Here is a 72089-nt window from a genome sequence, read left to right as displayed (position 1 = left end):
TTCCATTACAGATTATTATAAAATAATGGCTGTAATTCCCTTTGCTCTACAATAAGTCCTTGTTGATTAAAAGAGTAGATCTTAAAAGTTCTCAACACATACGCAGGATCATAACTATGTGAGGTGATGGGTCTATTAACTAACTTTCACTGTGGTAATAATGTTGAAATGTATACATATACCTTAAACTTATACGATGTTTTATGTCAATTATGTCTCAATAAAGCTGGAAAAAATAAATTTTCTAAATGAAAAGCAAGTTTTTCATTTTGATGAAAGCCATCTTATTTCTTTTTCTTTCATGGTTTGTGTTTTTTGTACCCTGAGAAATCACCGTCTAGACCATGATCACAAATATTTTCTCCAATAATTTCTTTTAAAATTTTTATAGTTCTAACCTTAATATTTATGTCTATAAATCTTCTATCTACTCCAATGAATTTTTTTATTTTTTAAATTTATTTATTATTTTTTTTGAGGTACACCAAGTTCAATCATCTGTATTTATACACATATCCCCATATTCCCTCCCTCCCTCGACTCCCCCCACCCTCCCCGTCCCAGTCCTCTAAGGCATCATCCATCCTCGAGTTGAACTCCCTTTGTTATACAGCAACTTCCCACTGACTATCTATTTTACAGTTGGTAGTATATATATGTCTATGCTACTCTCTCACTTCGTCTCAGCTTCCCCTTCACCCCCCGCCCCCCCAAACCTCGAGATCTCCAGTCCATTCTCTGCATTGGCGTCCTTATTCTTGTCTTGTCACTGAGTTCATCAGTACCATTTTTAGATTCCATATATATGAAGTAGCATACAATATTCATCTTTCTCTTTCTGGCTTACTGCACTCTGTATGACAGACTCTAGGTCTATCCACCTCATTACACATAGCTCCATCTCATTCCTTCTTATAGCTGAGTAATATTCCATTGTATATATATGCCACATCTTCTGTATCCATTCATTTGTTGATGGGCATTTCGGTTGCTTCCATGTCCTGGCTATTGTAAATAGTGCTGCAATAAACATTATGGTACATGTTTCTTTTGGGATTATGGCTTTCTCTGGGTATATGCCCAGGAGTGGGATTACTGGATCATATGGTAGTTCTATTTGTAGTTTTTTAAGGAACCTCCAAACTGTTTTCCATAGTGGCTGTACCAACTTACATTCCCACCAACAGCGCAGGAGAGTTCCCTTTTCTCCACACCCTCTCCAACATTTGTTGTTTCCAGATTTTGTGATGATGGCCATTCTGATTGGTGTGAGGTGATACCTCATTGTGGCTTTGACTTGCATTTCTCTGATGATTAGTGATGTTGAGCATCTTTTCATGTGTTTCTTGGCCATCTGGATGTCTCCTTTGGAGGAATGTCTCTTTAGGTCTTCCGCCCATTTGTGGATTGGGTTATTTGCTTTTTTGGTGTTAAGCTGCATGAGCTGCTTGTATATTTTGGAGGTTAATCCTTTGTCTGTTGTTTCGTTGGCAACTATTTTTTCCCATTCTGAAGGTTGCCTTCTAGTCTTGTTTATGGTTTCTTCCGTTGTGCAAAAGCTTTTAAGTTTCATTAGGTCCCATTTGTTTATTCTTGATTTTATTTCCATGATTCTAGGAGATGGGTCAAAAAGGATCTTGCTTTGATGGATGTCATAGAGTGTTCTGCCTATGTTTTCCTCTAGGAGTTTTAGAGTGTCTGGCCTTACATGCAGGTCTTTAATCCATTTGGAGTTTATTTTTGTGTATGGTGTTAGGAAGTGTTCTAATTTCATTCTTTTACATGTAGCTGTCCAATTTTCCCAGCACCACTTATTGAAGAGGCTGTCTTTTTTCCATTGTATATTCATGCCTCCTTTGTCAAAGATAAGGTGCCCATATGTGTTTGGGCTTACCTCTGAGTTCTCTATTCTATTCCATTGATCTTCCTTTCTATTTTCATGCCAGTACCATACTGTCTTGATCACTATGGCCTTGTAGTATAGTTTGAAGTTAGGAAGCCTGATTCCACCAACTCCATTTTTCCTTCTCAAGATTGCTTTGGCTATTCTCCAATGAACTTTTATATATCATGTGAAATGTCCTCCACATACATTAGATATTTATCGTATCAATATACCTATATTAACTTTTATCTAGTTTTGATAATAGCATTGTAATTTTGATTTTTGTTAAAATTATTTCCCTGGCTTCCTAGGTGGCGCAGTGGTTAAGAATCCGCCTGCCAATGCAGGGGACACAGGTTCGATCCCTGTTCCAGGAAGATCTCACATGCTGCAGAGCAACTAAGCCCGTGCGCCACAACTATTGAGCCTGCACTTTAGAGCCTGTGACCACAACTACTAAGCCCATGTGCTGCAACTACTGAAGCCCACATGCCTAGAGCCCATGCTCCGCAACAAGAGAAACCACAGCAATGAGGAGCCCGCGCACCACAACGAAGAGTAGCCCCCACTCACTGCAACTAAAGAAAGCCCGCGCACAGCAAAAAAAGACCCAACACAGCCAATAAAATAAATAAATTAATTAATTAAAAAAATATTTCCCTGTGTTTTAGAAATACATACCGAAAGTCCTACTGATGAAACGCTATTATTACTCGGGAGTATGAAGGAGTAGGCAGAAATATAATAGCTGAAGCAATGTTGACCACAGTTGATGCTTTCTGGGGCTGAGTGATGTCTACATAAGAGTTTATTGTACTAGCCTCTCACTTTTGTATGTTTGAAATTTTCTATAATAAAACTTAAAAAAACTTTTTGCTACATGAGATTAAGCTGGAGAAAGACAGTTGAGGATACTTATGTTTTTAGATTTATTCTTGATAAATCACACTTCAAATGAATTACCTGATTAGAAAGAAGAAAAAATAACATAAACACACCAAACACATCATGTTTATGGTTGATAATCTTAAAATAAAACCTCAGATGTATTATTTACTATAACTTGACACAATTACATTTTACACCGTTTAGTTAGAATGGGATATCACTTAAAGTTGTGAAGATCAAAATTAAAAATTAGCAAGCTATCTGGCACATAAAGGTTAGTCTGATGTCTTCAGCTTCATTACCTATCCCAGTGCCTAACAGATATTGGGCATGTGCTTCACATTTTAAAACTGATTAGAATAGGATTTAATCTCATACTGCTCTGATGGCCTTTGTTAGAGGAGTCTAAAGTACAGCAAAATGGCATGCTCTTCAAGAATCAAACTTGTTTTTGTAAGGTTTTGCTTTACAAAAATCCTGGCACACTGAGTACTTGCATTTGAGCTCTCAAGTATACAATTTAAGCAGCAGCATCAAATGAAAGTATTAAAAAAAGAAAAATGACCCCTGCTTTCTTTCCATGCTGCAATAGCAGTTCTATTTAAAGTGAGAGAGGCGACAGTTCCAAGGATTAATTTGGTAATCAAAAGAAGTATAATTTCCTTTTTTTATAAGGAAGTTCAAAGACCCATGCATAGTTACCTATCAGGCTCTCTTACCCTTTTTAAGGTTTCTTATTTGTTTGACATAGCAGCAGGAGAAAGACACTAATTTTGGAATCTGGTAGACCTAGGTCAAATTCTGAGTTTCTCCCTTCCTGGTAACCTTTGAAAGTCAGTAAATCTCTTCTTTGCCAATCTCATCTGTCAACTAGGGTTTAAGAACAAATATTTACCAGGTGCCAAGAAATCACCTAAGTGAACAAAACAGAAATTATGAGTCCATGTGCAGTTTATAATACAGTAGTTAAATAACTTTCCTGGTCATATACTTACTTGTTGGCTGAACCATAATTCAAAGACAGTAGTCTCAGTGTAGAGTATATACTCCAAACCACTAAGTTATATCACCATTTTATTGTGAGAGTAAATGACATAGCCTGTGATCAGATGGAAACTCAATCATAGCAACTAAAATTACTCATTTTCTTGTTTTCAACCACCTTTACTGAGATGTAATTTACATACAATAAAATATATTCACTTATTAATTTTTATGGTCTCAAAGTTGTTCATAATATTACTTAGTTATTCCTTTAATGTTTACAGTATCTGGTAATTGATAATTTGTGTCTTCTCTTTCCGGATCAGTCTAGCTAGATGTCTGTCAATTTTGCTATTTTTTTAAAGTAGCTTTTGGTACCAGTGATTTTTTTCTATTGTTTTTCCATTTAATATTTTACTGTTTTCTATTTTTATCTTTATTGTTTCCATCCCTCTACTTACTGGGATTTAACATGTTCCTCCTTTTCTAACTTCTTAAATTGGAAGCCTAGATTATTGATTTAGACCTTCTTTCTTTTCCAACATAATAAGCTAAAAATTTCCCTCTAAACACTACTGTGGCTACATTTCACAAATTTCTATGTTATGTTCTCATTTTCATTCCATTCATGTTATTTTCTCATTTCTCTTGTAATTTATTTTCTGAGTTTTTCTCTGTCTTTTCTATCATTCTTCTAGATTTACTGAGTATATTTTAGTTTTCCATCTTATTTCCACTACTGGATTATTGGTGTACATATTTGTATTATTGTTTTAGAGGTTGTCCTAGGGGTTACAAATATAATCTTTAATTCATCACAGTCTTCCTTCAAATAATATTATACCATTTTACTTATAAGAAGTTTCAAAAATAAACTTCCTCACTTTGCCATCCTTGGTTTATACATTTTACTTTTACATATTTCATACACCTGATAATATATTTATTTTTTCGTCTTTAAGTCAATTATCTTTTAAAGAGATTTCAGTCAGAAAAAAACAATTTTGATCTCTACCCTCTTATTTACTGCTTCTGGCACTCTTCACTCCTTTTATCCACATACAAATTTTCATCTGTGACATTTTTCTTCAATGATTTTTATATTTTATAGTGCAGGTCTGTGGCAATAGATTTTCTCAGCTTTAGTCTGTCTGTCTGAAAAAAAAAATGTTTTCCCACATTTTGGAAGAACAGTTTCACTGGGTATGGAACTTCAGGTGGAATTTTTCTTTTAGCACTTTAGAGAAATCATTCCATTGTCTTCTACATTATTTGTGTTAGAGTGTGTGTGTGTGTGTGTGTGTGTGTGTGTGTGTGTGTGTAAAAGACCAGTTTTTCTCATCTTTGTTCCCCTATACAGAGTATATCTCCTCACACACACCCCCTAACTGCTCCTAAGAAAATTTTTTAATCATTTAATTTTAGCAATTTGCTTATGATGTGCCTCTATGTGATTTTCTTTGTGTCTAATCTGCTTGGGGTTCCTTGAACTTTTTGGGACTGTTCAAATATGAACATTTTTCAGCCACTATTTCTTCAAGTACTTTCTTGCCCTCTATCCCCTTTTCTGGCCCTCCAAATGAATTAATATTTTCCACAGGTTACTGAGGATATGTTGATTTTTTTTTTCAGCCTTTTTTCTCTCTGAGTTTCAGTTTAGATAGACCCTATTCATGTATCTTAAAGTTTACTGATTTTTTATTTTGCAGTATCTAATCTGCTATTAATCTCATCCAATAAGTATATTAAACATTGTATTATTCTGCTCCAAAAGCTCCATTTGGTTCCTTGTTACAGTTGAATCATTATTGCCATGGTTTCCATTATATCTTTAAGCATATTCATAATAGCTGTTTTAAGGTTCTTTACTGCTTTAGTATCTTTTTTTTTTATTTTTTAATTTTTTGGCTGTGTTGGGTCTTTGTTGCTGCACGCGGGCTTTCTCTAGCTGTGGTGAGGGGGCTACTCTTCATTGCAGTGCGCAGGCTTCTCAGGGTGGTAGCTTCTTTTGTTGCAGAGCATGGACTCTAGGCATGCAGGCTTCAGTAGTTGTGGCTCACAGGCTCTAGAGCACAGGCTCAGAAGTTGTGGAGCACAGGCTTAGTTGCTCGCAGCATGTGGGATCTTCCCAGAGCAGGGCTCAAACCTGTGTCCCCTGCATTGGCAGGTGGATTCTTAACCACTGTGCCACCAGGAAAGTCCCTGCTATAGTATCTTTTTTTGGATTTGGCCATTGTTAATTTTACATTCTTGAATGCTAGATTTTGTTTCAGCTTTTATATATTGTTGGACATTTTTCTGCCAGGTGGCTAATCTGCTTGCCAATAAGGTTGATCTTTTCAAAACTTCTTTTTCAGCTTTGTTATGAAAAGATGAGTAGCCTTTACATTATGGCTAGTTTTGCCATACTTCTAACATATGACCTTTCTGGAGTCTCTGTGGAGATGTCATAGGTGTTAAATGAGCACTCTCCAATCTAGCAGTCAGAATTTTAACATCTCCCAGCCCTGCGTAAGCTACAGGAATTTTCAGCTAATAACTCCCCAATTGTCTTTCCCCAGCCTCGTTGGCTTCTACCCTATAAATCTCTGGATTTGTATTCAGCATCACACCCAAGGGACTCATAAGCAGATTTCTGGGGCTCCTTCTCTGCACAGCCCTCTCCTCTCTTGTACTCTGTCTTGTAAATTTCAGCTGCCTCATCTCTCCTCCATACTGTGATCTCTGTCTCCTGAAATCAGGGGAATCATCTTGCTCATCCTGGCATCCCCATCCCTGTTCCTCTGGTGGAAAACCAAAGTGATTTTAGGATTCACCTTATTTGTTTCCCTTCTCAGGGATCAGAGTTCAGGAATGTCTATTATCCGCTGTTTAAAACAATCAATGTTGTTCCATAAATTTTGTCCAGTTTTCTATGTGCTTAAAGTTGGAGAGCTAGGCTGGTCTCAATTACTCCATCAAGTCCAGTAGTCAAAATCGATCTCATTTTCTTTTTATATTACAAAACATATAGTTTCCAGCTACCAACAGCCTCAAGAAAAACTTCTTAGGAAAGGTACACAAGAATTGTATCTCTGGCACATGAATTTCAGGAACTGATGCTACAGAATAATGAGACAATCTTTCAGTAAAAGTTCAGGAGAAGAACAGCTATTTTGGAGTTCTTTGCTGCTAGCAGGGAGTCATAAACAATTGATTTTTTTTTTTTTGCAGCCTGTAACTATTTTTGGCTTAGGTCACTGAATCCAGGTCTTTTTTTGTCAGTATGTTTTCTTCAGTTAGTAGAGCAAGTATATTCCACAGTTTGGCAGTTGGGATAAGCTGCTGACAGGCACTGTCATTTGGTTTGCAACTTTGGTGCTGGCACAGGGAAAAGGCCCTCATCTAGGGTAAGCAGATGGGATATTCAAAGACAGAGAAACAGAGAAGAGATGATGAACTGAAGATGAATTTATTTCCTCATTGTTTTTGTCTTAGTGAAGAAATGCCATGGGAAGTGTTGGCAGAAGTCTGACGAGGAAGAGCTGAGGATAATCATTTCCCTTCTCCTGGCATAGGGCAGAGCAATTGGCTGCTCTTGGAAAAGGGAGTAAAGTTTCAGGGAAAAGCAACAAAAATAAGGCAATGGAAAAAAGAAAAAGAATCCATGAGGGAAAGGGCTAAAAACTGACACTGTTTATACCGTGAAGAACACTAAAGTATCTTCACACATAGATTAGTTTCCATTTATGAAGCACATTTCACAAAACACTATCAGATTATCTGATTTTATCTTCATTTACCTGTGAGCATAAGATATTACTTCTATTTTATAGAGACATAGATTAAGAAGCAGAGTTTAAGGGATTTGATTCAAATCACAGTCAGTTGATGGCAGAGACCAAAAATAAAAAAAAGCTGTTCCAGTCCATTCAACATATGCATTTTGGCTATCGTTCTTTATCTCCATAAAGGATGCCACCAAGGAAACTAGCTTTAATAAGTGAAATCAAAAACACAGCAACATCACAAAAGACTCCTGAAAGAGTTTCCTGGCATTTTCTGGACTTCTGGGGAAAGACAGAAAACCGAATACACATACCTACTTTCGCTACCTATCAAAGATCCATTAAAATAGTAAAGGGATTTTTTTTAAAGGCAAAAACCAAAAAAAAACATGGAGAACATGAGATGAAACAAAAACAGATTTTGAGAGAATATAAAACAGAAGAATGAAACATATGACTTAGCAGACATAAGAGAACTAAATCCTTAGCTGGCAGCAATAAACCCTGCAAATTGGCAGTAACAGGTATCTTTGGAAATGTGGGTAAAGGGAGGACTTTTAAAAAGAAAATTATCTGAATGTCTAGTAGATCTCAGATCCCCAACCTACTCTGAATAGCCAGGAAACCATCAATGCTCTGCAGCAGCAAAAGATTGGAGGTCTTTTCTTTAAAGACCATAAGATAGAGGTACCTCCCTTCTGAACTAATGTCACTGAAAATAGCTCAAGGGTTGGCTACCAAAAATAGCTTACTAAAAATAGAGGACATTGCTACATCATTGGGCTCACAGAATGCTGTCAGCCAGCTATCACCCTCCAGGAAGGAGACTGAAGATTCTTCTCTGCAGCATCTCACCAGCCCTAGAGGATATAAATATCAGCGTTCCCCCATTCCAAAGGCCTAGTCGGAGCAACCAGCAAGGGAGCTGTCAGTTGACAATCTGCACACAGGTTTTCAAACAGACAATTAGCTTTTTAGTTCCCTCTGAAAACTTAACAGAAAACCACAGATCAGCATACATCTAGGGAAAACTTCTACAATGTGTTTTTTCCAATACACTAAGCAATTCTCCAATTCCCAGTGGACACTGACTGGGTGACCTACAATTTAACTCAATTCTAGCACCATCTACCTGGAAAACATCAGATCCCACCAGTTAAGGATTCAACCCTTCCCTTTCAGACTCCAATCACAAGTCCTGGTTGTCACCTATGCTTCTGACCAAACAGCTACAGATCAGAGGTTCCCATAACCCACTTCTTGGGTTCAATTAGTTTGCTAAAGCTGCCCACAGAACTCAGAGAAACATGTGCTTACATTTACCTGCTTATTATAAAGGGTATTATAAAGGAAACAGATGTCCTGGCTGTCACCTATTCTTCTGACCAAACAGCTATAGATCAGAGGTTCCCACAACCCACTTCTTGGGTTCAATTAGTTTGCTAAAGCTGCCCACAGAACTCAGAGAAACATGTGCTAACATTTACCTGCTTATTACAAAGGGTATTATAAAGGACACAGAAGAACAGCTCAATAAAGAGGTGGTACACAGGGTGAGGTCCAAAAGGGTCCCTAGAGCAGAAACTTGTCTCCATGGAACCAGGGCATGCCACCCTCTTGGCATCTGGAGCATTCACTAATCCAGAAGCTCGCCAATCCTTGTTGTTCGAGAGTTTAAAGCTTAATATGTATCTCCCATGCCACCCACTTCACCTTCCCAGAGGTTGTGGATGGGGCTGAAAGTTCCAACCCTCTAATCACTTGGTCTTTCTGGTGACCAGCCCCATCCTGAGGCTGACTAGGGGCACCACCCTGAGACACCTCATTAAAGCTCAGGTGGGGACTTCCCAGTGGTTAAGACTCCTCACTCCCAACACAGGAGGCCCAGGTTCAATTCCTGATCAGGGAACTAGATCCCGCATGCTGTAACTAAAAGATCCTGTGTGCTGCAACTAAAAAAAGATCCCGTGCGTACCACAGCAGATATCTCACATGCAGCAATGAAGATCCTGCATGCCGTGAATAAGAACTGGTACAGCCAAATAAATAAATTAATTAAGTAATAAATATTTTTAAAAAATAATAGGGACTTCCCTGGTGGCACAGTTAAGAATAGTTAAGAATCCACCTGCCAATGCAGGGGACATGAGTTCGATCTCTGGGCCAGGAAGATCCCACATGCCACGGAGCACCTAAGCCCGTGCACCAAAACTACTGAACCTGTGCTCTAGGGCCCGCAAGCCACAACTATTGAGACTGCGTGCCACAACTACTGAAGCATGTGCACCTAGAGCCTGTGTTCCACAACAAGAGAAATCACCACAATGAGAAGCCCACACACCAAAACGAAGAGTAGCCCCCATTTGCCACAACTAGAGAAAGCCTGAGAGCAGCAACAGAGACCCAACACAGCCAAAAATAAATAAATAAATAAATTTAAACATAATAATAATAAAGCTCAGGTGTACTCAAAAGGGCCTCCGTATGAATAACAAATGATACTCCTATCACTCAGGAAATTCCAAGGTTTAAGAAGCTCTCTGCCAGAAATCAGGGGAAGAGACCAAATGTATTTCTTATTATACCATATTATAAATTAAAAGATGCAGGTGGAGAGGAGAACTGAGAGAGGAAAGAATGACAGAGAGATGCTATGTAGAAAGAAGAATCACCCCACACCTCACCAAAAAAAGCAAAACAAAAACTATCAGGCAATTTCCAATTTCAGATCACTAGAGACAAAGAGATCATCCCTCAAGCAACAAGAAAAGAAAAATGGGGTTCAAGGTGGCTTAATCTCAGTACTGCAAGCAAGATAACAATGGTGACATCCTTTTAAAACTCTGAGGGAAAATTATTTTCAACCTAGAATTCATTACCAAGCCAAACTACCATTTATAAATGAAGGGAAAAATAAATATATTTTCAAACATAAAAAACACCCTCAAAATTATCTTCTACAAGACTTAAATAGGAAAGACAAGAAAAATAAGAAACAAGCTATACAACACAAAGAAGAGTAAAGAGCATCTCAGGATGATTATGAAAGAAAGCCCCAGGTGATCAAAAGTACACTGGACAGAGAGGGAGTCAATTCAAATAGGTACAGCTGAGAAGAGTACAAGAGCGACTTCTTCAGGAAGACGAAACAGAAACCTAAATGTGAATGAATGCATTCAAGGGCATTCTAGATAGTTGCCAAAGAGTCGGAGCTTCGATTGATAATAGACATGTAGAAAATTAAGCAAATAAACAAAAGATGACAATATTAAAATCATTCAATAAAGGAAAACTAATCACATTTTTATACATGGCTCAGCTGTGATTAGGGGATACAATCTTAATACAATAGTGAATACATTAAACCAAAATTAGATCATCACTGTATTGGAAGTACAGGAAATAAAGTTGCATGTATGTAGTGGGGCAGAGAGAGGAAAGAATTATATCCTTATCTTTCATAGACAGAAATCAATAGCTTGGAAAAATGAAAACATATCAATGACATCTTGTCATTTAGACACACTTGCAGGCACCGGAGTAAATGTGAAACCAGGTAGGTTGCGTGTCTCCAGCTTTGCTGGAATATGGAGCCTACCCACTCCACATGATGTCAAAAAGGCAACAGAGCACAGTTAAGCATTTGAGAGGTGGACAAACCTGGATTCTAGTCTTGGCTCCACCATCTATTAGCTGTGATACTGCGGACAAGTTTCTTAGCCACTTCAAGGTGCAGTTTCCTCATTTATAACACAGAAATAATGATAATAATAATATCTAAAACATTATTAGACACATAGTTGGCACTCAATAGATATTTGTTGAAGGAATGTTAATAAAGGATGGTAAGGACTTCCCTGGCAGTTCGGTGGTTAAGACTCCATGCTTCCACTGCAAGGGGCATGGCTTCAATCCCTGCTTGGGAAATAAGATCCTGCATGCCACGCAGCTCGGCCAAAAATAAAAAATAAAGAGAAAGTACATGTAATATTTTAGCCTGACATATAATAAACACTCCATAAAAATTAGTTTTGTGTTTATCTAGTCTGTTTATAAGCATGTTCTAAATCTAAGCCCTCTTCCTTCTCATCAAGTTAATGGGGGAGAAGTGGTTATTACACTGACTTTATTCTTAGGAACTCTGGAGGCACGTTTAACTCCTCATTTTCATGGCCAGTCTCTCACAACAATCACTATATGCTATTAATTCTACCTTTAAATATCTCTCACAATATCTCCCTCCTCTTCTGACTCCCCTTATTTTCTCTTATCTTCAGCAAGTTTTCTAAATGGTTTCACTGCTTCGAATCTCTTATTCTTCAACTACATCTTCCATTTGCTCTTAGAGTTACCTTTCTAAAAACATAAATCCAATCATGTCACTCCCACACTCAGACTTTCTAGAGCTCCTCATCACTTGCAGTAGAGAGCCCAGCTCTTCAGAGCATGCTCACAAAGCCACTAAACAATCGCGTCCAAACTCACCTTAATTTTGTCTCCTGATAGTCTCTAACCCTCCTCTGCCCAACAAGCTTTCCTCCCCTGTACTGCCCAAGCACATGCTATTCCACAGTCCCTTCATATGCTATGCTCTCTCACATCTGAGGCTTTGCACACACTGTTCTACCTGGAAAGCTTTCCCTTCTTCCCCTTTCCACCTGGCAAACATTCTGTAAATTAATTGCTTGTTGGTCTCCCCAGCTATACTATAGGTTCCTAGAAGTTTGCAGTCCTACTTCTGGGTAGCTTGCCCAGCACCTCGCATAATAATCGCTTACTGACTAAAGCCAAGACACAGTTCTTTATGAATAGCCACCCTCACTTTGGGGCTTTTGCTTACCAATAATTAAGGGGAGTAGACTATTTCATGTTACAAAAATCATATTCCTTTTCCAAACAAAGTAATCAGAGTTCCAGTTTCCCTTATTTACTGTCCAATATTCAAGGTGTCAAGTATGGAGAAATTTAATTTACTCACTGCTCTGTAAGTGAAGAAGAGCTTCCAGTACACCTTAATTCTACCTCCTCTAAAAATAAAGTCAACCGGTACAAACGTGCCCATTTTAACAAGCATAAAACTCGCATTTTAGGGGGGTATTTACTATCTTTTACTTTGTCTATTGGTTCTACTCCCATCCACCTCACTCCTTGGGAAGCCCAGGTTAACAACTAGTGTGTCTGCATCTCTGTGTATCTCCATATCTCTAAATACTGAGTGAGATATATAAGTATATACACATACGACACACCTACATGCAGATGCAACAATCCTTTTTACATGCTTTTCTACATCTCACTTTTCTCGCTCAGTGGAATCTATGGAAAGTCCTCTAAGTATAATATTAATTCACATTGCATTGGCTACATAATTATCCATTGTCAACTCAGATTTTTATGAAAGCTTTACCACCCTCTCATTTAAGCCTTCTTCTTGGCCTGGTCAGGTCAGGCTGCTATAACAGAATACCATAGACTAGGTGGCTTATAAACGACAGAAATTTATTTCTCATGGTTCCAGAGGCTAGCAAGTCTAAGATTAAGGTGCCAACAGTTTTAGAGTCTGGTAAGAGCCTGCTTCCTTTTTCATAGACAACAGTCTTTTTGCTTTGTCCTCACATGTCACATGGTGGAAAGTGTGGGGGAAGGGGCTCTCTGGGACCTCTTTTATAAGAGCTCTAATCCATTCTTGACGGCTCTGCCCTCTTGACCTAATCACCTCCCAAAGGTCCAAATACCATCACATTGAGGATTAAGTTTCAATTTATGAATTGGAGAGAGAAGGAGGGAGAGGCACAAACATTCAGTCTATAGCATGGCCAGTGAGAAGGAAGTAAAGAGAAACTTCCTTTCCAACCAAATGAAAGGAAATCTATAACTCAAAATGGCTGGCAATTTCAGATTTCTGTCAGAATTGAGAAGATGTAAACAAACAAAATCACAGCTGAATATAATCTACTAGGAAACAGGTCAATGATTTAAATACATGTGTTGCTAGACACATTTTTAAACTGTCTTAGGAATTTGCATTTGATTCATTTATATGCACTACAACAAAAAAACTATTGCATTTTATAAGGTACCTCCAGGCATTTCATTTGTTAGACTGATTCACAGTAAACTGGCTTATTCCAGCATAATAAATTATAATCTTTGCTATATGCCAACAAAATAATCAAGCAATTTAAAATTGAGTTTTCACACCACAATCTTATTTTGTTTTCCCATATATCTAAAGTAATAGCAACTATCATCATTTAAAACCAATAATATGATTTGTGCTTTGCAGAAACCAAAAACAAATTAAAAACCAAACCTTCACATTAGTAGCAACAGAAACCGTCAACAGTGATTGAGAAATGAGTATGATTTTTTCCTTCACTATTACTATAGCACATGAAATCTGGGAATAAATGGAGCCTAGTACAATCCTGCGATTCGTCTAAAGGCTGTAAAATTTCAGGACAATGCAAATGGCTTCTCACATTAAAAAGACATTAAACCACTCAGCAATTTAGTAGAAAAGGCATACAACAGCTCTCGAATTTTAAAATACATTTCTGTGAAAAATTACCCTGGGGTTGAAGGAGACCCTGAGGCTAGTGTAATGTACGTTTTCATGTGTGCTGTAAGTGATGGTAGCCTTCCCCAGGCTCTCCAGGGTTGAGAAAGGCAGCACTCGCGATGTTCAAAATATTTAAAGTGAGTGATTAATCATGAGCTGTGTCATAGGCATATGAAGTGATGAAGATGGAAAAATTTAAAAAAAGAGTAGCTTTCTGGAGGAGGTGTAACCAACCCTTGATTAATTCTGCTAATGGAAAAGAATGTTGTGGATAACATAAACATAATTAAATGCCAAATGAAAACCAGCCTGAGTTTGTCCCAAAAATATAAATTGAAATTTTAAGATACAAAACATATTTTCCTCCCATGGAACTGTTATCCATGGGGGTGGGTCTATAATTTAACCAAATACTATCCTCAAAAGAATACTGCTTTGCAGTGTTAAGTTAGAGTAACAACATCTGACAAAGGGAAATACAGTCCAGATACAGTCTTTCTAAAATAAGCATAGTTTTCTATGTATTCCCCCCTCCCCCATGCCTATCCCGTAGCCTTTAACATAGAGAGTCTTAAAACCCCAAAAGTGAAAACAATTGTTGGAAATTTTTAAAAATCTGCTAGGGGGACTTCCTAGGTGGTGCAGTAGTTAAGAATCCACCTGCGAATGCAGGGGACACGAGTTTAAGCCCTACTCTGGGAAGATTCCCCACGCCATGGAGCAACTAAGCCCGTGAGCCACAACTATTGAGCCCATGTGCTGCAACTACTGAAGCCCATGCACCTAGGGCCCATGTTCCACAACAAGAGAAGCCACTACAATGAGGAGCCTGTGCACCACAATGATGAGTAGCCTCCACTCACAGCAACTAGAGAAAGCCCGTGTGCAGCAATGAAGACCCAACACAGTTAATAAATAAATTAAAGAGATAAATAAATAAATTTAAAGAAAAAAAAAATTTTTAAATAGAGTTTCTTAAAAAAAAAAATCTACTAGGGTTTCCCACAGTCACAGAGAACGGATGCTCTGATAAAACAGATTAATCCAGGTTTACTAAAGCTTTTACAGGTATACAAACCGGTCTGCTCCACAAACACACTCACCAAGACAGGGAGAAGAGCCTCTATTCATCAGTCATTTCTATCCAGCCTTGCAGCATGGATGTCCATTCAAGCTTTCAACAAATAATATTCAGTGGGCATCATAGCCCAGGCAGCTACTGGGATGGCTTGATGAACAAAACAAACCTGGTCACTGCCCCCATGGAGTAAAGCACTCAGCAACTCTTAACACATAATAAGTACAATAAATGTAATTTATTTTTTCCTCTCCCCTCAGCTTCTTTTAGCTTGTTTACTCTTCTGTTAAATGAGAATAGCAATATATACGTTAGAACATTACTAAGATTAAGAGTTCTAATAAGAGTTCCAAAAACTGCTCATTGATTTTGAAATCTCTCTGGCTGCTCAGCCCAGCTGCTAAAATATCAACTTATATTAAAAAGGGGGGATGGGGTAAAGCATAAGCATTTAGGGCAACATGCTAGCCATCAATTCCACTATAATGGGAAGTACAAATAAGAAAAGAAATCAAATCTAGTATAAAGTCCATGGGGGGAAGAGATTTTTAGGAGTTTAACTGATGGTTGTCAATATTTAAGAACATTTAAGAAGTGAACTGAAAGGGCATCAGATTCCCAAAGAGACTGTTCTAAGTTTAGTGCCAACATAGTAGAAGATTGCAAAAAAACACTGGGAAAATGTCAAATAAAAAACATACAAAATTAAAAATGCTACTTGCTTACACCACATGAACTTTGGGAATTGGGGAAGAAGGCAGGAAAATGCCTAGTCAATAAATGAGAATTATTCTTAAATATTTTATTGGATCTCTTATTATTCACACTTATTGGTTGGTTTTACCACTATAAAAACAAGAATCACAAGATTTTCGACAACCTACACACAAACATCCATGCCTCTAGAATTCCATCTGGAGGATTTTACCATTTCTTGTTTGGGGCCATGGGTATGGGAATCGATTTTCCCCAATTTCCACCACCTATCACTCTGAGCATACAAACCAGTTATATTCTCAGTGGTCTAGTACTCAGTAGACATAAACACATAGAGCTGCTATGTATATGAATGAAAAAATACAGGAGAGAACAAGTAAGGGTTTCTTTAGACTCCTCTCTGTACAGATTAAAGTTTTATAGGTTAAAGACTGAATTGAATTCCCTGATGGTCCAGCGGTTAGGACTCCATGCTTTCACTGCCAAGGGTGCAGGTTCAGTCCCTGGTTGGGGAACTAAGATTCCATAAGCCACAAGGTGCAGCCAGGAAAAAAAAAAAAAAGATTAAAGTTCAACTGGAGATAAAGAACAAACACCAAAAGCCAGGAATATTCTGAAAAAGAAAATGAGAAAGGACAAGCTTGCCCTGATAATTAGACATGGTAAGAAGCTATAGTAATTAATATGGGACTGAAGAAGCAGCATATGGGTCAATAGAATGGAAGAGAGAATTCAAAAACTGATGCAAACACATTTGATAAATGAGTATTTCAAATAAGTGGTCAAAAGAATGGATTATTCAGAAAATGATTTGAGACAACTAGATGACCCATTAAGAAGAAAATTAAGTCAGATCACTATCTGATATGTAGCAATTAAATAATTTCCAGAAATATATAAGATTTAAACACTTAAAAAATGAAGTCAGGAGTGTTCTAAAGGAATCAATAAATGCATTCAAAATCTCAGAATGGGAAAGGCCTTTCTAAGCAAGATACAATTCAGAAATCATGCAACTAAAATTAAAAATTAGTCATTAAAAATTATATTCAAGACTAGGGAAGATATTTGTAATACATATATGAAAGGGATAATTTCTTTAACATATAGAGAAGTTATATAAATCAAGATTAAGACAATCTAATAAAAATAAGCAAAGGATATGAACAAGTAATTTATAGAAAAAACAAATGGTCAGTAGGCATGGGAAAATTCGTAATTCATAATTAAAGAAATGCAAACCACAAAGTTGGCAATAATTTTTAAAGTTTAACAATGCCAAGGGCTGACATTGTTGGTAGAAATGTAGATTTATACAACATTTTGAAGGCAATTTGACAGCACCTTCCAAAATCTAAAGTATATGTACCCTTGACCTAGCAATTCATTGCAAGAAATTTATCTACAGCCACACTTGCAAGATATATGATATAGGGTGTTTATTGCAGTCAAAAATGGAAACAACAAATCCTTTCAGTATTATAGTTATTAAATTAAATATGACATCTATTCTATGGAATACCATACAGCCCATGATACAAGAGAGGAAACCTATATTAGCTAATAATGGAAAGATGGCCAAGCCATACTGTTGAATTACAAAAGCAAGTGCAGAATAAATGTGTAAAGTATGATCCTTTTTTGTGAATAAAAACCAGAAATATTTCTATATGCTAGTATACGTATAACTTCTTTTCTGGAAGGAAGCACAAAAAACTATCAGCAGTTAGTACTTGTGAACGAGAGACTCGGAATCATTTAGAACCTTTCTATACTGTTTGACTAGGCTTACTATGAGCAGGTCATATTTATCAGTAGGCCATACTTTACTTTTTATGTCATAGGCATTATGGCAATTTCCTAAAATATATTGTTTAAAAATAAAGTTATTTAATATTTAAAAGTCATGTCAGTTACAATGTTCCCTACATATGAACATTCAAGTTGCAAACTTTCAAAGATGTGAACGTATTATAAAACTATTACAGTACCGCACTATATAGCTGATTGCATTAGTTCGGTACCTAGGCTAACTTTGCTGGACTTACAAACAAACTGGACTTACAAACGTCCTCTCAGAACAGAACTCATTTGTATGTAGGGGGCTTACTATATTTGGAACTCAGGATAAATCATCCACTCAGCAAGATGAGGCTGAGAAATTTTCATCTAGTCACACATGTGATTGCATGTTCTAGTTTTCAGCTGACCTTTGAAGAAAAAAGGGACATAGATAGGATTTCTGTTAATAAGGAAATTGGTTCTCTCTCTCTGTTAATTACGGTATCTGAAAACACAAGCATGTATCTATGAGTTTGTCTGTAGAATTTCCTTAATTAAAAAATCTACTGACACCTAAGCAAGGCCTAACTCTAGAGTCCAAAAAGGCTTCTGCACAAAGCAGGTGAGTGAGTTATACTCCGGCTAAAAAACTGGCCCAGGCAAAGGCAAGAGTCAACAACAGACATCTGAAGTTTGAGAGGAAAATCCAGTTATGTATATTTTAGGCATCTTTTCAACAGCAAACACTGATTGAGCATCTACCACATACAGACACCACCAGGCCAAAAGCATTTAGTGAAACAGACTAAGTCTTGACCTCATGTATCTTATATTCTAACTAGAAGAGACAGTTAAATAAATAACTAATAAAACGTCAAGTAAGAGCCCAAGAAAAAAAATAAAGCAGGATAAAGAGATTGGGAATGAAAGAGTGGTTATCAAGGAAGGGCTCCCTGATAACTGATTTTTAGGTAGATTCTTGAACTAATGAGGAATAAGCCAACATAGACTGAAGAAGAGACTTCTAGGCTGAGGGAATGGCATGTTTAAAAACCCTGACATGGAAGTCAGATTTGTGTGTTCAAGGAAGAGCGAGGAAACCAGCATGACAGGAATGTGGTGGACAAGGAAGAGAGTAGTAAATGAGATACAAGGTGGCATCAGGGAATGAGGCAAGGCCAGATCATGCAGAACCTTCAAGGAAACAACTTAGAATCCTACTCCAAGCAGGAGGGGAAGCCACTGGAGAATCTTGAGCAGGAAACTGATGTGATCAGATTTATTTTCTTAAAGGATTCCTCTGGCTGCTTTGAGAGGGTAGACTTATGGAGTGTACTAGTCTGGGTCCTCCAGAGAAACAGAACCAATAGAAGATAGATAGATAGATAGATAGATAGATAGATAGATAGATAGATAGACAGACAGACAGACAGACAGACAGGAGACAGATTAATATATTATAAGGAATTTATCCACATGATTATGAAGGCTTAGAAGTCTCAAGACCTGCAGTCAGCAAGCTGAATGGAGACCCAGCAGAGCAGGTGGTACAGTTCCAGTTTAAGTCTGAAGGCCGTGAGAACCAGAAAAGCTGATGGTGTAAGTTCTAGTCCAAAAGCTGGCAAGCTCAAGACCTAAGAAGAGTCAATTTGTCAGTTCAAATCTGAAAGCAGGAAAAAAGTAGATGTCCCAGCTCAAGACTGTCAGCAGGAAGAGTTCCTGCTTACTCACAGGAGGGTCTACTTTTTATTCCAGTCAGGCCTTTAACTAACTGGATAAGGACCACATTAGGGAGGGCAATTTGCTTTACTCAATCTACCAATTCAAATGTTAATCTCATCCAAAACATCCTCACAGACACACCCAGAACAATGTTTGACCAAATATCCAGGCATCCATGGCCCAATCAGGTTGACAGGTAAAATTAATCCACACACAGGCAAGAAGAGAAACAGGGAGACCATGAGGAGGTTCTTGTCAGGCAAGAGATGATGATGGCTTAGACTTGGGATGTAGCCATGGAAGTGGTGGAAAGTGACAGGATTTTGAACATACTTGAAAGTAGAGCCAAAGGAAACTGCTGATCAACTTCATACAGGGTATGAGAAGGAAGAATTAAGGGTGACTCCAAAGTATTGGCCTGAGCAAACAGCTAAATGAAGATGTCATTTACCAAGGTAATGACAACAACAACATTAATAATAACTAATAGTTAACTCTTAAATGATTCTTGGTAGGTACCAGGCACTTGCCCAAATGCTTTACATATATTAATTCATTTAATCCTCACATACATTATTTCATTTAATCTTCACTAATAAGGAAACTAAGGCACAGGAATTTTTAGCAACCTGTCTAAGGTTACACAGCAGGGTGGACATCTGCTATTTTAACCTGTCTGACATCTCTTTCCCTTCCAATAACAGTATGATTTTCACTGGACAACTTCCTCCCCTCTGTCCACACCGGAGACTCATTTGCCCTGCCTTTCCTATCTCATTTATTTCTCAGAGGAATCTAATAATTGATGAGGGGAAAGGGTTTTCTTTATAGGGTATTCCAGCTAAAAAATTAAGAAATGATAGGACTGTAAGATCACCATTCTGCTACTCTTAATGAAATAATGGAATTAGGCAAAGATCACAAAAAGAAAGACAACTAAATAGCATGTGTTTCCTGTTAGCAGTACACAACACACTCTATAACACATTTTTGGCAAAAAAGAAAAAATTATCAGACCTGAATCGGATTACCTCTTCAGGTTTAACTACAATCTGTAGGAAATACAGAGGTATAGAAACATGTTTAATAACGGAATAGAAAAATCAGACTCCTCAGGGCAAAAAACAAACAAACCAGCATTTTCTTCAATAAATAAATCACAACAAGGAAAACAGAGATGAAGGAGGGACTATCAATAGATTAAAAGAGATGTAGATGATACATCCACAGTAGTAGTTTACAAAAATTTTCCCATTCTTCACCCCATCCTATGCAATACAACTTTGTAGTACTTTGCAATCTGACCCTGACTTGGCAATACCACTTGCTTTGGCCAAAAGAATGTGAAGTGATGGTGCACCGTGTTTAAGTCTAAATCTCAAGAAACTTACATGTTGCTTCTTTGCTTTCTCACTCCTTTGCCATCACTATGAGAACATGCTTGGGGTAGCCTACTGGATGACAGATATGCGGATCAAGGCCAAATCATCCAAGTCACCACACAGCCAACAGCCAGGCAAATTCAGAACACAGATAGCCCAGATAAGATCCACAGAACCTGCAAGCTGACCCCAGATACATTAGCAATAAATTCTTGTTTGTCCTGCAAAGTAATGTGGATTTTGCTGAAAGCAATACTGTAACACTAGATAAGTGATACATTCACCAAATTGCAAAATAGAGATCTTATTTGTATTTTGATTTGAACAAACTGTTACATAAATGAGTCAATTGGGAAAGTGACTGGATATGTGTGGACATTATGGAAATACTCTTTTTTTTTCTGTGCTGACATTACGGAGTTACAGTTCATTTTTTTGCAGCATGATAATGGTATTGTAACTATGTATTTTAAGAGTCCTATCTTTAAGAGATTAAAGATACATACTGAAATGATATGTCTTGGATTTGTTTCAAGATAATTTGTGGACTAAGGGGGCGATAAGGATGGGGAAATAGATAAGACAAGATTGATCATGAGTTGATAATCACTGAAAATGGATGACAGCTATATAGGGCTAAATTATACTCTTTACTTTCATATGTTTGGAATTTTCCATAATTGAGAAGCCCATGCATGGAAAAAAAAAAAAAAACCCAGGTTTGCACCAAAGGCAAACAACAAAAATAACAATATATCAGGAGAAAAACAAAACAGGCTAGTTGAAATTCAACTGGCTATTAAATATGCCATTTATTCATTCAAAAAATAAGTGTGTGCCTAGTCCTTGTCATGCACTGGGGATACAGGAGTGAACAAAACAGACAAAAGTACTTGCCATTGAGGAACTTACATTCTAGTGAGGAAGCAGCCAATAAATAAGTAAAATACAGAATATATCAGATAGTGATTACAGTTATGGAGAAAAATTAAGTAAGGAAGTGGGATTGGGGATACTGGGAATCAGGAGAAAGTAGTTCACAGCTTTAAAGAGTGTGGCCAGGAAGGGGCTGACTTTGCTCAGTAGCACTTGAGCAAAGATGAGAGGGAAAGTAAATGCCTGGTAATTTCCCATTCACTTAAAAACACCAGCATTGCCCTCTCATAGTGCAAGGCAGACTTCAGGAATTTTCAGTCTGGGCAATATAGATCTATTATTCTTTTACTTGCTTCACTCTCAAAGACTGAACATTTACTGGACATATTTCAAATTTCTCAGGATACTTTGCTGTAGCTCTTTATGTTCTATACTCGTGCACGCAGATATTTGAATAAGCTTAATAAGTTATATTTTACAGAGAATGCAAACCTAAACATGGAACTGCACACTTTGTCTATAATGTATCAGGAATATGACTAGTACCCCTCCCCCCCTTTTCAACTGCTACTGTCAGGCCAAGTTACTGTCCATGTTGAATTACTGCATCAGCCTCCTAGCAAGTCACTGTACTCCCACCCTTGCCTACAGTCTATTTCCTAGACAACAGCCAGATGATTCTTCTTAAATATAAGTCAAATTTCATCACTCCTCTTTTCAAAACTCCAATACCTCTCTATCTTACTCAGAGAAATATCCAGAGTCCTGACGATGTCCTAAGAGATACTACTGAGCATATCCCCATCACTTAGCTCTGACTAATTCCTACTACTCTTGTCCTCATTCACCCTATTCCAAATGTACTGACATTCCTGATGTTCTCACTCATCCCAGACATGCCTCCACCTTGGGTATTTGTACGGATTGCTCCCTCTGCCTGGAGAGCTTTCTGCCAGATAGCCACAAGGCTAACTCCCTCCCCTCCTTCAAGTCTTTGCTCAAATCATATATCCTCAATGAAACTTCCTCTGAATAAAGGGTTAACAACACCCTTTACCCTTTCCTACAAATCTGCCCTTGGGTTAATATTTTAGCACTGTTTCCCTAAAAATCTGATAAAGGAAGAAGAGCAGTTGTGTCACTAAGCAACAGGGCTTATGGTAAAAACAACCTTGGACTGATAAGCAGCACCTGGATTGAAAGTTATGTATGTGAACTATAAATTCTCGATTGGTATCTATAGTTTTGGAATCCTTGAAAGTGATAACTCTTATAAATAAACATGTCCTTGAAGGAGCATGTTCCCATGCCTGAGACTGTAACAAAAGATACTAGGTTATACTTGGGAAACTGGGTTTCTAAGCCAGGATGCATATTGTACTTACCCAGCTGGACCACCTCTTTTCACACCTGAACTAAAACTTTGGTGGTGGTGAAAAAAAGACTGGCTGCTGGATGACTGTAGGGATTGGTGCAAAGACTACTCCCACTGAAGAGAAACTTTTGCCCGCCCTGCTGGCATGCTATTTTTCCTGACCTATATCCTTCTAAGTTAAGCTTAGTGCAAGTATGGCCTGTGGTAGTTTAATTGAACCGGGGAAGACTTCCCAGGAGGCGATCATGTCAGGAGCTAAAGAGTAAGTGGGCTGGAAATCAACCATGAAGAAGACCAGCAGGAGTATGGGAGAACTGGAAAGACTTCGAACGAGATATCTGGGCACGTGGACAGTCCAGGAATGCAAGACTAGAGGTCAGCAGCTGAAGTCTGCAGGCACTAAAAGGGGCATCTGTAGGTTCATCTGCACAGCTACCCTCTCATCACCCATCCACATCTAGGATGCCTGCATTTGACTTCCTAGCCTTTGGATGAGCAAACTCTTAAACTCCCTACCACTGCTCTTGCACCTGTTGATGGAACTGACAACTGTCTGCACCTGGCTGGAGTGGGCACCATAGCCAACTGGCAGCAATTCCTGGGAAGCCCATCCTGACAAAGCACAGTGGATGAGTCAAAGCCTTAAAGCAGCAAAAGCACTGCTGTGTCAAGGCAACTCTGGCAACTTAGTGGAAGCATGTGAGAAACTGCATTTCTAGGCCCAGGATGTTGGGTCCAGGGACTCAAGGAATATCTTGGAGGGATTGGTTTCCTATGTACCATGTCAACAGAGGAACATCCCGTTTCCATGGGCCCTACACAGTACAGCTCCCATCTGCTTCTCTAGTTCCATCAACCTCCACTCCAGACCCTTCCTACCCTGCCTGCTCTCTACATGCTGTGCTTCTCACCACTGCTCAACAGATGAAGGCTTTTCACATCCCTGTGTCTTGCTAAATATTATTCCCTCTGCCTGGCATGGACTTTTCCACCTCACTTTCTCTATCTGACCCGGGAAAAGGTTGCTGCAGACTAGCTGAGTCCCTTGACCTAAAGTCACCTTTGCTGTAGGCATCCCTCTCTCCAGCTACTGTTTCTTCCCCTTTCCCTTAGACCTATCCACATCTCCGTTAAGTTCTCCTCAAATTATTCAATTTTTGTGTGTTCCAACTCTTTCCAACTAGGACTCTGACAACATTTACAGAAATGTATTGAACATTTTTACTTGTCAGTTTCTTCACTAAGATTACAACTTCCTCAAAAGTGGAGACAATTAGTTTATCTATTTGTTCAGTAGTTTAACAAGTATTATATTTACAAGTTCCTCCACTATGTCAGGACCCCAGGGATAAAATGACAAGCAAGAAAGACCATGCCCTCATGGAATTACTATCTACTAAGGGCTATTAAAAGACTTTCTTGGAACTTCTTAATTTGGGAGACCATATCACACATCATATCAAGCATTTTTAAATGTACCAGTAAACGTTACGAAAGCAGTCTTACAATTTTTTGTGTGACATCATTAGATTTAAAAAAGCACATACAATTCATGAATTGTTAAGATTTCATAGCAATTATGCTTGAGGACTTCAAAATTAAGAAATAAACTTTACAGAAGCAATGAAGTATTTATGAACACCCAACTTAATAATGAAGTCAATATTTAATTATTAATTTGGATTTGCTTCATTTTTAAACTTTGAATTTTTTATTAATTTAAATTTATGAGTTTGGATTTTCAGTTGTATTTTCACATTTTGGAATTTCTGGAGACATAATAATAATACTCATCAACATCTGGCCCTCCTCACCTCTGGGCAAATAGAAAGCCGTACTTCTCAGACCCTACAGTTGAGCAAAGCCATGTGATTAGTCCTGCCCAATGAAAGGGGGAGTGATGGGCAGAGAAAAGCCTCAGTTCTTCAGACTCTCCTTTTCACTGCCTTGGCAATCAGGAAGGCTTGGTTTTCTAGATGGTGCAGCTAAGAGATGGTGGAGGTTCTATCAGCGTGGGTTGAGTGACTTTGTAGAGCCTTGAATGCCCCTTCCTTCACCATTAACCTGCAATAAGCATGTAACATAAGCTAAAAATAAAGCTTTTTGTACTAAGCCACTAAGGACCTGGGAAATAATTGTCATTGTAGCATAATCTAACCAATGCTTACTAATACAAAGCCCCATTTTGGTTTTTTGGTTTTTTTCAGGTCTCTTACATTTTCAGAAGCCCTGCATCCAGGCCTTAGATACCATGCCAACATTACCTAGCAAATGAAACAATCCTAAGTCTACTAGAGGACACAGGAGATAAATGAGCAGTTAAAGTTTAATCAGTCAATGCAAGCCATTCACCAAAGATTTATTGAGCTCATGCTACATGGAAAGAGGATGAGATCAACTTCCCCTGAGTCACGTGGGCTGCATGAGAGAGTGGTGGATACTGGAACAGATTCAGAGCTCTAAGTAGGAGAAAGAGGGATGGATGTTCTGCAGACTACCACTAGTATCTGCCTCGGGGCAGCAACTCCAAAGTTGATGACTTCTTTCATCAATGGTCCCAAATAAAATAGGGATAAGACACTTCTCGTTCTAAGGAAAAGATGATTTCTCTGGGAAGATAAACAGAGACACTGCTCTGTGTTGTTTTAGTCTGCAGGCTATTAAGGGAGGCTAAGGAGGATGAGTTCTTATAAGGAAAAAGAGGCCATTCCATTAAAGAGAGAGGAAAGTACTTTCTCTTCAAGTGGGATGTGAGAGAGAAAGAACCTGGCTACCTGAGAGATGACAGTGACCAGCAAAAAATAAGAGAAAGAATGCAAGAAAAAAGGTCTTGAGGATTCTGACCCAGGAAGATTCTCTATCTTTGGCTGTCACTAATTCTATAGTTAAAATATTACCTTGTACAATGCTCCCTGTGAGGTTGAGAGACTGGGGTTCAGGATCCTTTCCCTGCTGATATTTGTACTTTTTAAAATATAGTTTTCCGCATATTGCAACAAAAGCAAGCAATAATCATTTTTAATTGATTTTATAGAGGTTAATTTAACTGAAGTAAAATTCACCAATTTTAGGTTTACAATTTTTTTTTAAATTTATTTATTGGCTGCGTTGGGTATTCGTTGCTGCACACAGGCTTTCTCTAGCTGCGGCGAGCGGGGGCTACTCTTTATTGTGGTGCTCGGGCTTCTCATTGTGCAGCGGCTTCTCTTGTTGTGGAGCACAGGCTCTAGGCGCGTGGGCTTCAGTAGCTTCAGTAGTTGAAGCAGATGGGCTCAACAGTTGTGCTTCATGGGCTCTAGAGTACAGGCTCAATAGTTGTGGCACATGGGCTTAGTTGCTCCGCAGCATGTGTGATCTTCCTGGAGCAGGGCTTGAACCTGTGTCCCCTGCATTGGCAGGTAGATTCTTAACCACTGCACAACCTAGGAAGTCCTAGGTTTACAATTTGATGAGTTTTGAAGGCATAAAATTTATCATTACTATCAAGATATAAAACATTTAACTCACCCCCCAAAATTCTCTCTTATTCCTTTGATGTGTACTCTTTTTGAAATATGGCCTAAAGAAAGTCTGCCAACCTCAGTTCCATGAATGGACTCTCAATAGAGCACATCAAAGATGATAATCACAGACCCCTTGCTAGTGACTGGTTCAGGAATGAGTATGAAAATCTAATTCTGGACTAGGAGAGGATTGCTACAAACTTCAGGGAAAGCATGGTCATCCTCTTCTGCTCCTGATGGAGTAACTAACTGATGCTAGACGTTTCACCATAAACAAACAGAAAACTGGACAAACTGTATGAAAGAACTGTCTCCAGACTTTAGACAACAGGTAGTGCAGGACTGTGATCCCTATGTTTACCCCCAATTTCTGCCCAAAGGAACTATCCAGATTGCAAAGCAGGGAATATACAGAAAAGGCTCATTTACAGAGCCAGGGAGACAGAGATCAGAGTTTGGGAGGCTGAGCAGCTGAAATTTCAGAGGCAGAATACCAGAGAGAAGGGAGCTAAGCAGAAAAAGAATGCCAGAAATCTGTGTCAGGGTCGCAAGTCTTGGCTGAATTCTATTGATAAGATGCCACACAGCTGGTCAAAAAGCAACTGTAATGAGAACAACAAGTATCAGGTTGCTAAAAGCTGAATATCTTAGAACTTCTCTCATTAGTCATGCTATCCTACTCTCTTTATTAATAATCCTACAGCACAGGGGCCTCTGTTTCCTTCACCCCATCACGTGCTATTCTCATCTCTGATGCACAGAGGACCTTCTCCCATAAAAATGCAACTATGATGGGACTTCCCTGGTGGTCCAGTGGTTAAGACTCCAACTTGCAATGCAGGGGGCATGGGTTTCACCCCTGGTAGGGGAACTAAGATCCCACATGCTGCACGGTGTGGCCAAAAATCAAAAAATAATAATAATTTTAAAAAAGCAACTATGTGAGTGCATTAAGATTAGCTTGTGATTCTAAAGAAAAATTTGTTTGCGTTATAGGTGGTCTATTTAAGAAAATAAGGATTCACAATTGCCATCCAAAGCTGGAGCCTGAAATAGGTTTTATGGGGCAGCAAAATTTACCAGAATCCAGCAGGGGGTTGGGGAAAGGAAGGGGATGGAGGCAATAAAAGGACAGAGGGCAACAGAATGAAAAAGAGGGTATTTCTTGGTAATTTCTTGATTACTCTGTTTGGACTGAAAGGTAACCCAATGGCAACAGGAAAATGTTCTACGTCATTCTCTGAACTATGAGTATGTCTGTAAAAAAGCCATTCATAAGATCAGATTTTTTCTTGAAATACTTGGACTCACCCATTTCCAAATGTTTTTAGACAGAGTTACAGCCTAAAACAAACTCTCTGATTCTCAGTGAGACAGACTCATTCCTCAACTATCACTTCACTAACATCTGACTTAGGAACCACAGGCACAATTTCCAACATTCTATTTCAGATTACAGTAAAACATCACAAAGAATGGGAGTAATATGCAGAGCACTGTAGAAGAAGGCTGGAGAGTAAGAAGACAAGCAATGGGGACTTCAGCATCTGCACATAAGCAAGGAGCTAGGAAGAAAGAGTTTTCAAGTCCTGTCTGCTTTTCAGTGCTGGGGTCATAGAATTTTCTTCCAAGCCAGCAAGTAAAACAAAAGATAATGCCCAGCATTTTCTATTTGGTTCCGCTTGGTACTCTAAGCTTAGAATAGATACTATAGATAATGAATGCCATAGCATTGCTAATTTATTTAAATGAAAAGAGTCCTTTTCTGTGACTTTCCCATCTATGCCCAGCCAGCTAAACTGCCTGAAGCAGAGAACATGCTGGTGCTTACTAGACTATTACTTGTACTCAAAGGTTTAGCTCATTAAAATGATTTTGGAGGCCCTCAGCACAATAAGCATGACCTGTAGTCACTATTTCTATTTTTATTTCTTTGGGATATCACCTAGAAAGGCTGGATTGGATTACAGCAAATGACTACAGCTAAGTGTGAGGGGATGTGAAGAACAGAGTCTTCCTAAGCTTTTGCTACATTCTCAAGAATAGGTGGGAAATGACGCTGAGGAATTTAAAGTAAGTTAGTCCTGGATTTGCCGAGGAGAAGTTATTTAACCATTCTGAACCCTGGTTCTCTTATCAGCAAAGTTGGGCAATAATATGTAGGTTGCAGAATTACTGTTAATAATTAGAAGTAATATTTATCTAAGACACAAGACATCTGATAGGTGGTTGATAAATGGTACTTATTATAGCTCTCAGAAGTGGGCCAAAAACTAAAATCCTCATTAAATCACATAAATTTCTCCAGTATATCCAACATTTCATTAAGGGCTTATAGATATAAGCACAGGAGCAGTTATATTGGTACCATAGAAAGACATAACTATACAAGATAATGCTTACAATAAAGTGACTCTCCTGTCAATATAAGTAGAGTTGCATGAGGATTAACCATGAATGCAAGTGAAAGGGAAGGGATTTTATTTCCAGCTATAACAGCATAACTTGTAGCAAACCAATGAATTCTTGCAAGAAAATTCTTCAAGAAAAAACTAGAAATTGGGCACTCCCCTGACGGTCCAGTGGTTAAGACTCCGTGCTTCCACTGCAGGGGGCATGGGTTCAATCCCTGGTTGGAGAACTAAGATCCCACAAGCTGCGCAGCATGGCCAAAAAATTTACAAAGAAAAGCTAGTAAGAACAAAATTTAAAACAAAAAAATCTCTGTTTGAAAGCATTGAGAGCTGCTGAGGCAACCAGGACTGAAAGGGCCAAGATCCTAAAGAAAAGTGAAGAGAGAGAGGTAAGCCAGTAAGTTTCCTGTTGGGGAATTTCCTAATTCTTAGTGCTGGCTAAAAGGCTAAGAATCTGGGCAGAGTGTAGTTCCTAAGAGGCAAAGCAGCTCAAAGAGTTTCTGGTAATTGTACAGGACAGAAAAGACAAAAAGTGGAGTCACAAAGACAGCAGGGACGGGGCGAGGCAAGCGTGACCCATAGTCATATTTTTAAAATACACAAAGCAAGAGGGTAAGAATCCAAGGAAAATGCCAATGAAGGCATAGCGCAGTTTTCAATTGTCTGACAATGCCAAGGAAATTAAGAGTATACGACCCAGCAAAAAGAAGTGGCGCTAAGAAACACCCACAGCCTCTCAGTTAAGATCCTGGGAGGCCTGTGTCCACAAGACTGGGGAGCAAACCAGCTGTATATTTGTCTTAATAAAAATTACAACACAGATGGTACACAGCAACTCAGTTGTTGATCACATTAAAGTGATATGAACCGCTCCCCACAACCCTAGCTTCCTGCCAGAGAACAGGGTGAACCCTTTCTGAAGGAAGATAAAAATCATCTGAAGCCAATGCAATTTTTTCATATACAATGTCCATCATTTAATGAAATATGACAAGGCCTACCAAGAAATAAGAAAAAGAGAACACTTAGATGATATAAAGAGACCTTCAGATTATCTAGATCACTGCTGTCCAACAGAACTTTCTGCAATGACGGAAATGTTAGTGGCTGCACGTATGTGGCTACTGAGTACCCGACATGAAAACTGAATTTATTTTATTTTAAATAATTTACACTCCTATTTGAATTTAAATAGCCACAAGTACCTAATGATCCCTGTATTGAGCAGCAGAGCTTTAAACAGAAATGCAAAATTTTCATGTTAATAAAGGGAAAAGATAATAAAAAACATTTGATAATCCAACAAAGGAGGGGAAAAGGAACATAGAACGAGACAAAAAGAAAAGAGATAGTATAGTGGTTAATACATATCCAATTATATCAGTCATTATATTAATTATAGAAACAATATATACTGTAATAGAAAAACAGATTGTCAGACTGAGAAAAGAAAAAAAACTATATGCTGCTTAAAACCATCACACATTCAATTATGGAAATTTCTTTATATACTGCCTCTCTCACTCTCTCTTCTTCTCCTCTGGAACTCTCATCATATTAGATGTACGCTCACCCATTCAGTTTGTCTTCTATGTCTTCACCTTTTCTCCTATTTTTTCATTTCTTTACTTATCTTTTCCGCATTTTGATTAATTTTCTCAACTCTTTCTTTCAATTCAGTAATTCTCACATTTCCTATCACCTATCTACTGTTTAACCCTTCTACTGAGTTTTTAATTTCAATGATTTCATTTTTAAGAGTTTTTTTCAACTGTTTTTCAAATTCATATATTCTATTCTAATATCACAATACCATACTCTTTCCTTTTGGTTTTTACTCTTTTATCACTTTAATAATATTAGGCATAGTTACTCTACAGTATCTTTCAGATTGTTGTATTTTATAAAGTTCTTAAAGTTCTAACATTCCTCTTCATTATGTCTAATTATTCTCTCTCATGAATCATTTTCCTCTATGATTTATACATTTTAATCACTAACTCTTCATGGAAGTTCTTTACTGCCCTGTACTGCTGGAAGTATTGTCACTACAAAGAAATTTGCTTTTGCCGAGCACTCTAGAATTTCATTAGTGTGAAAAATTAGTGTTCATATTAAAATCCTAGGAAGTCTGTCAAATAAGACAATATCTGCATATGGAAAAAGCTTAGAGCTTTAATTTCTCAGGGGAATTTTCTTTACTTTTTGGTTCTAGCATTTAGTTTTTCTAATTCCCCTTTCATTGAGAGACAGCAATCCAAGGTCCTATCTTTATGCAGAGATCTAAGTTATAACTCTCGGCCTCACACAAGTCAAATCCTGTCTTCTGCCCTACAGCCTCAGCTTATAGGGACTGTATGCAGTCAACAGCATCCTTGATTCATCTGTACAGCTATCCTTCAACTACATCTGATCCAGTGAACACCAAACTTTGGATCAATGTGATGGTCTTGCATTTATTCCTCAGTCAACTAGAAAGCTGAGCACTGAGAAGAATATCTCAAAACCATACTAATTGTTACCCTTACCAAATACAATCTCTCACCTTGGCTGAACCCTCATTCAGAGTTTCAACTTGACTCATCTTTGATCAGCTTGCTCTCTCAAACTGCACAATGATATCTTATACTGAGCCCTCCGTATCTGAGGATTCCATGTCTTCTGTTGGTTGAAGCCAAGGATGTGGAACCCGCAGTAAGGAGGGCTGACTGTACTACACTATTTTATATAAGGGATTTGAGCATCTTCAGACTTTGGCATCTGTGGGGGTCCTGGGATCAATTCCTTGCAGAACTGTGAAAATACTGTATTTTCTTCTAAAGCTCCTGTTCAAAGCAGATAATCTGGCTTCTTATTCCATCAACAGACCCATCAAGCAGGATGTCTCTCAGCATTCTGCTTCCATGCAGACATTCACCTACCTCTCCACCTCCCTTCCTTTAGCTTAGAAGTTTGGTGTCCCAACTCCTATTAAAGGTGCACTCTTCCATCTCTGAGCTTTCTCTTATTTCCTCCTCCTTTGTGAGGCCTTTTCTCCAATATCTTCTCCTGTATCCTCAATCTCTCAACTGGCCTCTTTCCCATACCTGATAAACATACTCAATTTTCTCTTTCTTCCTAAAAGACTAAAGTAAAAATATATAAAAATTGTGTCTTTTCTCCCAGAATCCTCATCTAACTAATATCTGGCCTCTTCCTTCTCCTTCTCACTGAAAACATTTGAAAGATTATTTATTCTTCTTGGCTGTACTTTCCAGTCATTTTTCTACCATATGCAGTCTGGCTTCTGCCCAACCACTTACTGATATTGTTCTTACTTAGGCTGTCAATAAACTCCTGGTTGGCAAACCTAATGGACAGTTTTCAATATATATTTTACAGGACCATTCCTCTGCACATGATACCATAGATCATTCCCTCCTCCCTATTTCCTCCTTCCCAAATTCCCTTTGTCCTTTTTCTCCCATGGCACTATACTCTCTGCCAATCACTTCTGTGCTCCTATGTAATATTTCCCTAGGTGTTCTCCTTCACCCAGTACTCACCTTACACAACACACTTTCCTTGCTGGACCTCACTTAATATCTTTATTTTATTGACAACTCAATAACCAATGAGGGAATTCCCTTGCAGTCCAGTGATTAGGACTCTGTGCTTTCACTACCAAGGGTGTGGGTTCAATCCCTGGTCAGGGAACTAAGATCCCGCAAGCCTCACAGCGTGGCCAAAAAAACAGGAAAACAAAACCAAAAACCAATGAATCCAATTCTTCAGCAAAGGCATTTTCAAACCCATACACATTAACTTGTAGACAGACATTGTCATGTGGTCATCCCACAGGCCTCAACCTTTCTATGTCCCAAATCAAATCTGTCATCTCCATTGGTAGACGTACTCCTGCTCTATGTTCTCTTCTTCTATTGGAAACACCATCATTCACCTACGATAGAAAGCTGGGACTCATTCTTTACTCCCCCCTCTTCCTTACCCTTCACATCTATGTGCAATAGTATAGCATGGTGACCCAGAGATTAGCAACGAACAGGTCCCTGTTCCTGATTTATTAACTATATCGGGCAAGTTATTAGATGGCATTTCATAAGTTTAACCTAGTACTCAGTATCCTTAAGCTTATTTTCCACCATCTGCAAAATTGGAAAAGATATGGTACACATTACACAGAGGATTGTTGTTAAAAGATGGTAATGTAAGCAAAGCACTTAGCCTCCTGCTTAATACATAATAAATGTAGCTAGTTTTATCAAACTCATCAAGTCCTATCTACTTCTAAAATATATCTTGAAGTAATCTTGTCACTATTACCTCCTCACTATTTATTTACTCATTCACTCATTTACTAGCCAATTTTTATTGAATAGTCACATGTTCAGGTACTAAGTTAGGCCGCGGGAATTTATGCTGAACAAAGTAGACACTGCCCCTGCTCTCGTGGTAGTTTCAAAATGGAGGGGAGGACAGACCATTACACAGCTATTACATGAAGTCATGAAAAGTCATGACCCCAGGGTTTGTTGTGGTTAGTGAGAGTATATTTTCTGGGTCCCATCTCCTTTCCCTAGGGTCCTGGGTGAGGAAACACATGACAAGCGCAGAGATGAGAGAACTGTTGAAGAAACTCCTGCCAGAGTGATCTACCTAGACCACAAATCTGACTACATCACTCACTGTGTAAACCATTCCACGGTTCTTCATTGCCTTCAGGATAAAGTTAGACTCCTTAAAATGACAAGATAACCCACTGCATCTCTTAAAATGAGAGAGAGAAAGAGTGCTAAGATATGTTTCAATAATACTGAACTATTTATATTTCTGTATACACGCCATTTTTTTTAATGTTTTTATATCTTTGCTCCCAAGGCTCCTGAAACATCTTTCACCGTCTCTTTGCTTTGGTAACTCTTTATACAAGCTGGGATTCTTACGGCTGCAAAGGAAAGCAAGCCAACTCAAACTAGCTTGAGAAAAAAAGAGAAATTCATACAAGGATACTGGGGTGTCTCATGAAACAGGACAAGGAAGTGGCTGCACAGCTATCGTAGGTAACAACAGAACTAGAGGCTTGAAAGCTGGGAGCACGCATTCTCTCCACAGCTTGTCTCTGCTTCTCCATGTGAATTATCAATGTAACTCAGATTGTTGTTGTTTTCCCCTACCAAAAGGCATAAAACAAGGCAGTTGACAGTTCTCAAGCTTCACGGGGACCCATGTTGAAAAATTCCTAGGGAAGGACACTGATTGGCCCAGCAAGTTGAACTAGCAACGTGGACCCAGCAGGTGTCCACTTGTGGACAAAAACTTGTGACCTAGGGACACAGTGTAACAGTGAATTGAATGGCTGTTCTTACCATAACCTTGTGGATGGGGGAGGAAAGCACCTAGAAAAGCTGAGGAGAGAGAACAGAGCAGATTAAGGAACACACTGAGTATAGTACATTCCTACTCATCTTTTATGATAGCTCTGGTGGTCTTCCTCCAGGAAGCACTCCAGATCCCCTTTATTGGGTTGAATGCCTGTATTCTATGCACCCTTACTGTCCCATATGTATGTTTGATTGTCTAATACTGCTGTTAAAATGTTCAATGATCTGTTTCTGTGTCAGTCTCTCATGAACTCCTTGAGGACAAGTGTGTATCACATTGAGCCTGATTCCTTAAACTCTGAGGATACAAAAACAAAGCAATAATGAATGTGTAAATTTATTAAATACTTCTGGAAAAATGAGTAGGTGATTACTTGAACTGACACATGAATTTTATTTCTAAAACTCTAGCTATAAAAAGTCATCATTTCAAACTTTCTTTGAAGTCAGTATACATTTATTCTCTTATACAGCAAACTGGAGTGACTAATAACTCCAAACCTTATTGTTATCTTTTCGGCAGTAATTATTAGAAGTGAGAGAACCTGTATAATGGATTTGATTATATATATTTAAATATATTAACCCAATATTCTGAAGAAAAGAACAAAAATCTTCTACTATACTTAAGAACTTTCCAACCCAGCTCATGTGACAGCCAATAAGTTAAATAAAAACTCCAATTCATTGACAGAGGCATTCTCTGCTCTCCCTAAAAGTACAGGAAAGAGTAGCTCACCACTGTCAATGAATTTATCAAATACGTATGAAAAATGAACAAAAGGTAAAACAGAGTGAGAAGAATCTTGGTGAAAATTGGCAAAACAATGTTCTGCTCTCCCTCTGCTGGCTCCTAGGTAGTATTGCTCTTCAAAGCCTGCCCAAAGGCCCAAATGAGGGTTCTTTCATGGAATTCCCAAAATATTTAAAATTGTTCATGTTGTTCATCTAAATAAGCCCCCCTCAAGCCAAAGCATCCCCCCAAAGCCATCAGTATTTTTTCTCCCTATAATTAATAAGGGCTAATAATCTGAAAAATATATATATGTATGTGTGTACGTGCATGTATAACAGAATCACTTTGCTGTACACCTAAAACTAACACAACATTGTAAATCAACTACAGTTCAAAAAAAATTGAATTAAAAAATAAACAAAAAATAATGGCTAATACAGAAAAGACAAAATAAGTAGACTCTAATGGCTTTACTAATTTTTCAGGAGAGTATTTCTAAAGAACAGAGATATATGTAATATTATATTTTCTGGTTTTCTAAGAATATGATCCTCACTTTTAGATCAAGATGCAACCTGATAGAGTGGGGAAAAGCTGCATTTTGAGTTAGAAGACCTGGGTATGATCCCTGGCTTTCCCTGTTATCTACTGGTTGTGTAACCTTTACTAATTGTCACTTGTATATTGGTTGTATAACATTGTCATTTTTGGAACTGAGTTTCATCGACCTCTAAATGAAGATGCTATGCAACAGAATTGTTGGATCCTTTTCTTTTTCTAATATTTTATGATTTTAAAGTGCTGTTGAATTATAAAATTTTAATGATTTCTGCTTCTTCTTTACACCATTTGAGTCATTCTCAGACAGAAGCAAAATGGTTGAAACCTTTCCTGTCATCATCAGCTTCTTTCCTTGATGCAGTGCCAAGTACACTGTGGACACCCAAATGAATTTTAATTGATATATTAATGATTATGATGCCAATGAAGAGCCCTGGGGTTTTAATTTGGACCAAATTCTCTCCTGCTTATATGGCTAGAATTTTGAGTAGCAGCTGTGAACAGATCTGTATTTTCTTCCCCACGCCACCCCCACAACAGTCTGAAATCTTTGCTTCAAATGAGAAAAATCAGACACAGATAAAAATGCACTTTCAATCTGTTCTACTGTCCAGTCATTAGTTAAATTCCCTATATCACATTTCTTTAAATCAACTGACTCAAATATTGTTGCAAGGAAGGAGGGTACAAAGTGGTGAGAGGGAAGTCAGGAGACACTTTCAAATAACCACTCCACTTCTCAGTTTAATATCCATCTTTCAAGATTAAAATATAGCATGTCACGAATGAGAGAACATGTGTGAGCTGATCACTCCAGTGTATCCATATATAATTGGCAGTCCATAAACAGTAGCAAACATAATTACAGCTACCAGTTATTGAGAGCTTTATTGTGGCAAGTGTATATGTATATATACACCTTACTTAAGGAGATCACATATATATATCTGTGATGCTGTGATTCACAATAAAAAATTTATATGTGGTCTTGGTCCCTTTTCCTAGCACAGAACTCCTAAAGTTCTTAAAATTTCCTAATTGATAAGAGTGATAAACAAGCTCCAAACAACCACAAGAGAATTTTGTTAATGACTGAACTAATGGAAAGCTGCAAAGGCTAGGGGCTGGTTGCCAGGGGAACCAACTAGGTGAGTAGAGGGTTGGAACTTTAGGCCTCATCCCACCTCTGGGAGGGGGATGGGGCTGGAGATGGAGTTCAGTCACCAATGGCCAACGATTTAATCAATCATGCTTAATGAAGCCTCCAAAAAAACCCCAAAAGGACTGGTTTGAGAGAGCGTCCCAGGTTGGTGAACGTATGTAAGCCTCTGGGAGAGTGGTGTGCCCCAGAAAGCATAAAAGGCTCTACACCTATTCTCACCTACTTTGCCCTATGTATCTCTTCCATCTGGCTATTCCTGAGTTATATCCTTTTCTAATGCACCAGTAATCTAGTAAATAAAATATTTTCCTGAGTTCTGTGAGCTGCTCTAGCAAATTAATGGAAACGGGATCATGGAAACCTCTGATTTATAGGCAGGGGGTCAGAAGCACAGGTAACAACCTGGAATTATGATTAGTGTCTGAAGTAGGGAGGGGGCAGTCTTGTGGGACTGTACCCTCAACTTGTGGGATTACAATATTTCCCTATCCCCAGGGAAATAGTGTAAGAATTGAGTTAAACTGTAGGACAACCAGCTGGTGTCATGGAATTGTTTGGTGTGTGGAAAATCCACACATCTGGTGTCAGAAGTAAAGAAGTATACAGTATACAGAAAAACACACAGGAGGAGTTGTGGTATGTGTGTATATACATAAAACTGTAAAAGAGTAATAAACAGAAACCTCAATTGAATAGAGCTGGGGGACCAGAGGGGAAGCTCTCACACCCTGAGATGATAGTGGAGCACTAGAGGAAGACAGACTCTCCTGGCAAGGACTCAGCCAACGAAAAGCCATGGACTCTCTGTTTACTACAGCCCTCCCAACCTCCCTTCTCTGTAAAATCTTGCCTCCCTTGCTGTGCAGACTTGCACATGGCTCCCAGGGTTGCAGAACCTGAACTGCAATTCTCTGCTGAGCCCAAATAAATTCATCTTTGCTAGAGAAATGTCTGGCAGCCTGTTTGTTTCAACAATACCATAGAGGTACATACATACATAGATAATACCACAGAGGTATATATACACAGATTTAAACTGCATGGGTCCACTTAACCATGGATTTTTTTCAGTAGTAAATACTACAGGACTCCAAGTTTCATTGAATCCGCGGATGCAGAGCCATGGATAGGAAGGGCCAACTACATATACTGTTAAAAATAAAACTACAGGCCCCAAATGACATCACTTGTGGTAAAGCCAACACCTAATCTAACTGCAGTTTGACATTCTGCAGAAACCTAATCTTAATCAACCAGTTTGGAATTTTCCAGTCAGCACCTTTGAGTTAATCTGTCAAATGGGCCCTCTGCATCCCAACCCCCACCCCAGAGGAAGAAGAGGTAATCTGCATGATAGAACCCTTGCCATTCTTTTCCCTCCCCCCCCCCCCACTATCCAAAAGAAGATGTCCAAGTCTAAAAATAATGCTTTCTTTTATTTTGCTAATAGGTCCCTTGCCCCACCCTTCTTCCTACAAAAATCTTCCATTTTGTACCACTCCTTGGAGTGCCCTTCTAGTTGCTGGAAGGCATACTGCCCAATTCATAAATCCATGAGTAAAGCCAACTAGATCTTCAAATTTACCAGGTTGAATTTTGTTTGACTAGCATATAGCTAAACTCTCAATAACTGGCAGCTATAATAATTCTTGCTAGCATGTATACTTGTCAAAGAACAAAATTCAACTGAGTCCATTTTAAAGACTTTATTGTCAGGAATTCTCTGGCAGTTCAGTAGTTAAGACTCTGTGCTTCCACTGCTGGGGGCCCAGGTTTGATCCCTGTTCAGGGAACTAAGATCCCGCAAGCTACACAGCATAGCCAAAACATAAATAAGGATTTTATTGTCTTTATTCAGCAATTCATGTATGGATTAGCAGATAGAGAGGAGTTCTAAGGAGCTGTACAAAATGAAAGGCTTTTACAAATAAAAGGGAGCAAGAACAGGAAAGTCATACTAGGCATTTGCTGACTGGTTAAAGTGAGGGTATTTTCATTACATGGAGCAAAGAGAAGTCTAGGAGCCTGCTAAGGTAACTCATTTTGAGCAGGCAAGCACTGACTGGTTGACCTTGGCCTTCCTTCTTCAGACAAAGAGCCAAGAATAGAAACCTTGTTAAATTTTGGTTTGCTGACATGGGACTGACTTAGACTAAGTAATTCCATTTTGGGCAAAAACTGGTTACTTATTATATACTATTGAAGCTTAAATTATTAAAGTAACTTCCATAGGTTACGCCACTAATGAGTGGCTGATCCAGGTTTTGAACCAGGCATCTAATTCCAGAGCCCAGCTAAGAGTTGTTTAGTGCCCCAAGTGGTACACTGAAGTAACTTAGTGTTAGAAAACAATTACTTGTGCAACCTCCGGAATAACTAAAATGAAAAACCAACAATAAAAACTGATAATCTCAAGGGTTGGTGAACATGTTTAGGAGTATAAATTGGAGCTGAAAGTAGCGTAAATTGATGCAATCACCCTGGAAAATTTTTTGGCAGTATCTACTCAAACTGAATATACACACTGCATATTATCTAACAATTCCACTATTCACTAAATATTCACCACATACGTTCACAGAAAGTGTGGAATACACGTGCACCAAAAGACAGAATGTGTGCACAGCATCATTATTTGTAAGAACCACGAATGAAATCAACCCAATGTCTATCAACAGTGAAATGGACAAAATAAAAGGTTCTTACCTTCATGTAATAGACATATGATTCAGTAATGACAAAGAATTACTGCTACACACAACAGGGATGGATATAATGTTGTGTCATGGAAGCCAGACACGACAGAGTACATTTAGTACAATTCCAAATTCTAAAAATAGGCAAAACTAGTCTATGGTAAAACAAGGTAGAATGGCAGTTACCTTTGACAACATGTGACAATAACTGAGGGCTTGGGGAGGGCGGAGTGGGGGCAACACACAAGAATCTTCTGGGATAGTGGAATGTCTTGACCTGGGTAGTGGTTATACGGATATACACATTCATCAAGTTATGACCTGTGTACTTCTGTGTGACATACTAAAATTCAATATGAAAGCTTACAAAAGAAGAAAGCAATTACTAAGAATCCATCCTCATTCATTTCTCATAACCCCTTTCAAGACCCCCAAGCCATCTTATCCTAAACTTGGGATGCATTTCATGTTAATGCTTCACATTTTTCTTAATTTGTGGTTCTTTGCACATCACCTTCTTCCTCACATGTGTATATCTAATCAGTTACAAAATCCAACTAAATATGCTTGCTTAACTTCTATCCTCTCTATGCTTTCTTAATTCTCTTAGTTCAGGGTTTCTCAATCTTGGCACTACTGTAATTTTGAACCAGGTAGTTCTTTGTTGGGAGGGGTTCTCTTGTGCACTGTAGGATGTTTAGCGGTTTCCCTGTCCTCTCTCCACTAGATTATCAGTAGCACCCTCTACTTGAAATAACCGAAAATGTCTCCAGACATTACCAAATGTCTTGAGGGCAAGGGAATCACCTTAGCTGATTGAAGACCTCATTATTAATCACCCACATTTGGGCAAGAGATTCTACCTGGCCCCCTTGCCCAGGACTGTATCTCTTCCCTATTTTTCACACTCCTTACAGTTTTACAGTTTTCTCCAAGATAAAATCTAGGATCTCTAATGTGGCATAAAAAGGGTATTATCTTCCCTCTACTTACCTCTCCAGCTTCCTAACCCAGCTATACTGAATTCCTTGCAGTTTCCTGAAGGATGGATGAAAGTCAGAAGTGTTAGTCAGAAGAAGTGTTAAGTACACTAGCAGCTTAGAAGATAAATGCAAAACTCCTAGGATGTTTTATATATAGAATATGAGTAAGCATGTACTTTGTGAAACACAGACAAAATTGTGTTAAATATACATAGTAAGTTAGTAAACTATAAGGCATGCCAAAATTAAAATAAATCAAAAATATGATGGAACAGATCATCATTTATAGTCAAAAAGGAATGGAAAAACTAAGATATGAATAATTACACCATCTCTGGGATGACAGCTATGTTACCCCTAAATCAGCCATCCATAGGTGACGCCTAGTATAGTCTCATACACGTTCTATCCAAGAAATGCAAATAAAACCCATGCCTGTTCATCAGGCTAATTAGTAAGCTCTGGTTATGTCCAAGCACATTTCCCTGCATCTAACCAACAGAGCAGGTGTGTGCCATCGGCCCAAAGTACTTTCCACCTGTGGGCCTCCCTGCTGTAACCTCAAGGCTAGTCCTCACAAGAATATCATCAATGGAAAAGGCTGATGTGGCAGACAACACGTGACCATTGCATAACCCATGACTCAGCTGATGTTGCCCTTCCACTTGCTTGCACCCTAGCCTAAGCATGTCAACGTGCCCCAACTTTTTCCCCTTGCTTTTCACTAGATATTTAAATTGATTCAGTAAACCATGCTATTCAAGCAACTTAATTTGGCCTGTGAGCCTTCTGTTTCATTACCTCTAGGATAGATTACCTAACAGTTTACCTGGAGGTCACCATTGCATCAAGCAGTTTTCCAATTCAATTCAGGCATTAATCTCCTCCCAGAATGCCCTTGCTTTAGCACCTCTCCTTTTATCCTGTTCATATCCTTGTATTTCTATGATGGCATTTATCACAGCACACAGTGATTATTAGTCTATAAGCTCTTTGAAAGCAGGTATACATTTCATTCTTTCTCTCATGATGTTAGCAAAGCGCCAATCACAAAGTTAACTACTGAAAGAACTACTGAAAGTCACCTCCTGGATACACAGTTGAAGGGACTACTCATCGTTCTTGCCTTTCTCCCATTCCTCCTTTCTAAGATGGGTGTAAATTAGGGAGTGGCAAAACCCGGCCTGGGTTCAAAGCAGCATGGAGGTGTTAGGAAGGACCACAGGTCCACTGCAGAAAACAACTTATAGTGGGTGTGTATGGCACTGCTAGCAAGCTTGGGCTTTGGTGGATCTTATTTCCCTGCCCCACATTTTTCACTTGGCTGGTTAAAAAACAATAGTGGGGTGTGTGGGTGGGCGGGGTCCTCCTACCCCCACCTGAAAATGGCTGAAGGCTCAGGCTCTTCAGTCTAAAGGATCTAGGGCTCCCAAAGATTCTAGGTGAGTAAAATCTTTTTTAAAAAGTAATGCGCTCCTAAGCCGGCACGAACAATAGGGATACAGGAACGACACTTTTTTTTTTCTTTTCCCCTCAGAAAATTTGCCAGCATCTCCCTGATGCCTACATTTTACTCCGAGTAATAAACACAGCTATTCTTACAATTTATAACAAAGGAGATGCACTTTGGAATATATTTCGCGTGAATGAAATAAGTCAAATAAAATGTGAGTCCCTAAAAAAAGGGTCTCTTCTTGAGGTCTTTTTTAACTCATTCACGTCTCCTTCAGGGATGAAGAGAGTCGGCGCGCAAAAATTTGGCATCACGCACAGGCATAGGGATTCGCGAACACAACTCAAGTTAGCCGAACTTGCATCTTGTAAAAGGTGGCCCAGGGACCGCCCAATTCCCTAATGTCCAACAAAAGAAAAAAAATCCAGTCAGCCTCTGAAGCAACCGTTTCCTCACCTTGAATCATTCGCCAATTCACGCCGCCCCGCCCTTTCCGCCCTGGAGGCCGCCAAGGCTCGGTTCCCCTCTAGGCTTCTCCCGGGCCTCTCTTAATGGTAGCGCTGAGCCTCTCTAGCCTCGCTCGCCGTCCTCTCGCTGGTAGCGCCGGGGAGCGCCGAAAAGCCGGCGGCGGCCCAGGCCGCGCTGAGCGGCTGCGGGTGTGGCCTGGACCCAGGCGATGGAGAGCTCACGCTAAAGGTGGGAAGGGCCGAGGGGAGGCTCTGGGGAGGATCGGGGGCGTGGAGACGCACCCCTGAGTGGGAGGGGGGGCCCGGGCCAGGTGATGGAGCTCCCCGAGGAGAGGACGGGGAGCCGGGTTGCACCCGTGAGGGGGATTTCCAGCGCTAGCTGAGGCCTCGCGCAGCCGGCCACCCCGCAGCGTTCCCCTCTTCCTCCGGGTCCTCTACGGCCTCTTGTGTCGAGGCCCAGCTTAGTTTCTGCCTCATCCCTCGACCCCGCGGGTTGTCGCCTCTCTTCGGGAGCGCTGGAGCGCTGCTCACTTTGACTTAGGCTTGTCCTGTTGGGAGGAGAGCTTTTGTGGCCTGGAACCCCATCCGCAGCTTATATCTATGTTATTGTGGTTTTTATTTTTTAGATTGGAACCTTCCCAGCCCTGGCTGTTGGGTTGAGGCCGGATGCCGAGTAGTAGTCTTTTTCCCTTCCCGTAGGACGAACATAGTACAGGCTTATACGATTGTATCTGGTGGCTTGCAGTGTTCAGATACGGCCGTGAAATAGGGGCGTGATGCTTGTGACCGCAGGGTTGAAGTGGGAATAATTGCAGGGTACCTAGTCATGTTGATTTGGGGAAGATTCAGCCTTCTTGGTGTGAGATTCTGGCAGTTTAGGAACATGTGTTCATTCGAAAGTTGCTATCTTACCTACTAAATGCCAATATTGCGCTAGTTAGAGGAGCTACAGCTGTAACAGGACCCAGGCGATTGATTCCTTGCCCTCACGGAGCTTAATATATAATGGGAAAAACTGACAAGAAAGAAGAAAGCCTGTGATGAGAGCTATGAAAAGGGAAGTCCCTGAAGTTCCTTACTGTTTTGCCTTGAGTGATATAGAAAATAACACCGTATAGATCCTGTCTTCCAACAGCTGAGAAGTAGCAGTAAAAGTTTCAAACACAGAGGAAAAAGGACCTATAACAATAGTATTTGTGTAAGGCACAGCAGAAAGGAGAAGAATGGCACTGTCTTGAAGGATTAGTTAGCACTTGCCTGGCTTTCTAAGCAAAGAGACAATATGAAGATGTAAAAGAATTTCAGGTGGTATAGTTCTCCCTGAAGTATGTGCCGTTTGAACAAGTAAGGCCATGCTAAGGAGTCCAGACTTTGTTTTCTAGGAAGAGGTGAAAGTGTTTTCAACAATAGCTTACAGTTGTTTCACACCCACCCATCTATAGTATTAAGTACTGTTTGACAGTTTTGACCACATCCAGAATTCAGGTGGAATAAAGAGAGCTTTGCGCATCCCTCTTGGTCTGGAAACAATCTTTCAGTTGTTGAAATTGAGGGAGTCTGTTCTCTATGATAGTTAAGCACCACAGGAATAGAGACAAATCACAAATGGAGTTTGGAGACCTGAAAGGTTTGCTGAATTGTTCCAAAGGTGAATAGTAGGCAGTATATAGATGAGTCTTATTGTTTTAATCCATTCATCCACCTTTTGTCTTTTGATTGGAGCATATAGTTTATTTACATTTAAAGTGATTATTAATAGGTATGTACTTATTGCCATTTTGTTGATTGCTTCTGGTTGTTTTTGTGGTTCTTCTCTGCTCTTTCTTTCCTTCTCTTGGTCTCTCCCTTCGTGGTTTGATGGTTTTTTTCCAGCGATTTTTTTTTCAGCGTTATGTTTGGGTCCCTTTCTCTTTGTTTTTTGTGTATCTACTGTAGGTTTGTGGTTGCCATGAGGTTCATATATATTGACATATATATCCGTTTAAGCTAATTCTTGCATAAGTGTGAATGCTCTAAAAGCACATTTTTACTCTCCCCACCATGTTTTATGTTTTTGATGTTATATTTTACATCTTTTTATTTTGTGTATCTCTTAAATACTTAATTGTAGTTTTAATTGATTTTACTACCTTTGTTTTTTAACTTTCATACTTGTTTTTAAGTAGGTTATGCACTGCCTTTATTATATATTTGCCTTCACCAGTGAAGTTTTTTTTTTTTTTTTAATATATTTCCTTATTTCTAGTTGTGGCCTTTTCTACTTAAAGGAGATCTTTAATATTTCTTGTAAGACTGATTTAGTGATGATGAACTTCTTTAGTTTTTGCTTGTCTGGGAAACTCTTTCTCTCTCCTTCAATTCTGAATGCTAACTTTGCCAGGTAGAGTAATCTTGGTTGCAAGTTTTTTTTTGTTTTTGTTTTTTTTTTAGAACTTTTATTGAGATACAGTTAACATACAATAAACTGCATGTATAGAGAGCATACAATTTGGTATCCCAATCTCCCAGTTCATTCCCCCCCCAACCCTCCCCGCTTTCCCCATTTGGTGTCCATATGTTTGTTCTCTACATCTGTGTCTCTATTTCCGCCTTGCAAACCGGTTGATTTGTACCATTTTTCTATAGTCCGCATATATGTGTTAATATACGGTATTTGTTTTTCTTTCTGACACACTTCACTCTGTATGACAGTCTCCAAGTCCGTCCATGTCTCTAGAAATGTCCCAGTTCCCTTGCTTTTTACAGCTGAGTAATATTCCATTCTATATATGTACCACATCTTTTTATCCATTCATCTGTTGATGGACATTTAGGTTGCTTCCATGTCCTGGCTGTTGTAAATAGTGCTGCAGTGAACATTGGAGTGCATGTGTCTTTTTGAATTATGGTGCTCTCTCCGTATATGCCCAGTAGTGGGATTGCTGGGTCATATGGTAACTCTATTTTTAGTTTTTCAAGGAACCTCCATACTGTTCTTCATAGTGGCTGTATCAATTTACATTCCCACCAACAGTGCAAGAGCATTCCCTTTTCTCCACACCCTCTCCAGGATTTACTGTTTGTATATTTTCTGATCATGCCCATTCTGACCGGTGTGAGGTGATACTTCATTGTAGTTTTGATTTGCATTTCTCTAATAATTAGTGATGTTGAGCAGCTTTTCATGTGCCTCTTGGCCATCCGTATGTCTTCTTTGGAGAAATGCCTATTTAGGTCTTCTGCCCATTTTTTGATTGGGTTGCTTGTTTTGTTTGATATTGAGCTGGATGAACTGTTTATATATTTTGGAGATTAGTCCTTTGTCTGTTGATTGGTTTGCAAATATTTTCTCCCATTCTGAGGGTTGTCTTTTTGTCTTGCTTATAGTTTCCTTTGCTGTGCAGAAGCTTTGAAGTTTTATTAGGTCCCACTTATTTATTTTTGTTTTTATTTCCATTACTCTAGGGGGTGGATCAAAAAAGATCTTGCTGTGATTTATGTCAAAGAGTGTTCTTCCTATGTTTTCCTTTAGCAGTTTTATAGTGTCTGGCCTTACATTTAGGTCTTTAATCCATTTGGAGTTTATTTTTGTGTATGATGTTAAGCAGTGTTCTAATCTCATTCTTTTACATGTAGCTGTCCAGTTTTCCCAGCACCACGTATTGAAGAGGCTACCTTTTCTCCATTGTATATCCTTGGCTCCTTTGTCATAGATTAGTTGACCGTAGTTTATCTCTGGGCTTTCTATTCTGTTCTGTTGATCTATATTAATGTTTTTGTGCCAGTACCACTCTGTCTTGTAGTATAGCCTGAAGTCAGGAAGCCTGATTCCAACAACTCTGTCTTTCCTTCTCAAGATTGCTTTGGCTATTCGGGGTCTTTTGCGTTTCCATACAAATCATAAAATTTCTTGTTCTAGTTCTGTGAAAAATGCCATTGGTGATTTGATGGGGATTGCATTGAATCTGTAAATTGCTTTCGGTAGTATAGTCATTTTCACAATGTTGATTCTTCCAATCCAAGAACATGGTATGTCCCTCCCTCTGTTTATATCATCTTTGATTTCTTTCATTAGTGTCTTATAGTTTTCTGAGTACAGGTCTTTTACCTCCTTGGTTAGGTTTATTCCTAGGTATTTTATTCTTTTTGTTGCAATGGTGAATGAGATTGTTTCCTTAATTTCTCTTTCTGATCTTTCATTGTTAGTGTATAGAGATGCAAGAGATATCTGTGTGTTAATTTTGTATCCTGCAACTTTACCAAATTCATTGATTAGCTCAAGAAGTTTTCTGGTGGCATCTTTAGGATTTTCTATGTATAATATCATGTCATCTGCGAACAGTGACAGTTTTACTTCTTTTCCAATTTGGATTCCTTTTATTTCTTTTTCTTCTCTGATTGCTGTGGCAAGGACTTCCAAAACTATGTTGAATAGTAGTGGAGAGAGTGGACATCCTTGTCTTGTTCCTGATCTTAGAGGGAATGCTTGCAGTTTTTCACCATTGAGAATGATGTTTGCTGTGGGTTTGTCATACATGGCCTTTATTATGTTGAGGTAAGTTCCCTCTATGCCCACCTTCTGGAGCGTTTTTATCATAAATGGGTGTTGAATTTTGTCAAAAGCTTTTTCTGCATCTATTGAGATGATCATGTGGTTTTTATCCTTCAATTTATTAATATGGTGTATCACATTGATTGATTTGCGTATGTTGAAGAATCCTTGCATTCCAGGGATAAACCCCACTAGATCATGGTGTATGATCCTTTTAATGTGTTGTTGGATTCTGTTGGCTAGTATTTTGTTGAGGATTTTTGCATCTATATTTATTAGTGATATTGGTCTGTAGTTTTCTTTTTTGTAGTATCTTTGTCTGGTTTTGGTATCAGGGTGATGGTGGCCTCATAAAATGAGTTTGGGAGTGTTCCTTCCTCTGCAGTGTTTTGGAAGAGTTTGAGAAGGATGGGTGTTAGCTCTTCTCTAAATGTTTGATAAAATTCACCTGTGAGGCCATCTGGTCCTGGACTTTTGTTTGTTGGAAGATTTTTTTTTTTTAATTAATTAATTTATTTTTTATTATTTTTTTGGGGGTGTTGGAAGATTTTTAATCACAGTTTCAATTTCATTCCTTGTGATTGGTCTGTTCATATTTTCTCTTTCTTCCTGATTCAGTCTTGGAAGGTTATACCTTTCTAAGAATCTGTCCATTTCCTCCAGGTTGTCCTGGAGGGCTGGGGGTGGTCCCAGGGCTTGCCATGCCCAGACCACCTTGGTAGAACAGCTGGAGCTGGAGGAGTGGGGTGGGCCTGGGGCATGCTGAGGCAGCCTTGGCAGGCCAGCAAGAATACCCGGACCGTGATTCTGCCCACAGTATTAAGGTGTGAGGAGAACACACAAAAAAATGGCCCTTTTTGGCACCGTAGACCACAGAGACAGTTTCAGCAGTTCTCTGCCCATTTGGCAGACTCTCTAGGATAAGTAAATGGATTTCCTTCATGTGTAGTGTAGGTACCCTTTAAGCAGCTGCTTTTTTTGCTCTGCCCCAGGGTGGGCAAGTCTGTGTGCAGGCCCCTCAGTGATATCCCTCCCTACTGAAGGTCCTCATCGGGGGTGAGGTTCCCATTGATACCACTGCTCCATTTCTTTTACCCATCCTTTGTGTGGTCCCTCTATCACTTGTTCTGCAGCCCTCAGTTCTTTGGCATAAATGGGTTTGTATGGTACAAATTCAGCGTGTTGGTGGGAAGAGATGAGTTCAGTGTCTTCCTACACTACCATCTTTGACTGGAAACTCCCAAGTATTTTAAATGATGCTATGGACCATATTTTTGTTTTAAGTTCTCTTTATCTTTCTTATGGGGCCTGGATCTTCTTGAGGTTTAAGACTATCTTACTTGGCTATTTAACCCTTCTGTTAGAACCCATTCATGTGTCCTGTAGGTAGTTAGTATTTGAAGATAATGGGCACAAAGAGTTGACAGTTTCAAGAGGCATGACTTTGTGTGTGTGTGTGTGTGTGTATACGTGTGTGCACGTGCACTTATGACTGAAATTGCTGATTTGGAAAGTAGGGGTGGATGAAGTTTTTTTTTAATCAAATAAAAGATAAGTGGGGAAATGCCTTATAAATTGTAAGACCCCTATACTGCAAAAACAAAACATTATTCATGAAAGGGAAAGACTCTTAAAAGTTCACCTAAAAATTCAGTAAATTTTTTTTTCTTTTTTTTGGTTAAAGTTCCTCTTAACGCTATTTTTTGCACTAACTTGAAGAGTGGTAACAAAGCACCACTATCCACCTCTGCTATTGTTTTGTTAGTGGTAATGATGGTTGTGGTGGTTCTGCTTTAACTAACTCCTATAGGAGGCCTGTGATGATGTCCTAGAGCTTGTGTTATTAGCGAAATGGCCTTGTACAAGGTCACTCAGTTTCTTCAGTGCATCTAACCTACCTACCTTAGAGCTGGGTAATGGATAGCAAGAGATAGTGTTTAAAACTTATTCCACGGGCTCTCCAAAAAATAAATAATTTTAAAATATAATGTTTAAAAAACAAACTCACAGATAAAGAGAACAGATTGGTAATCACTATTGGCAGGGAGTTGGGGTGAGCAAAATGGGTGAAAAGGGGGTCAAAAGGTACAAACTTCCAATTGTAAATAAGTAATGGGGGTGTAACATCCAACATGACTAGGTAATGATACTGTATTGCATATTTGAAAGTTGCTGAGGGAGTAGATCTTAAAGATTCTCATCACAGAAAAAAAAAATTTGTAACTCTGACATGTTAACTAGACTTACTGTGGTGATCATTTTGCAAAATGTAGAAATACTGTATCATTACATTGTACACCTGAAACTAATATAATGTTATGTCTGTTAATCCCTCATTTTTTTAAAAAAGCTTATTCCCTGAGATGTCAATGTTCAGTTCATGTGAGGAGCAACTACTTGTGTTTACTACCTAAGGTATAGAAGAAGGGGTCTAATAAATCTGTATTTATTTCATTCTCTCTCGACTCTTCTGGGAGTGCTATAAAAGTATTGGAAGTTAATCTTAGAATCACAGAACATATCCTGTTTAAGTATTGAAGGAAAGTATTGACGATTCTAAGACAAGAGAAAACTGAAAATGGAGAACTTTTAAAAGAAAGTGTCAAATAATAAAATTCAGAGTTAGTAAGGAGAGACTATTGAAAGGGACTATTGCGATGGAGAGAATTCTCTGACCAAAAGATTTACCAGCTTCTCTAGGGAGGAGTAAACAGTGCTAGAGCAGAACTGCTTGGTCTGATTGTAGATCCCGGATTGTTTTACCCTGATTATTTTCTGGAGGGGTGAGGGTAGACCAAAATTCAGGGACCTAGGGAAAGGAGAGAAACTTAAAATACAGTTAACAAGCATTTTGTTCCAATTGATTATTTTCAGCAAGCAGTTCAGCTAATTATTCATAAATTTATAAATGAGACAATGGGAATTTGGAGATCCTTTGTCCTGGTCATAGGTAAACAGGGGGATGTTCTTGAGCCTTATGGAAGCCATATGGAGAGGAGTAGGAGGGTTTCTTTAACTGTAGCTATTCAAGAACCAGGGGTACAGATCTCAGGTAAAATCTGACTTGTTAAAAGGAATTTTGCTGTTTGAAGTGAAAAATAATTGTGTACAAATAAAATTCATTGAAATATTTATACAGGAAGGCCTTAGGATGCTCATTGACATTCAAGAATAAAAAAATCCTATATCACTAAGTGTAGTTTGAAGGCAGTTAAAGACCAATCTCATTTGTATCGGTGAAATTTTCCTAAGGGGGGCGTGGGGGGAGTAGAAAACAAATCTAAATTAATCAGGTCTAAATGAACACATTTAAGGCTTTTTGTTTGTTTTAATACTTATTTATTTGGTTGCACTGGCTCTGTAGTTGCAGCAGGTGGGCTCTGTAGCTGTGCCATGCATGTAGGATCTAGTTCCCTCACCAGGGATTGAACCTGGGCCCCCTGCATTGGGAGCGTGGAGCCTTAACCAGCCTGCCACCAGGCAAGTGCCTGTTATATGATTTTCATCTTATCCCATAAGAAGCTGGATTTTTTTTTTCCCTTCTGCGAGGAATACTAGGTATTGTGCTGGTCAAAGTGACTTGGCTGGAGCAAATTAATCTTTTCCTGTGTTTAAAATATAATTGTCTACAAAAAAGGGGGGAGGAAGTAAAATCATGACTGTCACACAGATATAAAATTAGTAACACATGGTTTTTGTTTACCTTACTAATGAAGGGAATGGTAAGATGTTATATAATCTGTTCAAATGACAGTCAAAAGAGCAGACACATTTACTGATCAGGAATATTAAAATAAATGAGCACATAGAGGCAAAATTGTCTTCTTCCACAGTGGGCCAGGGGAGTCAAATGTACCTCCACCAGACAGAATTTACAAGAATATAGGCAAGAATTCTTTTGCATTGCTGTTAGTTATGTACAGTTGTCAGTTGTAAAATAGCTTAAAGGCAATGAAAAACTCAGAGCTCTCATATAATCAGAATGTGAAAACGGTTGCACTCTCAATAGTGCCGTTTTCCATTGAAGCAGGTATTTTTCTCTATACCTAGTTTATGAAATTTACAACTCCCCCTCCTCCACCTCAGATAGTCTTCCCTAAGTGTCAGACTTCCTGGAAGGCACTTATGTGTGTATATGTTTGTTTTTTAATTTATTTATTGGCTGCGTTGGGTCTTTGTTGCTGCACGTGGGCTTTGTGTAGTTGGGGAGAGCAGGGGCTACTCTTCACTGCAGTGCACGGGCTTCTCGTGGTGGCTTCTCTCGTTGCGGAGCACGGGCTCTAGGCTCGAGGGCTCAGTAGTTGCGGCACATGGGCTCAATAGTTGAGGCTCTTGGGCTCTAGAGCGCAGGCTCAAGTAGTTGTGGTGCACAGGCTAAGTTGCTCCGTGGCATGTGGAATCCAGCACTCAAACCCACATCCCCTGCGTTGGCAGTTGGATTCTTAACCACTGCACCACCAGGGAAATCCTGTATGTGTGTGTTATTCTATAAATATAGAAGATGCTTGTGTTCTTTTAATTATCTAAAGCAGTGCATCTCAAACTGTACTGTGCTTACATATCACCTGGGGAATTTCTTCTTTAAATGCAATTCTGATTCAGTGATTATGGGACCTTACTGAGATTTCTCTTCTCTATTCAATAGTAAGTTCCCAGCTGATGCTAATAGTATTCAATAGTTCATGGACAGTAAATAGCAATGTTTTTCTGACTATTAATTAAGGAAGATATTAGATAATCATTACTGGAGAACATGGCACCATGTTGCAGGTGAAGGGAGCAACATGAAGCTACTAGACTATCACTTGAAGGAAAAAAAAAAAAACTAATTGTGGGCCATATTGCCAGAGCACAGGCCAAAATGAACAAAAGAAACAGTTGCTAGGAAACGGATCCAAAAAACTCTATAGCAGAATTTCAGCCTAAAAGAACAGAAATGAGGACGTTGGGAGATACAACAGGGGAGGAGCAACCAGAGGGTGTAAGTTTTAGAAGGCAGGCAGTAACCACTGAGGATCATTGCCTGAAATTTTGTGCTCCTTGAGCTAACCTGACTTTTTTTTTTTCTTAAAACAATGCTTGAACATAAAACTGCTTTCACACAGTGTGTACACTTTTAGCATGACAGTTCCACTGAAGAGAGTGGTACCAGTATGCCATTGAGCTTTAAGCAGTGTGTAAATTTTATTTTGTACTGCAACTGGTGATTTGTCTTCTATCAGATGGGGCACTTTAATTTTTAACTGAGCAGTCCTATAATTTGTTCACAGCTTTCTTTTAGCTGCAAGTAAGAGGTAGAAGGTAATGTGAAGCTGGCATCAAAGAAAGATCTCTACTTACTGGAAGATGCAAAAAAAAAGAAAAAAGAAAAAAAAAAGAAGCATGATAAATGAGGCTGCCAGATTTAGCAAATAAAAATACAGGATGCCCAATTAAATTTGAATTTCAGGCAAACAACAAATTACTTTTTAGCAATATTTGGGATATAATTAAAATTGTTTATATATTATCTAACATTCAGATTTAACTGAGTATCCTGTATTTTATCTGGCAACTCCAGTAGTACATAATTCTACCCTAACAGGGATACCTGAGAGATGGCTTCTTAGAAAGTAGTATAATTGTGCAACAGTTTAATTCCTTCAAGTGTTCCTCCAAAAATTGTGTACTCAGAAGTGCACCAAGAGTTCAAAATGGTTAGAAGCCACTGTTTACCCAGAAAGGGATATTTTCAAAGACTGACAGGGTCATGGCTTACTTGAAGGAAAGACAGATTCAGCTCTATGCTCTCCAAGAGTCTAGATTCATAGTGGTTTAAGGTTAATAAAAGAATTTATGCTACTGTGAAAGATATCCAAGCAAATACTTATCAGAAAAATTGACCTGATAGGAGTTAATCATATTTCCAAGTTTCCAAGAGAATCAGTTCACTTAGAAATAAGTATTCAACTTCACTGACACAACTTAAAGGAGTCTACTGATAAACTCTTGTGAACTACATTGTAATTTAGCCAAGATTAAAGGAAAATAAGGGACTAGAAGCCCCCAGTAGCAAAGAAAAAAAAATTCCCTAATGAGTAAAAATATTTTATTACCATGGACAGATAGAATTTCTAAAATAAATTTTCTAAGTCACAAGATGCTTTTCCTATCAAATATGATCAGGGTGTAGTCCAAGTTTTTGAATGCTGAGAAATAGTTTTATGTTCAAAAAATTGTATTATACATTCGTGGCTGCAAATTGATGACAGTTATCTACAAATATAAAGAACCTATGGCATTAATAAGACATTAAGCATTAGCAGTTTCCATAATGTGCTGTGGGGATAATTGATCAAATTTCCTTCTTTGTGTTGGCTGTTAAGGAAAGTCAGAGCCAGATTTGCTATCTGCTAAAGTTTTTAACATAGTTTGGTGGTGTTTTATAACCATATCTCTGGTTTCTTCTCTTCCATTCCTTAATTTATCTTAATCCGCTTATTGGGTTATAACTTTTAACTCATTTGTTAAAAGAAATCTAATTTGTTTTATACAAGCAGCTTTATCTGATGTGATTGAAACCTATACTTGGTAATTAAATTTTAAAAGTTGGTTAGTAAAACTTAAAAAATACTCTGGTTTAATCAGCTTTTAAAATTTTTAAGTTAAAATGTTCAAACACTTTACATTTTATGTTTTACATTTGGATCTGGTCTGGCCAGCCCTCATGTCCAGGTATTGCACATAACACTGCATGTCCCATCCAGGGCCAGACCAGGGTGAGGCAAGAAAGACACGGGGGCTGTGCATCTAGGGGGGTGCCCGCCTTCACTGCGTGCCAGTGTCTCCTACCAGGCTAAGCCCACTCCCGACCTCTACTCATCTCCCATAAATTCTGTTTTTTAACTTTTAAAATTTATTATTTTAACTTAAAACATAGAAATATATATTTGCATGAGGATAGTCTTTTCTTTGTATGTGACTTTAATGATTACAGTTTCTGTCTGCAGAAAATATCAGAAAGTATCTAAGATTTCCAACCAGTTTTTCTTGTTTGTTTGTTTGGTTTTTTCTTTTAATGTGGAGCAGAGCTTATAAAAACACCTGCAAGACTTAAGGTTTCTAGACTTTTCAGTACCCTGCCACCACCCAGATTTCAGTGGTTCACCTCTATTTTCAACAAAGGTTTTTTCCTAGTGACTTGTATTTGTTAGAACTTGTCTTAAAAATTCAACTAAATTTTTGAATTTGCTTTGAAAAATATTTAGTTATGAGAAATTTCAGAGCACAGAAAATAATGAAAAAACTTGTATAGATACGTCCAAGCCTTTTCTTCTATAAATCTCTCGTAAAAAAAAAAAAAAAAAAACAACTTCCTCCTTAGAAGTATATATACCACCAACGTGGTGTCTATTCTTACTTTTTTTTTTTTATAGATTTATTTATTTTATTGACTGTGTTGAGTCTTTTTTGCTGTGCACGGGCTTTCATTGGTTGCGGTAAGTGGGGGGCTACCCTTTTTTGTGGTGCGTGGGCTCCTCATTGCCGTGGCTTCTCTTGTTGTGGAGCACGAGCTCTAGGTGTGTGGGCTTCAGTAGTTGCAGCACATGGGCTCAATAGTTGTGGCAAGCGCGGGCTCAATAGTTGTGGCACATGGGCTTAGTTGCTCCACGGTATGTGGGATCTTCCTGGAGCAGGGATTGAACTGCTGTCCCCTGCATTGGCAGGCACATTCTTAACTGCTGTGTCACCTAGGAAGTCCCTATAATTTTTTTGTGTCCAGCGTCCTTGCTAAATTATCTTACTGGTTCTAATAGTTTGTCCATTGAACCTCTTGTATTTTCCATTTAGATATTCACATCATCTTGGAATAATATTTCTTGTTTCTTCCTCTTCAATATTTATATTGATTACCTTTTAATATGGTGTTAAATAGAAACTGATCTAGGTATTCTTATGTAGTTTTGACTTTACAGAGAATGCTTCTGTTTTTTTTTTTTTCGTTTTCCTTATTATTTTTTTTTATTAATTTTATTTATTTATTTGTTACTTTTTGGGGGTACACCAAGTTCAATCATCTGTTTTTATACACATATCCCCGTATTCCCTCCCTCCCTTGAGTCCCCCCCACCCTCCCCGTCCCAGTCCTCTAAGGCATCTTCCATCCTGGAGTTGAACTCCCTTTGTTATACAACAACTTCCCACTGGCTATCTGTTTTACAGTTGGTACTATATATATGTCTGTGCTACTCTCTCACTTTGTCTCAGCTTCCCCTTCACCCCCCGCCTCCCCAAACCTCGAGTTCTCCAGTCCATTCTCTGCATCTCCGTCCTTGTTCTTGTCACTGAGTTCATCAGTACCATTTTTAGATTCTGTATATGTGAGTTAGCACACAATATTTGTCTTTCTCTTTCTGACTTACTTCACTCTGTATGACAGTGCTTCTAATGTTTTATGATTAAATATAATGTCTGTGTAGGCTTTTCCTAAATGTCTTTCTATTCCTTGTTTGCTAAGAATTTTGTTTCTATTATGCAGGCACTGAATTTTATCAAATGCTTTTTCAGTTTCCCAGATAAAAATTTTGCAGCACAAATCTGACTCTAATTTTTTTCCCTAGGGTGATCCGCCAGAGAGAGATCGCTAAACAAAAATCAAAAAGAGGAAATTTGCTAAAATCAAGAATGATGGATCCATGTTCAGTTGGAGTCCAGCTTCGTACCACAAATGAATGCCATAAAACCTACTATACTCGTCATACAGGTTTTAAGACTTTACAAGAATTGTCATCAAATGACATGCTTTTACTTCAACTTAGAACTGGAATGACACTTTCTGGGAACAATACAATTTGCTTCCATCATGCAAAAATTTACATCGACAGATTTGAGGATTTGCAGAAGTCATGTTGTGACCCATTTAACATACACAAAAAACTAGCCAAAAAAAATTTACATGTAATTGACTTAGATGATGCGACTTTTCTGAGTGCAAAATTTGGAAGACAGCTTGTACCTGGTTGGAAACTTTGTCCAAAATGTACACAGATAATCAATGGAAGTGTGGATATTGATTCTGAAGACCGGCAGAGAAGAAAACCTGATTCAGATGTATGTAAAGACATTTTTTCTCCTCTGTTACTTCTACAGTGTGGGGTTTTATTTAATTATAAGGAAATCACATTTATATCACTACTTATTACAGTTGACCCTTGAATAACGCAGGTTTGAACTGTGCAGACCCGCTTATATGTGTAATTTTATCAGTCAGTACAGTACTATACATTCCTTGGTTGTTTGAATCCAAAGAGGCAGAGGGTCAACCATAGGACTTGAGCATCCTAGCATTTTGGTATCCACAGCGTATCTTAAAACCAGTCTCCCTCGGATACTAAGGGATGACTGAATACTAACTAGCATGCAGTGAATATAAAGTTGGGGAGATGAAAATAAATGATGTTTCTAAATATTTGTGTAAATCTAGATTATGTGTTAAAGAAAGGTGGCTTGGGAATAGAATAACATAATATTCCCAAGACTTTCAAGCTATAACTCCTCATGCTAAGACATTCTGGCATAGCCAAGACTTAACTATTCTAGCTCCTTTTCTGATACCAAAGTAACTCAGTAGGCTATGCCAGCCAGCAAGGGTCTGAAATATAACCGAATGAATTCCACTTTCTATGAAGGACTTGAAAACTACTGCTTTAAAAGGAACTTCAGAAGTGACTTGAAATAATTGTTTCTTATTTCAGCCTTTCTTTTTACTTTGGCCGTATCCCATTCTTGTTTGGGCTTTTAAGATGCTTGTGAATTTCCTTTGCTTCTAGCTCTCACTTCTTACTTGGTATGGTCAAGGCTAATTTCAGGACTCCCTACTGTCAAAAAGCTTACATTTTTATATTGTAAGTATTAAATATTTTATAACGCTCTTCCTTATTCACATGCATACATTTAGATTATTTAACCGTATTAGAGCAACTTAAGGGTTCATAAAGCTGTCTCTGGTGCAGAACAAGATCTGGTATGTCAAAGGAGCACTTCTCCAAATTTTCTACGTATAAGCAATTTATAATTCTTGCTGCTGGCATAGTTTTCTCAATTTTCTCCTTTTCATTATATTAATAACCAAATTAAAAGATCATTAAAATTTTAAATTATATGAAGTGCTTTTCCTTTGTTATCCCCTCAAAGGCATATCTCCAGGACCCAATGTTATCTTGCAGTTCATACTAGGTACTTGCTACTGTCACTTTAGGTGTCTTCTCCACTTCGTTTATCTATTGTTCATGTGGAATGTATCACATAAACCTTTTTTCCCCCCAGATAATGAAATTAAACCCTTAACCATCAAAATTTTGTTTTACCAAAGTTTTTTTAAAAGATTATAATACTAAAAAAAAAAAGATTATAATACTGTAATACTTGAAACTATATTACTTCTCAGCTTTAACAATATATGTAATAGAATCTTTTCCTAAGGACTCAAGATCATCACTAGGAACCTCTGCTGTGTGCTGTGGGTTATGCAGCAGTTTTTCTGCCTTCTCTCCCTTCTTGGCAGCAGCCTTTGCCGTTTTCACTGTGCCTTTCCTGCTCACCTCCTAATATACCAGAGACTAAAATTAGATAATGAAAATATTATAAGTTAACCAGTAAACTTTGAATATGGTCCTGAGCCATGTAAATTTTGTTGCACTTGGGCACTAAAACCTTTTTTTTCTTTTTTTGTGAGTTCCAGACTGTATTCCAGGCTAAGGAATAATCTGGATTAACATTAAGCGAAATATTAATCTATGTATTGTCTGATATTAAGATTTGAGTTTATAATTTGTTTACCTTTATTCAGGGAAGAACTGCTAAAGCTTTGAGATCATTACAATTTGCAAACCCAGGAAAGCAAACTGAATTTGCTCCAGAAACTGGTAAAAGAGAAAAAAGAAGGCTTACAAAAAATACAACTGCTGGTTCAGACAGGTAGGCTATATGTTTGTTATTTAAGGCGTATGTTAACTTGCTGCTTCACATATGTATTGTTTTCCTATCTTTCTCTTAAGTTTTGAATTTTCTGGTTAAATTCAATAATCTGGAATTAGTAAGAACCTCTGAGGGCCTAATAGAAAAAAAAATTTAATATTTTTTTTATTTGGTTGCACTGGGTCTTAGTTGTGGCTCATGGGCTCCTTAGTTGTGGCATATGAACTCTTAGTTGCAGCATGCATGTGGAATCTAGTTCCCTGATCAGGGATTGAACTCAGGCCCCCTGCATTGGGAGCTTGAAATCTTAACCACTGCTCCACCAGGAAAGTCCCCCTCATAGAAAATTAAGGCATCCCATTCTACTCTAAAAATTTATCTCTGAGAAAGTATCAGTGAAGTGAACAAGAGAACGTTTTTGGCAGAATAATTAAAATAATTTAAACATATTATACTTCTTATAGCTAAAATAATTCACTTGTTTGAAAAGCATTAATATATAATTTGTATGTCTCTGCTCTATAGGTGGCAGCTAAAAAATAACTTTTATGAGAATGCAGGGTTGCTTTTCATTTTGTACATGTCTAAAATAGAAACAGTTATTGTACAGTCAATAGAATGAACAAGAAAACTAAATTGTTTAGAATATAACTTTTTTTTTTTTTAATTTTTTTTTTTTTGGGGGGGGACACCAGGTTCAATCATCTGTTTTTATACACATATCCCCGTATTCCCTCCCTTCCTTGACTCCCCCCCCACCTCGAGTCCCCCCCACCCTCCCCGCCCCAGTCCTCTAAGGCATCTTCCATCCTCGAGTTGGACTCCCTTTGTTATACAATAACTTCCCACTGACTATTTTACAGTTGGTAGTATATATATGTCTGTGCTACTCTCTCGCTTCATCTCAGTTTCCCCTTCACCCCCCGCCTCCTCCCATACCTTGAGTTCTCCAGTCCATCCTCTGTATCTACATCCTTGTTCTTGTCACTGAGTTCATCAGTACCATTTTTAGATTCCGTATATGTGAGTTAGCATACAATATTTGTCCTTCTCTTTCTGACTTACTTCACTCTGTATGACAGACTCTAGGTCTATCCACCTCATTACATATAGCTCCATCTCATTCCTTTTTAGAATATAACTTTTTAGATTGAGCATTTCTAAAGTACAAATTGACAATGAAATGTTAGTGTAAACATTCAGGATTATTTTCTACATAGGCCCTTTATCCCATCTGTGTAGGGTTTTCATTGAGTCGTGTAAGTGTTTTTAGGCCAGATTTGCTAGAATCCATTAAAGAACAAGAAACAGATTAATTGCAGTATAAAAAGTAATTGGATAGTATACTGTGATAAAAATAAAAACTATGTTCACAAAGCAGTAAAGAGATTGGTTGCTAATAAAATGTACTACTATTACCTAGCCCTTTTTTTTTTTTGGTAAAGAGTAAATAGTTTCAGCAATTATATTATTACACAGTTCTTGTCCATTCCTTTGGATATGGTTCACAGTGAGGTTTCTTCTTCTCACAAGTTGTTCATTTAACTATTAATTATAGGGTAGCTTTGAGTCAGGTAAGCCATGTATCAGTTTGGCAGGATTCCATCCCTAATTCAAAACATTTTATCTCCTTAAGTTTTTTTCGTTACCTTATTTTCAACTAAATATTCAGAAATAATATATTTGTGAGGTGTAACTCACCTTGTGTTTTGTATTTCAGACAAGTGATCCCGGCGAAGAGTAAGGTGTATGATGGCCAGGGTCTCCTGATTTTCAGTGGAATGGACCTCTGTGACTGCCTCGATGAAGACTGCTTAGGATGTTTCTATGCTTGTCCTGCCTGTGGTTCTACCAAATGTGGCGCCGAATGCCGCTGTGATCGCAAGTGGCTATATGAGCAAATTGAAATTGAAGGAGGAGAAATAATTCATAACAAACATGCTGGATAATTTGTGGCATCAAATTATGGGATCTTTAAAGGTCCTTTCTCTATTTCTAAAATTCTGTCATTCTAAGGTACATTTTAAAGTTGATTGCCAAATGACAAGCGTGCACTCAGTGTGCATGAACGTTGCTTTTCAGGTGCTTTAAGATAAATTATTTGATGTAAATTTAGAGACTATTTATTACTCAGCAGTCAGCTTCAAGCCTGTCTGGGTCAACGTAAACTAGTCGTGTATAGGCACTCCTGGATTTGCACAGTTCCCAGGTACACAAATTTCAATGACAATGCTTTAGTTATATAAACCAGTTCCCTAACAGCACAGTTCAAATTTAAGTTACCATGGTATATTAATTGCGAGTATTTGCATGAAGTACAAACTTCCTTGCTAGCTCTTAAGTCCACAAATCACTATGTGAGTAACAGATGTGCTTCAAGATCAATAACATTCCTTCTGTCAGATTCTGCTAGTGATTGGTCACTGCACATCTGTTACTCAGTTTGCTCAGGCAGCAGAGCACATAATAGTGTTGTCTCCTTGTCACCCATGTGAGGTTTACAAAATGGGTAATCAGAATGGGTCAACAAAGATGGAAGTGCAGTGAAGAAATGAAAATGATAATGCTAGAAGTGAGACTTGAATTGAGCATAGATGGAGTTGTAGAAGAAATCACTGATCATGGGAATGCTGACACTGCTACTATTCTAGAGCCTCTAGATATCCAGCTAGAGGAACTCAGTGAAGGCAGACTTTTCATCATAAATGAGAAAAGGATGAATATGTCCCAGAGAATGTGATGGTAACCAACTTCCCATTAAAGGAAATTACGGAGGTATTTCACATTACAAGCACAAACAGTAAAATGGTGGAAGCTAATCTAAACTTAAAGGAGTATAACAGTTTGCAATGGTTTAGAAAAGATGCTTACCTAGTAGCATAAATTATTTGACAAAGGCAAATACTATGATTCTTGATTAGTTTTTTACAATGAAATAACACTTTAATTCTCATTGTTTCCAATGTTTTAAATTACAGTGTACTAAGTAAATACTTTTTTTTTTTTTACAATTTTTTCATTTCCTTTTACATTTATAACTGACACTTTAATATTTTGACAGATGTTTTTCAAGGTCACAGAACAATAATAATCTTCCCCATTAATTATTAAGATTGCTTTGATTACCATCTTTATGGTCCCACACTACCACCCATGCAAGGCAAGGACTACCTGTAGGTGAGAATAGTACCCATTTCAAAAGTTAATTTTGGTACAGTTAAGCAGTTCAACTATTTTGGAAATAATCTACATAACTAAGTGCTAAAATACATCATATTTCTTCTCACTTATTTTTTAAAAAATGTTTTAATACTGTAAACTTTTCATTGCTTAGACTGTGTGCTTGGTGAAAATTTGTTCTTGGGGGCAAAAATCTTATTCTTTCTATGTATAAAGCATGGATATACATACAATATATAAGCAGATATATATTATATCTGTGGTATTTAAATTTAATAGGGTGTTGACTAGGATTAAAGGGGCTAAAAACAGCTCCTTAATGGAGTAATAATGAAATAAGGTGGAGCAATACTGGTTGAGACAGAGTATAAATTATTTGGAAATTGAATCTTGATGTTGGAGTACCTTTGGAGGGTGAGGGTGTGATAACTGCTCTTTTTTTTTTTAAGACTGCTATCTGTCAGTCTGTCTAAAATTTTTTATCATCTGGGACATGACCTCTAAACTAGGTTTTGGTTTTCCCTAAATATAGTACTTTAATCAAATGAGCTGCTGGCAATTTGAAATACTTTTTAGCTGTTGAAAATAGATTTATACAGCCAGTTTGATTGAACTGACCAATAGAGGTTTATTTTTACTCCTGTATACTTTTGGTATCTGTTTAAAGTGACTGGTTTTACTTTGATGGAAGCCATTTTCAAGCATGGAATTAAATGTCATTTTTAAGTTATAAGTGTTTGCTCACCTAGTTATCAGAAGTACAGTTTATCAATTCCTTGACCGATGTGTTTCAACAGAGCACTGGCAAAAAGAATATTTTGACTTTCTTAAATCAGATACTAGATTTTTTTTTTTTTTTTGGACTAAGGAAATATTTTGTTACAGAAGAGATGTACACAGGCTCTGAATTTTATCTGAACTTTTTGGTTATTAGGCCTTCTTAGTTGCATTACTGCCATCTTTTTTTTTTTTTTGCTTCTAAATATGGTTTAGTATATTGCTTAAGTTCTTTATAGGAACAAGTTAAATATCTTAGTTTTTTTGTTTGTTTAAAATAGGAACATATTTTAAACAAAATAAATGACTTTAAAAATCAAATTGTTATATTTCAACATTCCTTAGTAGAACATTTCTGTTATTTTTCAAAGATGGTAAGTTTTTTAGGGGAAACTTTCTTGAACAATTTTGCAAATATTTTTTCATTATGCCTATTTAAGAGACCAAACTTTTAGTGAGCATGCAAAATGTTTACAGAGAAAAGTATATCTGATTTAGAGTAGGCTATAATAAAAGCTGTGTTTCAGAAAAACTATATCATAAGTCCACTTACTGTTTTAATATAAAATTACAGAAATATAGAATACAATGAAATTGTCTAGATCCTTTTTGTATTTTGCATAAGTATAATTCAACGTGGCTAAATTATTTTAGAATGCTATTAATCTAAAAAGCAAAAATAAAAGTTGTAAGAACATGTAGCTTTGGCTATATTTGGGTCCTGGTTGAAAAGTTAACATAAGACAAAAATGTTGGTCTTCCATAGTATTGGTCGCAAACATTAGATTAAAATGCATGTATATATTTGAATAAAATGAGTGGCATCCCAGTGATCTTTTTCCCATTTGTCTTTTACAAGTATAAGAAAATAGCTACTTATCTTTGGAATACTATATATAAGATTCTTCTATTTTTTAAATATTATGTCTATTTCTATATAACAAGCTGCTCTACAACCTGACAGTCTATTTTAAAACTGCTTTCCTGGCATGGATTCAACTAAGTAATTTTTAACAGATGTATTTTGAAACATGCATACATATGTATACATATAGAGAGTGATTTATTAATTCAGAGAATGTAACTTATAGTAAGTTCTAACATGGTTCTTAACTTTATGGAGGTCAAAGACCCCTGTGAGAAGCTAATGAAAACTATGAACTCGCCAGAAAAATGCATTTGAGTACTCACAAATATTCCACATTCAGAACCCACGAACATGTACTGAAGTACCTGGGTAATAGGCGTTTTCTGTAAACCATTTGATGTTTTTTTTTTAAGTGAGGATGGCTCTCTAAAGTGTAGTTTGGTTTGTTATGTAGAGTTGTAGGTGGGTTTTGTTAAACAAAATCAGAACAGTTCAGTTCCTTGAAAGAGCTCTTGCTACACTGAAAAAGCTAGATCCCACCGTGGCCCACCCCTCCCACCTCTGAAAAGGTAATTACAGGTCAAGTAGCAATGTAGAAAAGAAAACTGAGGTATCTTTCATGGACTGAGCTTTATGGTAACTAGAGATTTTCTTACATTATGGTTATGCTATCAAATAGCTTAGCATCCTTGTACAAATTCATGTGACATTGCCTTAGTTTTTGCTGACATCTGCTGGTATTTTCATGAAATAAACTCTCTGCCACTACTTAATGCTTAATCTCTTTGCTTGTAAATTAAACTATGAACACTGATAATTACATTGAAGTGGGATATTTTTTAAAATTCTCAAAGTAGAATGGCTTCTCTTTTTAGCATTCTTAGGTCTTGCCCAGCAGTGGTCACCAAATTTTTAAGAATATGAGTGAGGATATGAAAACATACATGGTTATACACATGGATACTTGTGGATTTCTTTTTATTCTTATAAAATTGGAGAGACTTAGAAAAATAATGCTTTTATCTGTTTTTTAAAAATCATCAAATACTTCATTGAACATTTAGCTAAAAAGGTGTAATAGACTTCTGTAGAGTATGTAGGCCAATTTGTAGATTATCTGCAACAGTTTAGGAGGATTGACTAATCTTATTGAGATAATTTAACTTCTAGAAGGTAAAGGAGATTTATCAGATAAAACAGATTATTAACTCAGTTGGGCTAGTAATTCTCCATTTTTTAATGCAATTTGAAAGTATTTAATTACAGCACTATTAAGTGGCACAACTACAATTTATTTTTTTTCCCCTTGAAACCGTGAGGGAATAATTTCTTTGTGAAACAATAATTTTAAACTTCAGTTTTCTCATTTCGTACCACTTCAAGCAAACAAATGTTTTATTAAAAAGTTGCTGTAATCTTCTTGGACTATGGTTTTGAAATAAGTGGACTTATTAAAAATAAAATGTTTGCAAACATCATTGAAATAGCCCAAACTTTCCAGCACTCCCAATTTCAGTAGCTAATACATGAAAACACAGAAGTTTTGGGCTCACAATTTTCGCTGTAAACAGGCTGGATGATACTTTTTTTACTCAGTTCTTTTCAGAGGCACATTTTGAGGTGAGGGCACATTTTACTTTAATGAAATAAAGTTAAAAAGCAGACCTTGGCTCGAGTTGTAAGATCTTTGTCTTATAGAGAGAACTTCTCTAAAACCAAGATTGAAGAGCTGGGCTTTAAAAGGAGACCTGAAACAATTTGTAATGAAAATACTAGCTCTGTAATTATCCCTTTGTTCTCAACATCCAATCAGTTGTATTGACCAATTTGATAAATACAAATTAAATTTTGGGTTTAGTTATCTTGCATTCTGGTAGCCCAGATTGTAAGACTGTAATACTACCCTGGGCTTCAGGGTAGTATTACAGTTATTTTAAAAATTAATTTGTTATTTGATGGCATAAGATAAAGTTACCAATAGTGGCAATACTGGTACCATGTAAGTGGGTTCTACGAGGGTAAAGTACAAATTTAATTTTGGCATTAAGAGAGGTAAAATGATTCAGAGATGTTCAGTGAATTGTGGTATCCTTAAGGTTTTTAAATAACAATCTCATGCCTTCCCCAAAGGTTATTTATGTTTATCGTTTTGATTTGGATTGGACTTTGCTTATTTTTCAGCTCAGCTTAATATAGTGAGATCAGATCAGTTATTAAAAGAGAGTCTACAAACAGAAAAAAAACTTAAGGTTACCAAAGAGGGGAGGGATAAATTAGGAGTATGGGATTAACAGATACACAACACTTTATGTAAAATAGGCAAGCAACAAGAATAACACAGGGAACTATATTCACTATCTTGTAATAACCTATAATGGAAAAGAATCTGAATGAATATACATGAATAACTGAAGCACTTTGCTGTACACCTGAAACCAATACAATATTGTAAGTCAACTATAGTTCAATTAAAAAGTCACCCCACACCATGCAAGGGAGTTTTAAATTGATATAATTCATAGTAATTCAATCACAAATTATTTGTTATATTTTTCCTCTTGTCCACAATTCATAATTCCCTTACACAAAAAAGAACAAATATTGGCCTAGAGGGTCAGTCTGATCTAGAGAAAACTATCACATGAGCTTTTTTTTCTTTTTCTTACATGAGGTTTTTTAAAAATACTAACAAGCTTCTAATCATTTATGGCTTAGAGAATGAGACTGTGAAAAGAGAATTTCTGCATAAGATACAGACCCCACAATCTGGTGCATGCAAATAAGATTCGTTTTTTTCCAAAATATTATGGCTCATGCCATTCCTAAATTAGGCCACAAGAAGACTCCTATAGGAAATATTGAAAGGGAAACATTTCCAAAGTTTTTCAGTTAGTTTCCAACTCATCCTCAACATGTATAGTTAAACAAATGTTTAATTTCTCTTTGCTGTCTTTTTGTGTCAAAGAACTGCACATAGATTTAAGGGTCAGAAACCAAGCAAACATCCCTAACACACCGAGCCTCCTTCTGTGTAACATAGGCACAACCCATGTTAGGAGGCTCAGACCCTTTAGGGGAAATGGCCTTAGGAGATTCTTAACTTCTGCATTTTGTTTTCCCCTGGTCCCAACTGATTGGGCTTGGAGAGAGACCTGACCCAAGGAAAACCAGTCTTCATACTGAACAGCAGAGTTTATAAGTTGGGCAAATGTTAAGGAAACACTGCCCAAATGGTGAAAGTGGTTAACTGAGCCAATCACATTCTCTCAGGAGTTTAAACAGAGGATAAAGGAGAAAAATTCAGTTTGTTTGAGGAAAGGTGAAATGACAGAATCGCTAAGGCACTATAATGGGACACAAGGGTTCCACACCTACACACTGTATACCTTCAACAACTGCTGAAGCTGTCATTGAGTCACCAGAGCTGCTCTCAGATTAGTACATCTGTTGTATCAAGAATACCCAATCTCGGTGCAGGTTGGCCACACACAGTCAAGACCTCTCTTATTTTCATATGTATCCTTGCAACAAACACCATTAATTAAAAAATCCTTAATGAGGAGATAGCTCTTTCACTCAAAGAGTACTTCTAATACATCTGCCCTTCTAGTTAAGAGAAGAGAGAGTGGAGGTATAATGTTATGCTTCTGCCTGTGTTAGCATTGTATCGCTGGAGAACTCCAGACCAGTGGTGCTCAAATTTGAGCAGGCATCAGAATCATTTGGAGGGCTTGTTAAACCACAGAGTACAGGGTCAGGGTTAAACCCAGGGTTTCTGATTGAGCAGGTCTGGAATAGAATGCATTTCTAGCAAGCTTACAGGTGAGGCTGAAGTTGCTAGTCTGGAAACCATGCTTGAAGAAGGACTGCTTTATCAAAAAGTACTTTTACCTGGGCCTCAGCTGCAGATATTTGATTTAATTGGTCTGAGGTTTGGCCTAAGCACTGGGAGGCCAACCCTTCTGGCTCGGTGTGAGAATCACTCAGAATTCAAGTGGGCTGATGTTACATGTCAACTTGGCTGGGCGATGGCATCCAGTTTTTTGGTCAAAGATTATACTCTAGATGTTGCTGTGAAGGTATGTTTTAGATGTGATTAACCTTCAAATCAGTAGACTTTGAATTAAGCAGATTACTTTCCATAATGTGGGTGGGCCTCATCCAGTCAGTTGAAGGCCTTTAAAACACTGATGTGAAAAAAATTTTTAATTAAAAAAGAGGAACTTCACTGGTGGAGTGGTGGTTAAGAATCTGCCTGCCAATGCAGGGGACATGGGTTCCAGTCCTGGCCCAGGAAGATCACACATGCCGCAGAGCAACTAAGCCCATGTGCCACAACTACTGAGCCCGAGTGCCACAACTACTGAAGCCCACGTGCCTAGAGCCCTTGCTCCACAAGAGAAGCCACTGCAATGAGAAGCCCATGCACCAAAATGAAGAGTAGCCTCTACTCACCACAACTGGAGAAAGCTTTCGTGCAGCAACGAAGACCCAGTGCAGCCAAAAATAAATAAATAAATTTAAAGAAAACACACCGATGTACCCCCAAAGGAGAAAGAGCTCTGCCTCCACAAACTTTGGACGTGAGCTGCAACATCTTCCCTAGGTTGCCAGACTGACTGCCTGCAGGTTTTAGACTCGCTAGCCCCCCACAATCGTGTGAGCCAGTTCCTTAAAATACATCTTTCTCTCTGTATATGTATATGCACATCCTCTTGCTTCCATATCTCTGGAGAACCCTGACTAATACAAAGCCTAATTAGTCTCCATTCCAAGTTAGTTCCCAGAAAGGTCCTGGCTCTAATTCAAAGAGCATAAACCCTTCACTAATTTTTTTTTTTTTATATTTGGCCTTAGAAGAGTGGATGAATATATAGTCATTTTTGACTCCTTTCCCCTGTTCATATTATTAAGTCCATTTTGTTCCTCCTTAGAACATTCTTGAATGTGCTTTGGGTTTTTTTTTTTTTCATTTTATTTTGTCCCTACTGCTCCAGTTAAAGCTCAAGTGTTTTGCATACCTAGTATCAATTCCCCCTTTCAGTGTTAGACTGAAATTTTGCCTTTGAGCCATCACCCTTATACTCAGCCCATGTAGTTCAGGTGGAATAGACCTCACTTTTTGGTTCCAGGAGTGGGTACGTCACCAGCTCCAGGCTTTGAGAGTGCAGTGTCTGTAGCCTTGGTGAATGTTTTAAGGGTGGATACATGATTAGCCAGGCCAGTCAAAGCCAATAAACATCAGCTTTGCTGGGACCAAAGAAAAAGGGTTTTTCGATGAAGGTTGCTCGGCTTGTAGATTTAAGACTGGACCTATTGGTAGATAATCTGGACACCATGCGAGAAGACTCTGCCGGAGAATGCAAACAACATAGGTGAAAGCAGAAGTCAAAGACCAAAACACACAGACAGGATTTGAGTCCCTGGATCCAGTTATGTCTGAAGTTAACTCAGGAATTTTCAGTTACATGAGGCAATCATTTTGTCTTTTTTCCTATGATTGGACGCTAAGTGAATACAAGGTGGTGACCAGATAGAGAGTTAGCTCTTTTCATCTGAGGATGACGACCACCAGAGCTCAAGGGTAAAGTGGCCTGTTTAAAACTCATGCCTTTGGAACATAGGTATATATTGTAAGGAAGGAGAGCAAGTGGCTGTGACCTATTCCTCCTCTGAATCCCTAAAGAATCTTCTCACTCTATAGTTCTCATGGACTCAACCTCCTTTAAAAGACAAAGGCAGCATAGACTGTGGTAACTTGCCACTAGGGTCTGAAATTCTGTAATAAGAATAAGAGACATAATTAAGGTATCAATGTTTGGTATTTTTGTTGGTATTACTTGTTTTCAAGGCACTTAGAATGTTTGAAAATTACACTGAAACATTCTCTCTGTAACCCAGTGTTCCACAGTTGGAACTCAGTCCTAAGTTAAATGATCAAAAATTTTAATAGCTTGGTCTGAATTAATTAACTTGTCAGGCAATTAAAGGTATATCATTGCCTCAAATTTGTGATTTATGATACACTGCTAGCAAAGTTAGATTTAAGTATTAACAGCTCTGGTTCTTCTTCCCTTCTGCCCTGATAATAAGGCCGTTTAATTCTCTGTGATTGAAGGCAAAATATGACCTTCAATCACAGAGAATTCTGTCTGATTCCACCAGACAAAAGGGAACTCAGTATAGTTTAGCACCATCTCTATGTCACTCCCAATGATAACAGTGCCAGAAAATTAAATGTATAGTGACTTTTTGATATCAAGTGTTTTATTCTATTATAAATTTATTTATTTATTGGCTTCTTTGAGTCTTCGTTGCAGCACTCGGGCTTTCTCTAGTTGCGGCAAGCAGGGACTACTTTGCATTGTGTTGTGCGGGATTCTCATTGTGGCAGCTTCTCTTATTGCAAAGCACAAGTTCTAGGCAAGCGGGCTTCAGTAGCTGTGGCTTGAGGGCTTCAGTAATTGTGGCTTGAGGGCTCAGTAGTTGTGGCTCACTGGCTTAGTTGCTCTGCAGCATGTGGGATCTTCCTAGCCCAGGGATCGAACCCATGTCCCCTGCATTGGCAGGCAGATTCTTAACCACTGAACCACCAGGGAAATCCCTTGATAGTATTTTAGATAGCTGGATATTCTTAATCATTTATGATAGGAATATTTAAATGCTTTACTCCTTTTTTATATTCTACTATATTGATGTATTTTTAACTTTTTTTTTAGTTTTGAAATTAGGTAAAACAAAGTATGGATTATCTTTGCCATGAATTTCATTGGTTCACGTATTTCTGAGGTTTCTGTTCCAAAACGTCTTTGTATGGATATCCTTGATTTCCTTGATAAAGTATACAGCTCTAAAATTTGGGTAACTCAGAGAAATATTTGGTTTGTTAAATCTTTGCTGAGCCAAAGCTTCAGTAGAAATAAAGACACTTCAAAAAAAGAAACTGGTTTTATACTTCTAAGTTGTTGGTTTTTGTGCTTCAAAACTTAAAATAGCTGATTCTATACAGTTAATAACTGGGGCAGACCTAATCATAAAATATCAGTTCATACATGAGAGTCTAATTCTTAGCAATGAGCTACCTCTGTTAGGTATTATTTCATCTTCCCTCCTGGCCTACTTAACTGTTTTTTTTTTTTTTTCAACTATACAGTAGTGTTATTAGCAATAGTCACCATGCTTTACATTAGATCCTCAGACCTTATTCATCTCATAGCTCAAACTTTGTACCCTTTTACCTACCTCTCCCTATTTCCTTCCTCCACCCCCACCCCCCAGCTCCTGGCAACCACTTTTCCACTTTCTTTTTGACTTTTTTTTTTTTAATTCCACATTTAAGTGGCACCATGCAGTTGTTTTTCTCCATCTGGCTTAGTTCACTTCAGCTGCTACTTGTATAATTACAATTTAACAGATGAAGAAACTGAGGCTCAAAAAATTTAACAACTTGCCTAAAGTCGCATAGCTTATAAATGGAAGAGAGGGAATCAAATGCAGTCTATTTTGACATCAAAGTGTAAATGCCAACATATTCACTGTATTCTTTCTCCATTCATCTTATGCATGTGAAGTTCTTCCTAGTCAGGATACATTGGAGCTATTTAATTCTGATAGTTTAGGTATTATTATAGTTATTATAGTTAATTATTATTATAGGTTATTTAAGGTGTGTCCTGGAATTAAAGATTTTACCTACTTCTATCCCCAGCACTCAGCCACTTCCGTAAAAATGGATAGAAAATTATTGCCTCGTCAGTTCCAAAATGTCTTTCTGCTTCAATTCTGAGGAGTTACTTTGAAGAGGAAGATATACAGCTGATAAGTGATAACAACTGCTTTTCATTGTGTAGTCTGGCACATAATTGAATTGCACTTTTGTTCCAACTTTTAAAAACCCATTGTATCATCTCTGTTGTATAATGCCTATGTGTCCAGAAGAGGGCGATGTTTTACTATAAACTTAGAGTGAAACTTTAACTTGCTTTAGATAAAGTCTACATTTAGAAACAATTTCTTAAGGCAGAGTTGAAGTGCCTTAAGTGCTTTGGGGGAAAAATGTTTCTTCTAAATATTATGTGGAGAAGAGAAAAATTTCCCCCTCATTTTTATTTAAAGTATTCTTTCAACTGGAAATCAAACATTCTATTAAAATACAGATTGTAGTGGAACATTCCAGACCCAGACAATATTTAAATTATAAGTATTTATAATCCAGAGAAAAGAATGTGGGCTCTGGTGTCAGACAAACCTGTTTGAATGCTGTCTTTACTACTTCCTGGCTTTGTGACTTCAGACAAGTTACTTGATTTCTAGAGGCTTCAATTTCCTCACATGTGAAATGTGAATACTGGTATGTACATGATAGAGATATTGTGAGGATTAAATGTGCCAGGTGCACAATAAATAGTGATTTCTTATTCAATAGAAATAGAGGTGCCTGAAAAATGCAGGAGGCCCCAGTAATTTGAATTTTAGATAAACAACGAATAGTTTTTTAGTATAAGTATGCCTCTTGAAATATTGGAACATACTTATAGCTACTGCATAAAATATACTAAAAGGTATCTGTTTATCTGAAATTCAAATAAAACTTGGTGTCCTATGATCTTATTTGTTAAATTTGACAATCTGAAACAGAAAACTCTGGCACAAAGGGGAAAAAAATAAAATAAAAATGGGGAAAAAAATGGCTAGAGACTTTGGTCCAAGACTTTGGACCATACAGAGTGAAGTAAATCAGAAAGGGAAAAACAAATACCATATGCTAACACGTATATATGGAATCTAGAAAATGGTACTGATGAACCTAGTGGCAGGGCAGAAATAGAGATACAGACGTGAGAATGGACTTGAGGACATGGAGGGGAGGGGAAGCTGGGATGTAGAGAGAGAGTAGCATGGACATATACACACTACCAAATGCAAAACAGATAGCTAGTGGGGAGCTGCTACAGAGCACAGGGAGATCAGCTTGATGCTTTGTGAAGACCTAAAGGGGTGGGATAGGGAGGGTAGGGGGCAGGCTCAAAAGGGAGGGGGTATGGGGATATATGTATACATATAGCTGATTCACTTTGTTGTACAGCAGAAGCTAACACAATACTGCAAAGCAATTATACTCCAATAAAGATGAAAAAATAAAAATAAAAAAATAAACTCATCCATAATATCAAAAAAGAAAAATGGCTAAAGACCTTGATCCAAGACTTTTAGAACTCTATTAGTAAGTGACTTGACATTTCTAGTATCTAGGAAAGTTAATATAGACAATATTCTAAACATTTGAGTAAGTAGCCAATCTGAGCAAAGTTACATGAATTTCTTTTTAAGGTGAGCCTTGGTCATTTCCATTCTCCATTGCATTAAATACAGGCATATACTGCACATTCAATAAATCTTGTTG

The 72089-nt window shown here is 38.0% G+C and overlaps 1 protein-coding gene across 1 annotated transcript; it reads left to right on the top strand.

Annotated features, from left to right (window-relative positions):
- Positions 1-42462: 42462 nt before the first annotated feature.
- On the top strand, positions 42463-60125 carry ARL14EP (ADP ribosylation factor like GTPase 14 effector protein). Its single transcript, XM_057695345.1, has 4 exons — positions 42463-42603; positions 55506-55995; positions 57734-57861; positions 59582-60125. The coding sequence occupies exons 2-4, from the start codon at positions 55570-55572 to the stop codon at positions 59808-59810; spliced, it is 783 nt and encodes a 260-aa protein (XP_057551328.1). The 5' UTR covers positions 42463-42603; positions 55506-55569; the 3' UTR covers positions 59811-60125.
- The last annotated feature ends 11964 nt before the right edge of the window (positions 60126-72089 follow it).

Source organism: Hippopotamus amphibius, chromosome 9 (genome assembly GCF_030028045.1).
Source record: "Hippopotamus amphibius kiboko isolate mHipAmp2 chromosome 9, mHipAmp2.hap2, whole genome shotgun sequence".
Lineage (NCBI taxonomy): Eukaryota > Metazoa > Chordata > Mammalia > Artiodactyla > Hippopotamidae > Hippopotamus > Hippopotamus amphibius.
The sequence above is the reverse complement of the archived record's forward strand: the minus strand, read 5'-3'. Positions and strand labels throughout refer to the sequence as shown.

Bases quoted from the DNA above. Each gene is read 5' to 3' on its own strand.
- ARL14EP (XM_057695345.1), top strand. From the start codon at position 55,570: ATGATGGATCCATGTTCAGTTGGAGTCCAGCTTCGTACCACAAATGAA. The intron at 55,996-57,733 runs GTATGTAAAGAC...ACCTTTATTCAG, and splicing joins GAAGAAAACCTGATTCAGAT to GGAAGAACTGCTAAAGCTTT. The intron at 57,862-59,581 runs GTAGGCTATATG...TTTGTATTTCAG, and splicing joins ACAACTGCTGGTTCAGACAG to ACAAGTGATCCCGGCGAAGA.